The 56,523-nt window shown below is 40.9% G+C and overlaps 3 protein-coding genes across 4 annotated transcripts; all 3 read right to left on the bottom strand.

The window, feature by feature from the left end:
- Nucleotides 1-5,499: 5,499 nt before the first annotated feature.
- LOC121543953 (probable polypeptide N-acetylgalactosaminyltransferase 8) lies at nt 5,500-16,974 on the bottom strand. Its single transcript, XM_041854075.1, has 11 exons — nt 16,782-16,974; nt 15,861-16,107; nt 15,449-15,615; nt 15,126-15,309; nt 14,836-15,033; nt 14,517-14,631; nt 14,151-14,336; nt 13,750-13,887; nt 13,384-13,479; nt 13,065-13,229; nt 5,500-5,634 (listed from the first exon to the last, which is right to left on the bottom strand). The coding sequence occupies exons 1-11, from the start codon at nt 16,972-16,974 to the stop codon at nt 5,500-5,502; spliced, it is 1,824 nt and encodes a 607-aa protein (XP_041710009.1).
- A 3,505-nt stretch (nt 16,975-20,479) lies between these two features.
- On the bottom strand, nt 20,480-46,196 carry LOC121543529 (dual specificity tyrosine-phosphorylation-regulated kinase 4-like). Of its 2 annotated transcripts, XM_045220044.1 has the most exons (15): nt 45,854-46,196; nt 45,502-45,568; nt 40,371-40,460; nt 31,481-31,654; nt 31,191-31,305; nt 30,825-30,988; nt 30,580-30,716; nt 30,307-30,447; nt 29,968-30,106; nt 29,730-29,811; nt 29,421-29,593; nt 29,246-29,306; nt 28,790-28,919; nt 21,016-21,209; nt 20,480-20,824 (listed from the first exon to the last, which is right to left on the bottom strand). In XM_045220044.1, the coding sequence occupies exons 1-15, from the start codon at nt 45,883-45,885 to the stop codon at nt 20,541-20,543; spliced, it is 1,983 nt and encodes a 660-aa protein (XP_045075979.1). In that variant the 5' UTR covers nt 45,886-46,196; the 3' UTR covers nt 20,480-20,540. The 2 variants fall into 2 exon arrangements, with proteins under 2 accessions (XP_045075979.1, XP_045075980.1); XM_045220045.1 differs by lacking the exons at nt 45,502-45,568; nt 45,854-46,196 and adding an exon at nt 41,079-41,339 and having other exon boundaries at nt 20,481-20,824.
- A 984-nt stretch (nt 46,197-47,180) lies between these two features.
- LOC121543530 (RAD51-associated protein 1-like) lies at nt 47,181-50,521 on the bottom strand. Its single transcript, XM_041853465.2, has 9 exons — nt 50,321-50,521; nt 49,918-49,964; nt 49,646-49,790; nt 48,887-48,993; nt 48,594-48,686; nt 48,288-48,425; nt 47,978-48,178; nt 47,701-47,853; nt 47,181-47,555 (listed from the first exon to the last, which is right to left on the bottom strand). The coding sequence occupies exons 1-9, from the start codon at nt 50,416-50,418 to the stop codon at nt 47,428-47,430; spliced, it is 1,110 nt and encodes a 369-aa protein (XP_041709399.2). The 5' UTR covers nt 50,419-50,521; the 3' UTR covers nt 47,181-47,427.
- Nucleotides 50,522-56,523: the final 6,002 nt, after the last annotated feature.

Here is a 56,523-nt window from a genome sequence, read left to right as displayed (position 1 = left end):
CACATCACATCTGCAGGAGAAGAGAAGCCCATTGCTTTCACGTCGAGGACTGAAATACCCGCAGATTGAGAAAGGGTATTATCTTCGGGATCAAAAAGTTCCACACCTACCTGTTCGGATGGAGGTTCACCTTGCTGAAGGACCATCGTCCCCTGACCTCCATCTTTGGTTCACACTCTGGCATAACAACTCTAGCAGCAAGCAGAATGCAGTGTTGGGCGCTAATCCTGAGTGCTCATAACTATGACATCATGTACCGGAAGTCTGAAGCGCAAGCCAATGCTGACAGCTTGTCACGGCTTCCCCTACTGGACACCTCTCTGAATGTCCTTGAGTGGCCCAGCCAGAGCCCGTACTTGAACCCGATCGAACATCTCTGGAGAGACCTGAAAATAGCTGTGCAACGACGCTTTGCTCACAGCTTGTCATGGCTTCCCCTACCTTACTGCCCTAAGAGCAGTGAACAGAGGATCTTCTACTTCGACATGGTAGATAACACACCTGTGACAACTCTCCAGATCAAGAAGGAAAGAAAAGTAGATCCAACACTGTTTAGAGGGATCGACCAAGTGATGAGAGGTGGTCTTGCATTGCTGATGTGCCACCTGATCTCCAGCTTACCTTTCACGGGGAAAGGAGTTGACATTGACAGCTGTATGCTTACTCCAGTACCTGGTGGACTGGGAGGGTTACGGTCCAGAGGAGCGGTGTTGGGTTCTGGTGGACGACATTCTAGATCCCAACATCATCCGAGAGTTCCACCTTTGCTGTCCGGACCGGCCCGCTCCACGCCCTTGGGGGGGGGTACTGTCACGTATACCCCTCTCTGGCGCTCGACGTTGCCTGTCTACTAATCATCGGTCCTGGCAAGCCATCATTACGCACACCTGGCAACCTACATTATGCACACCTGCACCTCATCAATAAGGCACACCTTGTCTTCATCACTTCACTGATTACTTCCCCTTTATTTAGCCCTCTGTTGTCATCAGTCCTTAGGTGTTATTGGTTATTCTCTCACGTTCAGTACGCTTCCCATGTTTTTTTTGTGTGTATCTGTTCAGTATTAAAACTCACCTTCTGCACCTGCTTTCTGACTCCCGGCGTATACGTTACAGAGGTCGAAGGAAATGGCAAGAATCGTGCAAGCTAACAGGCAGGCCACAAACAGACAAATAATGGCGCAGTACAACAGGGGTGTGCAGAACGGCATCTCGGAATGCACAACTCGTCACGGATCGGCTGTTGCCGGGTTCCGCTCCTGTCAGCTAAAAACAAGAAGAAGCGGCTCCAGTGGTCACGTGATCTCCAACACTGGACAATTGAGGAGTGGAAAAAAATCTCCTGGAACATGACAGCGAGTTCAGTTTATTTGAGTGGCCTGCGCAGTCCCAGACCTTAACCCAAAAGAGCATCTTTGAGATGAGATGGAACGGGTTGTTTGCAGCATGAATGTACCACCGTCCAATTTGTAGCAACTGCATGATGCCATTGCAAATGCCCCGAAGAATTCAGGCTGTTCTGGAGGCAAAGGGCAGTCCGACCCGGCACTAGATGTACCTAATAAACTGTCTGGTGAGTGTTTATTGGGACTAAGTATTTATGTACTATGTGGGTTCCTCTAGCCGTAGTTCTAATGCTAAGCAATATGGGTACTGAAGTCGGTTATTAGAGGGACTTCCTGAAGACTTCCTGAAGTAATGTAAGTAAAGCACTCTAAAACTATTTATCCGTCTCCGTCCCCATTCCTGAGTCTAAAGTTAATCTGAAGAGTCAAGATACAACATGGTCCCTTTCGTATATCTTTTGATCCTGACAAATTCCCCAGTCCCTATTGGTGAAAAGCATACTCATAACATGATGCTGCCACCACAACACTTGAAAATATAGAGGTCTGTGGGCATCAGTAGGTTGAGGGACAACCTGGGCACTCTCAAGGAGCTGGTCATCAACTCCATAAGGTGAGGTCAAGAGTTGTTTATTGAATGAAAATGAGATAGTATTTCATGTATCTCTATGGTATTAGCTCTGTTTCCTCTGGATACTAACTGTCTAATTTATGACAGACTGTTAACAATGCTAACTAGCGAGTGTATGGGAGTTTTGGTTTTGGGTTCTGAGATGACCAACTACCTAATTTGTAGTAGTGAAAAGCATGTGTTTGAGAAATACAGTTCAGTAGTAGCTCAGTTGGTAGAGCATGGCGTTTGCAATGCCAGGGTTGTGGGTTCGATTCCCACGGGGGGCCAGGGGGGCCAGTATGAAAATGTATGCACTCACTAACTGTAAGTCGCTCTGGATAAGAGCGTCTGCTAAATGACTAAAATGTAAAAATGTAACCACAGCAAAAATATCTCTGTATATAACTCACTGCCACCGCAGCTGTAGGAGAAAGGGCTGGCCATGCATGGGATAAGTTCATCACTGAGAACTCATACAGAAATCCCTGAGCAGTCGAGGACGGGACTTCTTCAAAACCACACTGATGTCAACTCAGCTCTATATGATGTCAATGCAGACAAATATTCAATGACCCTCTTCGGTGAAAATCTACAGTGAATCAATAACAAACCACAAATGAGCGTAAATACAGGAATCATATTTATTATTTATTTGCATTTACATTCAGGACCAAGGAAAACACAGCTCAATAGCATGCCACATTCTGTGAAGAAACAGTACATCTGTCCCCAATCAACAGCTCACTAAGATCACACAGTCATGTCACTGCTGACTACCGATTGGTTTTCCAAAGCATTGTGTTAATGCTGTGTTCATAAAGAAGTGTGATTTATCAATTGTGAAGTCATAAATACCAGTTGGATGCATTCACATGCTTTGTTTTATTTTACTAGGTAAGTTGACTGAGAACCCATTCTCATTTACAGCAACGACCTAGGGAATAGTTACAGGGAAGAGGAATGAGTCAATTGGGGATGATTAGGTGGCCATGATGGTTAGAGTGTGAATTTAGCCAGGACACCAGGGTTAACACCCCTACGATAAGTGCCATGGAATCTTTAGTGACCACAGAGAGTCAGGACACCCGTTTAACATCCCACCCGAAAGATGGCACCCTACACAGGGCAATGTCCCCTATCACTGCCCTGGGGCATTGGGATATTTGTTTTAGGCCAGAGGAAACAGTGTCTACTAATGGCCCTCCAACACCACTTCCAGCAGCATCTAGTCTCCCATCCAGGACCAACCCTGCTTAGCTTCAGATGCAAGCCAGCAGTTGGATGCAGGGTGGTATGAACTCGTTGAGAAAAGCCGATAGGCTAACGGCCAACAAGCTGCGTCAACCATAAACTATAAGTACAGCTATCATGTTGGTAAAAAACTATAGTGTTCATAAACCATATTTATAGATTGCTTTTTTGTAAATAATGTTTTGTTGTTGCATTTAACTGCAGAAAATGCTGTTATCAAGGTAATTTCCTAAGTAGATGAGGTCAGCATGTGGGAGAAGTCAGAGCTCAAGAATGAGAGATGAGTTTCCCACTGGTAATTACCAGTTGGAGGGGCGTTCAAATGGATTTTACAGTCGTATGTGGGAAATACCACCTTCCCACTTGCTTATGATCACAGCATAACTCCTATAGTCCTGCTCAGTGGTTAATTTGAGCCGGAACAGGATACGGCACCTCTCAGATTTGACTTTGTTTGTTCCAGCATCTATTTGCCCGGATCCGATACCTCTCGCGGCATGATTTATTAATTGTTTCACTGTTCGCACTGTAGACATTCTAATAAAAGCGATCAGCTTTAAATCAAGTTGCCTCCTCGTTAATTCTCCCGTCCCCCAGAAAGACCATAATGTAAAAGCACAGTGATCCTTCTGTGTAATCATCCTATCCTGCCACACTGATTCCAGACCTGCTCTCTTATTTGTACTTAGAGGTTATGGGTTGGGCCGGTGGGGTAAGTAACTGATGTTGACACAGGTCTTGTTAGTGGTGGTCAGTTAGTGAAGACGTGCCTACGTAATCACGTTATGTAGCCTAGGCTATTCGTCTCCCTACTGAATTTGAATCGTGGGAAAGCCAAATAAAAACTGGATAAGAAAAGGCAATCTAGTTTGATGACATTTTTCAACTCCAAAAATCCAGAGAAAGCTGGTGAATCGAACCCAGAACGAGCCAGAGAACTGTCAGTGCCGGAGGAGAGGAGTGAGGGGCAAACTGTTCCTGATGGTAATGCCTTAGCTAGCAGTGCTGCTAACCCCGCCAGTTCAGCATCACCACCGGCACCTCCACTAGCTAGTAGGCCTAATAGCGAGTCAGACTCAGCGGGAGAGAGAGACAGGGAGCTGGGGGGAGGGGGCAGTGCATCCACTGACGAAGTGCTCAGAGCAGGTGCAATTTGTAGTTCAAGAACAAGCAAGCGTATAACCCCTGGCTTGTCATGCAGAACTAAAAGTTGGGCTGTACAACATGCAAAAAGGTAGGGAGCTTGGGTCTAGAAACGACTGGAGGGATTAAACTAGCAAAAGAGTGAGTGGGATGTACAGTAAATTAACATCCTATGCCTCAGATGTAAAAAAAATAACAAAGAGCCCTCAGAAAAAAGGTTTTTGAAAATTCCTGAACCAAGGCACATTTGGTGGCAGCAAGCTTTGTAGACAAGGCTAAAGAGGACACCGAGGTTATAGTTAACACTCAAAATTAGAAAAAAAAATAGACACTACAGCAAGAGTCTTCAGAACAGCCTTAGAAGAAGGCTAAACGTCACAGCCACAGGCCGACTCATGGCTTTGAGCAAGAAACTGACTCTCAGGAGTTAAATGGACTTGAAATGGGGGAGTCATTGTGGGAGGTTTTGAAAACAAAGGTAGTACTTTTTTTTGTTTTTGTTTTTTACAAACTTGTTCGGTACTGTGAAGGTAATCTGAATATCTGCTTCATATTATCATATAGGCAAGAGGCCTATATATTCTCATATGTGTGTTCTGCTGCAGCCTACATTGATTTATTTTATTTTAAGTTTTATTCCGATATGGTGATATTTGTTCTACTGCTACGTTGATGTCTTGAAAATTATACGAAATTCAGGTCTTGTAAACCCCACAGCTGAGTATGTGTGCATATGCATATGGCGGGTGTTCTGCAGTGTCGTCTAAAAATGTTGCTGTACATTGATGTCTATAAAATTAGGCTATAAGAAATTCATACTTGTATAAGCCCCGCAGCTATACTCAAGTATGTGTGCATACTGCAGTGACGTCTAAAATGCTTTGGATTAATCAGCACCTTGGAGAGTGCTGTCCGTTTCACCACCATAGACAATAGGCTACTTGGCTGTTTACTCTGTCTGCTGCACTGCCACGTTGTGTTTGACACTTTTTTTCTCTATGTGTTCCGGTACCACAGAGCCCCCCGGATACTCCCACCCCCCCCTCTCCTCTCGCCCTCACTATGTGTTCCGGGACCTCCCGATTTACAAATGAAGCAATGGTCCTGCTGTATTGTCTCTGGAAGGCCTAACTATCTCAGTGTATCAGAAGTCTTTTATCAGATTCTGTATTTTCCAGTGCTGCCCACTGCACTCCTGAATGATGAGCTGGTAGTAGGTGTCGTCCCCTGGGGCAATCTCCAGACATCTCTTTGTCTGTCTATTCTGGATGGCTTTTCCCTGTAAAACACAGCAAACATTCTACTGTACAACAACACAATAAAAAAAACTTTAAATGTCATAGACATCTCCCTTGTTTTCAACAGTTTATAAGCATCAACTTCACTATTTCACGTTGGAGTGTATCGTATCTGAAGATTATGCCTTTGTTAAATGTTTTGGAGGAACAAAGAATGTTGTTTTATGATCTTAGTTCAAATGTAGCGTTTGGAGGGTGATGCCCCAGGGGAGACTGGTGATTGGCCAGAAGAGGGAGTCACCCCTCTTTTTGCATTGTTTATAAATAGGGGTTAAACGATGAGACGTCAGAACGGCCATGGCAATCTGAGGAGCCGTTCTCCGGACACCGCGGGTCTGTACCTATGCTGTAAATCTCGTGATTTTAATAAAAGCTTTGAACACGATGCAGCATAGCGGACTCTTTGTTGATAGCAATAATTGCCACCATTCATCATATACGACATAATGGCGCCCAACGTGGGGCTGGGTTTGCGTCTCTTCCTTGCCTCAGTCAATCGCCGGGCTGACTCACTCTGAAGCGTGGAAAAAAAAAAAAATGGTGAGTGTTTTCTTACCGCTTCGGAGTTTGTTAGATTGGATATGACTTGTGTACACTGGAGAGATGTTCCATTTCGACCTGGCCTCGGTGGCGTTATTGCGGTCGACTGGAGTCTGCTAAAATGTTATTTCATTGGTAACAATAGACAATGATAATTTAGAGCATTAAGATGGTCCATTGGTAACGGGTGACAATGGGAAATTCAGATATGTATACAATTTTAGAGCATTGCAGGTTTAGACAAGCCCTCGTGACGAGGCGACCGCATGGTGGGCCAAAATCCTGGAAGGGCGTTAGGACTTTCCAGGTCAGTCTTGGACTGGGGTTTGGTTGAACATTTCTTGGGGATGGCTTACTCAGTTTCTGTTCGACGGGATAGTTGCATTGGGGGGGATCGCTCGTAGAAGTAGCCTATACCCACGGCAGAATAAATTTAGGGCAAACGAAACAGTAATCAATTAAAGACGCAATGCGGGTTTTGTTACATGTCGTAGGTCGCAGTTAGCAAATGCTAAAGGCTAAATGCTAAATGTGTTGCGTGCTACATGATAACTTCAACCTTGGAGGTCCACTGCGATGGATTCAAGCCTCTTAAACTTGTTTGTATGTAGGTGGAACTGAAAGTTCTACGCAAATGTGAGTTATGTTATGTGTTATTGTCTGGTTATAAGTGTAAAATAGAGAAACTGAGGTAGAACGCGGGCGTTCTATTATGTGGTAAGCATGGGCTTGAATGGATGTGCGCATGCGTTTAATTTTGCGACACTACACTACAGAAAGGGGAGTTTATGGCACGAGATTAGGGAACGTTTTGTTTTACGGCACTAAACGACACCACGAGGGGATGCTAAAACTCAAGCATGAGGTTAAAATGATATTTGCGCATGCGTGGGATTCTGCAAAACAACACATTGGTTAAACTGCAGGGGGAGACAGAGGAACACAGACGACGGAACAAATACGCATAAAGAGATTTTAACACGAATCTTATAAGTTTAAACGGCGGTGGGTTAAGATGAAACTTGTTTTGGGACCTATTGAATTTATAAATTAAATATATGATAACGGATTATAATAGATTGAATTAAATAATTAAATGACGGATTAAAATCAAAATGTTTGTGAGTGATCTATAATTAGTCCTGAGTTAAAGTCTTAGAACGAATGTAGAACGGACGAATATTGAATGTGGATAACTTTGTTAATTGCATAAACTGCTGAAATCTTGTGTGTTTCTATGTTTTTTGAAATATGAGAGGAACATGGAACGAGAGGAGCGAGAGAGAAGGGGCTGACGTGTGCGTCACGTGACAAGGTGTGACGAGGCAGACGAGAGGATCGGATCAGGCTAGTACACAAAATCATCCTAACAAGATATGTGATGTTATGACAATTTTACATAGGCTTGGCAAATACTATTTCATTAAAAATTGCATTTTGGAAGCTCTGTGTATCACTGGGGTTTGATTACAGATGTGTTGGGAATCAAGGATGGATTGAGGATTCTTCTGTAAATTTATGATAATTAGGGGTTAGAGCAAGGGGTTAAAGGCTTTGTTTATGGGTATTTTAGTCTGAAGATGACTAATTTGCATTTACTGGCAGTTGATGGGTTGTGGTAAGATAGTCAACACTAATTGATAAATTGGTGATATAGGAATAAAAAATTGGTTTTAAATTATTCATAATTTTTAATTGAGTTTTTAATTGGTTTTTTTTTTTTAATTAAAGGGTTTTTGAATAAGGCATTTAATTGATTTTTTTTTTAATATTCATATTTGATTTTATTAGATTTTTTGGGGAGGAAAAAAATAAAATAAAAAAATAATCTAACAATTTTTTTTTTTTTTTTGGGGGTTCTTTGGGTTATATTAATAATTTAAGGGGGGAAGCCATAGGCTATACAGTCTAAAATAACATAGTTCACAATAAAGGAATATAAAAGGCTTGATATAGGGGAAAATTGATTAAAATAGTCATTTTTTAATCAAAGTAGGGTTAGAGAGTAGTGTTAGAAAGACTAATGGCAGATGTTAGTACACCTTTCTCGCATACGGATTCAGCAGAAAGACACCCACCTTACGAGAAGGAAGCTTTCAGTGATCATCTAGCATGGTGATTATGGCATCAGAGATGAAGACGAATACGAGCAGAAACGACGATGAAGATGAATTCAAAACTTCAGAAGTAAGAAAAACCGAGATGTCTGGAAACGAAGAGAAGAATGAGGTTCAGAAAGATGAAGATAAAGATGAAGAGAAGAAAAACTGATGAAGAAAAGGATCCCAACAATAGGAATGTCTGGAAAAAAGAGGGAGGCTAAGCAGGATGGAACGTGAAGGAGATGAGGAGGATGAAGATGAGAGTGATTGATGAGAGGCCATGGGTGGAGGTGACTCTGTGATCAGAAGGAAGTGGCAAGAGAGGAAAGAAGGATACTGGAGACTTGATCTCTGATGAAGGTTGAAGAAAGAAGGGTACAAGAGCAAAGAAGAAATGGAGATATAGGCAGATTACTTATCATGCCTGGATAAATCGAATAAGAAGTAACACGATTGGATGAAGAATTCAAGAATGGAAGGAGAAGAACACATTGAGGTCAAGAAGAGCCCACTAGTAAGAAGATGATGGAAGATGATATTTCGAGGACAGAACTTGGAACTAAGGTTGAAGAATACTGATATGTCAACGACGAGAAGGAACAGGACCAAGAAAACTGCTGAGAGAATCCCAAGAACAGGAGAAAACAACAGAGGAAGATGAAGGAGAAAGTGAAGATCACCTGTTCTAGAAGAGATGAAGGGGGGTGCATTGCTGAGAGCCTCGATTAGAGGAGAAGAGAAAATAGATAACAGTTGAAACAACCGGCCATTAGAAGTGATAGTGAATAGGGGAAAAACTTATTTGGGTTTAGGCCTAAAGAGGTTAAACATCTCACTAATTGATAACGAATTAGGATAGGGATTTGAGGTGGTAAAACAGTTAATCAAAATAGACATACTAATATTAGAAGATACTGTTATTGCAGTGTTGGGAAGAGAATTGAATTGTACAATAAGATGTACACTAGACTGTCTATTAAGACAATCTGTCTGAAAAGTTAAAAGGGGTGACTGTTATTCTGGGTTACATTCGTACACAAAGAGATTTGAGGTTAGGCTAAAGGTGTTTAGTCGGTTTTGCCAAGTCTGTGTGTAATGAGTCAGAAGCAGGTGGGGAACTTTCCCAATCACATATTCTAAAAATTTGGTGGTAAGGGATTTTGGGAAAATCAGGGGGAAAAGGTGTAAATGTTATGAGAGAAAAGATTAGATTAAAATAAGTTAGGAGAACTAGGGTTGAAGGAACTCTGAGACAGTAAGCTAAGTTTCAAAGTTAGTAGTAAGACAGAGAGAGAAGTGATGAATGACATTTTAGAGTTTAGTGGGAAGATATGGTAGGAGGTTAGATCTGTTAGGGGCAGATGCATTGAGAAAGTATGTGTTGCTGAATGATAAGAAAAGATTGAGGGTGATTGAGTATCTATAGTTACAGTTCCCAGCAGGGAGATCAAGGTAATTATAGGGGTATTTTGTAGTTTGAAAGTCAGGGATTTAGAGAAAGGACTGAGATTTGGGGAAAAAGTGACACTAGTGGTGATAGAGGGAAGTACAAGTAAAGAGTTCAAAGTCTTAGGGGAAAACTGGGGAAAATTAGGAGTAACTAAGGACATCAACACGTGAGTCTATTATAACAACAGGGAGAAGCAATTTAATTCTTTCAACATTGATAGTTATTAAAGCCATAAATATAGCGCATTTGATTATAAGGGTCCAGCATCAATTATAGGGGGAAAATACTGTTATTAGGGTTAGGAGAATAATAATTATAATATGCCATTTAGGATGATGACGTTTCTTTCACAGAGAGAGAGACAGAGAAAGGTCAGGGAGAATATGTGTACTTATCTAGTGCAAGCATTAGAATTTGTTCCGGTTAAGAATTATTGGTTAAAGGGCTATGTAATTCACAAAGTAACGCTTATAATGGAAGAGTTGAGGTCTGTTGTAGCCTCCACAGTCATGGAGGGAGTTCAGGAGGAGTAGAACTGAATGGACAGGAGTCACTCCAACAGTAGATAATACACCGAGGATAATGGGAACCTTTGCACTAGAAGTAATTAGGGTTGATACAGCAACTAAATCAACTACTTTAATGGTAACTTTGGAAGGGATTAATGATACGATGTAGGGAGTATGGCATCGACAACAACTGTTCTGAAATTAAAGGGGGTTAGCAAGAAGGACTCAGGGGTTTATGTTACGGATGGAGAGTGCTGTCAATGATAGTACGAAATAGGGTTAAAATAGGAGAACAGAGAGTAGTAGAGAGAATATAGATTCATCATGGAGGACAGGATGAGGTCTTTGATTTTGATGACAGACAGGGAGAGGTATCTGATCAGTACCGCTCGTTCTTCTGTTGTGGAAATTAGAGATAGATTAACTCATTCTGTAAGATCAGTGAGGAATCTTGAGGTCCATGTCTGTTGAGGATTCCAGCACCAGACATGTTAGACGGTCGCGCGCCCTCTGTCAGGTATGGGTCAGTGTTATGCTTTGTCATAACTGTGGTATCAGCAACAGTCATTGACAGATAAAATAATGTCGTTGTCAGAACAGTGGTTTAAGCCTAGGGGTAGGTGGAATTGGGTTAAGTGAATTAATTTGGGTGCATTTGTTAGATGGAAAGGAAATCAGGTAACAACGGAACCCTGAAGTATTCAGGTGAAACATTGAGGGCTAAAAGTTGTTTTATAGAACATAGAATATAAGGGGTATGTTTATGGGAATATCAGATTGTGAGGTTATATGATAACTTTGGATAAGCATGACTTTAAGGGTAGTAATGACAAATAATATGTTACTTAGGACTTTGATGGTTAAATGATTAGCTTTTGACTGACAATGTGACTATGGGGAATTTTAGAGATATTTGGTGGGTTTGTGATAAAGCATCTATATTCTTACATTAGGGATGGACAGGATTTGGTTACAGGTCAACGTTGAAGCTTCCATATGAGGCTTTTACTATTAAAAGAGGAGTAGCACCGAACACAGATCAATTTGAAACTAGAGTTCAAAATAGGATGAAGGGTGACATGTCATAGGCTTTAAGCCTATCATTGAAGGATAAGTCTAAGGGAGAAGGGGGGACTTTATTAATGGTATGGTGTAACATTTGGGAAGATCATATTGATAAATATTAGTTATACTTTGAGTCCAGATAGTTCAGATAATATCACTTGGGTTATAGATGCATTATAAGGGATGTGTTTGGGAGATCTGAGAGGATTTGGTTGCAAGATCAATTAGGCCAGTAGGGGCAGTGATGGGTCAGATTTTAGTTTCAGCTTTGATAACACTGTGTGATGTTTGTGTAATTTGTTACTGACCTTTGAGAAAGCTATGATATTGAGATAGGTTGGAGAGTGATGCCTGGAGACAACACTCAGATGCCGGTGGTGACTGTTCCTGTTCTGGATAAAGATGGACACGTGGAACTGATGGATAAATATCATTTTTGATTATTTGATGATTTTTTTAAAAATTGTTCAATATTAGTGTGATTTTTAGTATGATTTATGAATCAAAGGGGGAATGGATAATGTGATTCATACATCATTTATATATCATTTTTTAAAAATTCTTAGGTGAAATTGAGGTTTAATTTGAAAGTGGTTGTTTTGCAAAAGATACTGTTTGGTCGTTTCTTTTCATTCCAGAAGCATTTGGGGGAACATGTGACTCAAACAAAGACAATATGAAGGGACAATATGACTGGAGGAGATGAAACAAGGAGGGTGTGGCTGATTCCATCATCAACAAGTCCATTGGAAGAGGGGACTACATTCCAGTGTCTGCAATGAAATATAGACATGTGTAATACATAATTTGTGTAATAGCCTTAGGGATTAATTTTTGTAGAATGATGTTTATGTTATTGAATACATGTGAGGATCTTAGATGTTTTTGTTTATTTCGGTGATGCTTAGGGACAGGAATTTAGGCAGGGAGAGGTTCACTGTTAAGGTCCAATGGGTTGACCAGCCTTGCAATGAATATTTATTGATAGGATTTTGTTTGCAGGGGCGTACCTGTGTAGTTAATGGCATCATAGTTTCAAATGCATTTACATGATTTATGAGGTTATCAGGAGTACCGAGGTGGTTGCCTGGGGCAGAGGGACCGTGAGAGAATTTTACTGTCTTGATTGATGGATCTGAAAAGATGGCTGCCGGACAGTTTTTCGCTCTTACACTCCATAGAGATTTCTTCATATTTCATAGTAATGTATTCACACTTCATAAAGATAGTAATGTATTCACACTTCATAAACAGGTATTTCATAGAAAGGTATTTACACTCTAGAGGAGAATGTGTTTGGTTTAAGGTTAAAGATACTCAATAAGATAAATTGTTACTAGTCATAATCCTATTCTGTTTGTTTTCGAGACGTTTATTTCGTCTCGAAGGGGGAGAATATCGTATCTGAAGATTATGCCTTTGTTAAATGTTTTGGAGGAACAAAGAATGTTGTTTTATGATCTTAGTTCAAATGTAGCGTTTGGAGGGTGATGCCCCAGGGGAGACTGGTGATTGGCCAGAAGAGGGAGTCACCCCTCTTTTTGCATTGTTTATAAATAGGGGTTAAACGATGAGACGTCAGAACGGCCATGGCAATCTGAGGAGCCGTTCTCCGGACACCGCGGGTCTGTACCTATGCTGTAAATCTCGTGATTTTAATAAAAGCTTTGAACACGATGCAGCATAGCGGACTCTTTGTTGATAGCAATAATTGCCACCATTCATCATATACGACAAGTGCTTACCTGTTGAAAGTCCCAGAGCATGTGGAATCCCTTCTGCTTGGCCACCTTGCACTCATACAGTCCTGGAGTTCGAGTGCCAGTGTCCACCAGACAGCGATTACTGTTGTACTTGTGAGACTTGATGCCTCCAATGTAGATTTCCCGACTGGCTCGATAATAACAGTTCTGGACAGAGAGGATAGATATTTAGGCTTTTCTGAGTCTGTGGTATTGACAGTACTTTGCATTGTGGTATGGGTTGAATCCCAGGTCTGCCATAGGATGCACCATATTATACATGCAGTTAAATTCTGAAATACTAAGCAATGATTCTACAAACCTGTGGACCAAAATAATGGCAGCCATACACAATAGGTGTGTTCCCTGGAACTGGGCCCTGATCTATACAGAGATCCATCTTCAGGTCATTGACCAGCTGTTGATGTTATAGACAGAGATTAAACAGTTATAAAAGTGCAGATTCCTATCCTGATAATGAGTTGGATGTTTTTTTTTTTTTTTTTTTTTTCACCTTTATTTAACCAGGTAAGCCAGTTGAGAACAAGTTCTCATTTACAACTGCGACCTGGCGATTCTAGTCGGGTGGCCCTGCATCCTATTGAAAGAAGGATGCCATGCATGCCAACAAACACAGTTGGTGAGGAAATAATTCCAGAACAATGATAAATGTTTCAGCATCACTCACAGCTCCATAACCAAGCAAGTCACCCAGGGGGTCTAACATGGGATACACGTTGTCCAGATACCACTGGAAGGGCTTGCAGTTCAGCCTCTTTCTCAACTTCTTCCTCTCTGAAACATCCCCAATGTCTATGCCATGGTCCTGTGGTGAGAAAGAGGAAGATTTCTAAATCAGAAACACAGGCCATGTGAACAATCCACCTATTATCCATTTTTGTTTACCTCCATCATTTCATATATATCCTATGATCTTTATTATGGCATTGAGTAATAAACAGTTTTCATAATATTTACTGTCTAGTCTACTTCTTTTCAAACACAAAGCATGCATAACAGCGATTATTGTTATTCTATAGGAGCAGCTGAACAAAACCTACTTTTTGAATGGTTTGTTCTGTACAGTACCTTCAGTGGGAGGTTCCAGGCGATGTTGACATTATGTTTGTATTCATCCATCCAGACCTCAGCCACTCTCAGAGCATTCCTCTTCATTGTAATGCTCAGATCGGGGAGATAGGGTTTATGGGCCCTCTCGATGTGGGCTATTTTAGAACAAGGTATGACCTCAACACTTCCACCACACAGCCACACCTAGACAAACCACACACCAAGAGAGAAGGAAGAGTTTATAGATATGGACTGAAGTGTCTGGATGTTGGATATAGATTGGTTTGTTCAAACTGAATGAATAAAGAACAGAAAATAATTCTGCAAACACAAGTCTGCTTTGATTTCAAACATTCATTTAGCAACTGTAGCAGACGGGCTTACCCGGATGCCCAGTTCAACATTTTCACCTCCATAGATCTTCATACCACCATCGAGAGCACCAATTTCCCCAAAAAACAGCCGATCAACCACTAGTATGCCCATAATGGAGGGGCTCCTGATAAACATACAGTACAAATCATGGTCATTTCTACACTGGAAGAAGTGACATTCATTTTAATGTGTAGATAACGCAAAATAATAATCCAGGTGTAAATATTAGGTGAGATTTTCCACCCAATGCTGTGCTTTCCTCATCACCTATTTAAACAGAATTGTGAAACTGGACTATCATCCTATGATGAAATCATGAACAACTCACTTTCCTGGCTGTGACTTGTCTTTCAGGGCGTACCACTCCGGTCTGAAGGACTCGTACATACACCACAGGGCCCAGTCAAAGGCGTCTGCAGCAGGCCCATAACGTGTGACTGTCAAGTCATCGAAATTGACTTTGTCAAACACCGGTGTCAACACCAACGTGCGGTCCTCCTTTATCCGAGCTAACAGAGGCTCAGCCCTGTTCACACAAACACAGAGTGAAAACACCACGTTGGGGGGGACTCAAAAAGTCTCGCTGAGATATTTTATAACAAAAAACATTTAGACTACCATTCCACATGGACCTCTATGTGGGCATCCAAGATGGCCACCACATCTCCTTCAGCTTCCCTCCACCCTGAGAGGCGGGCCTGTGTGAGACCGAGCTGCTCTGAGTGTCTCACTCTCTTCACCAGGCCCGGACGCTCTTCTTGGATGAAGCTGATGTAGACGTCCAACTTCTCCTTTAGATCCTCTGTGAAAGCAGACACTTGCAAATCAGTGGTACGCAACAAAAGTTGAAAGCCACACCTTTCAATCAAAGTTCAATCTAAATGTTAACAAATGTAATTTCAAATGTTTCTAAGTGGCGAGAAGAGACCAATTAGGCAAACCATTGGAGCTGTGGTCATCCACCAGTATGATGTCTTTGAGCAGGCGTTGGGGGGTCTTGTCTATGATGCTGCGGACAGCTCTCTTGATGATGGACAGGGCCTCGTCCAAGTAGATCAACACCACGCTGATGGTGGGCAGGTCATGGGGGTACTGGTGATTAGCACACCTAACAGGCACAACAAAAACATTTGGTCTTGCTCATATCATTCATTCACTTCACCAAAGCTGCTGTTTCACTCTTAAAGTTATTGTCAATTTCAATGTCATTCGTGAAATTGCATTCACAGTGCTGGAGATGGAATTGACCTTGGATGACCTCGGATGCAACAGACTGTGATTAGAATTCAGAAGTCTTGAGTTATACATCATTTATTGTGTAGAGGTGGAGGAGAGATGAGGAAAATGATTTACTTAGGATCGCGAGTATCAGGGATTTCCCTGTTCAGGGGTAGTCTGTCACTCAGGAAGGCATTGTATCCATACATCTGAAACAGCCCCTCTGCCTCTTTCTGCTCCTCCTCTGAGAGCTCGTCACCCCAGCTTGTAAACAGAGCTGAGTTGGGGTACAACTTCTTCACCACCTTCCTCTCCTTCTTGACCTCGGGAGCCTTCACAGCCTGCCCCTCTTTCAGACTGATCCCGTTGTTGATTGACTTCACTGTGAACACACATGACAGCTGTTCATCACACTGTAATACATTGGTTATGACTGTATAATTCAGATTGTTTAAGGCTGCCAGAATCAATGAAAGACAGATGACTGGTTGAGCCATAGGAGTCTCTCCTTTTGATAACAACAGAGCATGAACTTACTTAGATAGCTTCAGTCACTGTTTGCATCCTTGGAGAATGACCTTACATTTACATTTACATTTTAGTCATTTAGCAGACGCTCTTATCCAGAGCGACTTACAGTTAGTGAATACATAATTTTTTTATACTGGCCCCCCGTGGGAATCGAACCCACAACCCTGGCGTTGCAAACGCCATGCTCTATCAACTGAGCTACATCCCTGCCGGCCATTCCCTCCCCTACCCTGGACGACGCTGGGCCAATTGTGCGCCGCCCATGAGTCTCCCGGTCGCGGCCGGCTGCGACAGAGCCTGGATTCGAACCAGGATCTCTAGTGGCACAGTTAGCACTGCGATGCAGTGCCTTAGACCACTGCGCCACTCAGAACCTTGATGTAACCGTCGTAAAATCCTACCCTCTAAATCTGCCCTACCATCTAGAACAGTGGCAGACTGTAGTCCAGGTACAGTGTGTGGACAGAGCTACTGGCATTTCTCTTCCAGGTAAGTCACAGTTAAATGAAGGAGATTGAGACTTACCCAGCTTCTCGATGTGAGCTTCCATCTTCTCCAGCCTCTTGAGCATGTCCTGGCCCCTGACCGAGTCATTCTGATGGGCCCTCTGCAGTCTCTCCCCATGAGAATGAACCTCCCGCTTAATGGATGTGATGTAGAGTATTCCAGCAGCCATGGCCAGCAAAGGGGCCAGCCCTCGGACCCAGCCTAGCCTCATCGTCCCTCTGTGTGTGAGTGCTCAGCCTGGGGATACAGACAGGATGGCCTTCCTCTCTCACTGTCCCACTAAGATCCAGGTTCGCCTGAAAGGGGGGAGTGTGAGGTGTACCATACCTGGCTGGCACTCAGTGGGTGTGAGTTTCTCGTCCTAATATTCAAATGAGTTTCTGAGCAAAAGCACACAGTCACTTATATTTGCCTTTGGCCCATTCATCTTTACCTTGTAACTTCATAGCCTTTTGTCCTGAAAGATGTAAGTATAATGATACCAACCCCTTTTGTAAATATTTGCACAACTGAACAGGTCAAAAACATGCATCCAACCATTCATTTGGCATTCAAGTCATTGTTGATTGGAATAAAGGCCAAAAGCCACAATACTACAGGCTGCAAAGGTGGGGCTCTCTGAAAGTGATGGTCTTGGCTGTCACTAGCACTTTTTCTTGTAATTCAAACTCAAGCCCACAATAAAGAGTATATGTAGCTCGTCTCCATTCTAGAGTAACCAAAAAGCTAGTTGACCACCTGCTTTAAGGGGTAACGGAGCAACCTGGTCTCAGAGCATTTCGTATTATTCTGTATGTAGATCCGAGAAACACCACTTAGAATGATATGTTACGTTTCGTATGGTATGTATTAATTTGTGGTTGTCCATCATCCAATTAGTATGATACAGTATGTTTACGAATTACAATTCGTATGATATGTTACGAATTGCAATTCTTACAATATGTTACGAATTTACAAGATATATGATAATGTATGTTACGAATTCCAATTGGTTAGGTGGCTAACGCTAATGTTAAGTGGTGGCTAACGTTAGCAAGGCTGGGGTTAGGGTTTAAGGTCAGGGTTAGGAGGTAGGTTAAAGGGTTAGGAGTTAAGTTAATGGGTTAAGGTTAGGGGAAGGGTTAGCTAACATGCTAAGTAGTTGCAAAGTAACTAAAAAGTAGTATGTAGTTGGAAAGTTGCTAATAAGCTAAAATGCTAAAGTTGTCCATGATGAGAATCAAACACACAACCTTTGGGTTGCTAGACGTTCACGTTATACACTCAACCAACCACCCTCCTTTTGTTTTTGCCTCAAGTAACCTGCTACTTATGTAACCATACCAAACCTAACATATCATATGTTACGTCTAGTCTATGAGACCAGGCTGAACGGAGCATTGAAGCATATCTCAATTTCCCCTGTGTCTAACTTGCTCACAGAGCTCAAACCAAGCCTCATGAGGGTCTGGATGCATACGATTAACCACTGACCCTGTCTGATAGATGGGGATTGAGCACAGAATGCATGATGAATAGAGGCAGGGAACAATGATACGTTGTTAACTCTGTGACCACCATACCTTCTCTGCTTCCTCTGGCCCGTATGTTCACCTCTCACTCTACCTGCATGGTAATGCTGTAGTTTTTTTCCCCATCAACTCATAAGCTGAATGTTTGTGTAATACAGCATCAAAATGATCTAAGGTCCAATCAAATGGGCAGAGGAAAGGAATGTAAAACACCAATTTATTCAATTATATGTTCATTAATTTTTTTCGTATCAGGTGGAATGCCCTCAATGAAATTATTTCCAAATAGACCACAATGATTGATTGTGAAATTAATTTAATTGAAATGAATGCACACACTTCCTTTTTGTTGTAGGACCTTACAATAAAATCAACAATGTCCTGGCATGGTATTATACTGACTTAGAGAAAGATAGCAAAACAGTAATTCAGTACATCACACAATATCATAATTAAGGGCACCAGCTATTGTATGTGTGGCTCTCTTAAATAACAATGTTCAGTGAGCACTGAAAAGTAAACAATTGAAACATGGTAAAAAAATATATATTTCATTGCGACATTGCCAATGTGACCTGGTTATGTATACATACAGTGCTTGAGACATATTACCACAAATATTTAATATACAGGTCACACCTTAAACCAATAACTTAATCATAACAAAAGTGTAAAATGTAAATTAAATTATGTACTGTTAAAAAGGAAATCTATTCAATTTCCAATCATGTTACAAATATAAACACTGTTTTAAAATTACTTTCTCTAACTGGAGCACATGAAAAGCATCAGCACCAGTTGCCTTAAATAGAAGCTTACAGAGAACAAAAAAAAGCTACACTCCTTCATTTGGCCCAGGTTTTATTGAAGAAAACTCAACATTGTAGCAAATTGACCTTTTGTCAAGGTAAGAGAAGTTAATCAAAATAGATGAAACTGCTTTGACGAGGAATTAAGAACTTTTTAAAAATGACGTTTGTGTGAGGAGGGGTAAAAAACAGATGATGCATTGTGGGGAAGTCACTTCGGATGCTGAAAGGCACATTTGAATAACAAGTGGTGAGGATCACTGGTCAGAATATTCCTGTTTTGTAGACATTGGACACTTTGTATATGACAATGACTTATGAAGGCTATAAAACCATCCAATCCCAGTCCAAGCTACGCATTTCAGGTCAGGAAAATAACATTCCTTTTCATTGACCACCTGTTCTGGATCTAACAGTTGTTGTCAGTTCGACAGCCCTTTCACTGACTTACAAGTGATTGTAATTTTATTCAGTAACACCTAGGGTTATATGAATCTTCATAATAAACTAGTAATGCAACACTACCAATAATACTTTGGTCAACAACCACAAATCATTGAGTCAAAGTCAAACTCCATAAACATGGTAAACTCTGAGTAATCTCGAGGTGAGCTCGTGCACACTAGTGCTTTTGGATTTTCCACTATCACCATCATCTCCGTGCATGGGAGATGCTTTGTGCTGCTAAGAGCCTTAAGCATCACATCCATGGCATGGGCAACTCCTTGGGCGTGCCATCCGTATTTCAGTGCAAACAGGTGGCAGGGCTTAACATGCGTATTTTTCGGGTGAGACATCTGTGTTGTCAAAGCCAAAACTTCAATGCCAGTAGAAAACATGCAGGGAATTAGTCTACTCAAAGACCTTTTAAACCTCTGGCGAAATGACAGTAGACGTGGCTTGGCCTAACCTGCCTAACCTGCCTAGACTGAGAATGGAAAACAGGCCAATCTGGGCATCCATCTGGGTTCTAAGCTAAGGGATCCCACCTCACAGCATCTCCCAGCCATTCTAAACTAATGCAAGTGACCTGTGCTACTTTCCAAGCTTAAGACAAGTGAATGTGGCCACATTCTAGACGCAGTAAGCCCATTTGTGACTACTGCAATGCCAGAGAAGACCGACATTTGCTGATACACAGCACATTTAACTCTGCCCAAAGACCTCTGTGTTCCAAAGACCTCTCCTGCAGCTAGACAAGTGCTGCAGGAGAGGGTCCAAGTGCTAAACATACCATTGGACTAGGAAATACATTCTATAGTGCAGCACATATATAACAAATTGATGACCCACTACATCTACAAAACAGGATATACTCCAACCATGACCCCCTTTTAATGTTATTAATATGTGTCTTATGTGTGACCTCTGATGATATTAACCCTGATGTGACCTATGCATCCCCCCCGCCCCTCAACCCCCTCCCAGCCCCAAGCCCTCTGTCCCTGGGGCCTTCATGTGATGGGGGACAGGCCCTGCTGGTGCTCCAGACTGTCCCTGTCTGCGTCTGCAGTGTGTTCCAGTGGGGTCCTGATGACGATGTGGACTGATCTCTCCCTGGGTACCTCCTGCTTGCTGCTGCTAACAGCCCTGGTGCTCTTGGTCCTGCCCTCGCCCATCTGACCCCTGGCCGAAGCCCCGATCGGACGCAAGCACTCGGTGGACGCCAGCTTCACAGAGTTCTCTCTCTTGGGCCTGTCTGTAGCGTTGGAGAACGGGCTGGAGAATGCCTTGTCAACTGCGTCAGAGATGGAAAAGTAAGATGCCTGTTACTTCATGTCAATCATAGAGATGTGGAGTCAATTTAGTCTTTGTGTTAATCTGCCACTCTCAAAGTGTAAAAAATGCCTAATGCAGATTTTTTGTACATGTAAACACATACATATGAGAGGGGATGGTGGTAGGATGGTAGATGACTGCTGCTTTTACCTATCCTGTTGATGAGGGCTGGTTTGTGGGGAATATGCTGCTCTATCTTGTTGTTGTTGTTCTCTATGTTGCTGAGGCTCTCGCTGGGTCTTCTCATGGTGCGGGTCTTGGACCGAAACTTGTTGGAGCGGGCCTCCTGGATCCACTCATGCTGCATGGCCTCGTCGGGCGTCATGCGCTTCTTAGGGTCCCACCTGACAGAGAGAAGAGAGCAGAGAGTCAGTCAGAGGGAGTATCTCAATTGCATACTACTCGCGTCCTCTCTCCTTCTCAAAACCCATTGGATGAGAAAGTCAGAAGTCCCTCCCCTCTGACCTTCTCCTCCATTGGGTTTTGAGATAGAGGCGAGGAGAGAGAAGAGAGGATGCAAGGAGAATGCAAATGAGATTCTCCCAGAGAGCAAACCACACACTGGGCTTCCTTGTAAAATAGATCTCAATCTCAATGGGCCTCACCTGGATGAGTAAAGGGTAAATAAACTAAATAAATAATAATGCAAAAGAGAGCTTGCTTCACCTGACAGTTTAACATGATTCTATAGTATTTTTTTTTTTATTTTTTATTATTTTTTTTTTTTGGGGGGAATGGATCAGCTTAATATTGCAGATAGATTGTATCTTCTATCAATGTAATTGTCTGCATCACTTCCAATCCCCCATGTTTTTTTTTTTTTTTTTTTTATATATATATTTTTTTATATATATACTCCCCTTTATTACTTTTCAACCCCACCATCCTTTCCCTACTTGGAGTAAATTAGTGAACAACAATTCCCAGGCCTCTACTTCCGGTCTATACTTACTATCTACACCTTATGGACACAGTTAATTTTACAATAATTCTATTATATATATACATATATATATACATATACATACATACATACATACATACATATCATTATTATTATTATTATTATTATTTATTTATTTTTTTGCTCCTGAACTACTTCTACTCTCAACCTCTCCGATCGTTTTCATGATGTCCATCCGGTTTGCTTCTATATGCCATATCTTTCTAACTGTGCTCTTTCCCAAAAGCTCCCAACATACAGCCTATATACTTATTATGGACACAGTATGCTTTACATTATTAGCTATCTTTGTTATTATTTGTTGTTATTTGTTATTAGTCCCATCCTTCAACTCTATTCAATACCTCCCATCTATCTCTTAACACCATCCATATCGGATTTCTATTTGCCATATATATTTCAACCGTACTGTGATGTTTTACAAAAGTTCTGAACCTTTCTATTCTCATTGCTTCTACAGATTGAGAGTTAAAAATAAACAGCTTTGCTAAAAGTATTATTATATTATTGATTGATTGACTATGGCTTTTCAGATCACCCAGTAATGCTATCTGCAAGGTTAGTTCCAGGTAAATATTGCAATCCTTTAGCCATTCCTGAACCAGTGTCCAAAAACAAGCTACAAATGGACAGAACCAAAACAAATGGTCCAATGATTCCGTCTCTTCACAGCAAAATCTGCAGAGCTGGGAAGATTGTATCCCCCATATAAATAACATTCTATTGGTAGCAAGGATTTTATATAATAATTTAAATTGAAAGATTCTAATTTTTGAATCCGGTGTACGTTTTGCGTGTCAGTTCATAAACACTATGCCATGGGATCGGTACATCAAAGATCTCTTCCCAACTATTTTGCAATCTATATGGGACGGCTGTCAATCCTTTGGTCCTTAAGTGAAACTGATATATTTTTTTATTTATCACAGTTTTCCTTAACCAATTATGTTCTTTAATGCAAGGCCGACAGACAAGTTCCTTACTTTCTCCCCCTTCCACTTTCCTCTTCCATTTTTGCGGTAAAGCTGCCATTATTTGGTTGTAATTTTGGGTAGAGCAGACATTTCCATATGTTTTTGTTAGCTGCATGTGCGTCATAACTCCACCAGTCCTACCGATGATATCATTTACAAAGATTATACCTTTTTTAAACATTCTGTCAAAAAATAAAGGTTTTTTGTCAATTAGTATATTTGAATTTAACCACAATATTTGTTGCATTATTTGTTCTGTCGTTTTCTGGAGGATTAAATTGAAATTGCAACCAACTTTCTATGGCTTGTTTTAGAAATAGTGACATTTGGGAGATTATTTCCTTTTCAAATAACTGAAAGTGTGAGGTTGTAATCTGAATAAAGGGAAAAAGGCCTTTCTTGAACATTGGGTGAGACAATCTTACTAATTTGCTTGAGAACCAGTTCGGATTTAAGTATAACTTTTGTAAGACTGAAGCTTTTAGTGATAGGTCTAATGCTTTAATATTTAATAATTTCTGTCCTCCGAATTCATATTCATTATATAAATATGCTCTTTTAATTTTGTCTGGCTTGCCGTTCCAAATAAAATTGAATATTTTTTTCTCATATAATTTAAAAAACTGTTCGCTAGGCGTAGGCAAGACCATAAGCAAATAGGTAAACTGTGATAATACTAATGAGTTAATCAGGGTGATTTTTCCACAAATTGACAGGTATTTTCCTTTCCATGGTAGTAAGATCTTATCTCTTTTTGCTAATTTTCTATTAAAATTTATTGAAGTGAGATCATTTATTTCCTTTGGGATATGTATTCCGAGTATATCCACATCACCATCAGACCATTTTATTGGTAAACTACATGGTAATGTAAAAATTGTATTTTTAGTGATCCAATACGTAATATAGTACATTTGTCATAATTTGGTTGTAATCCAGAGAGGTTAGAAAATGTATCTAGATCCTCTATGAGGCTGTGGAGGGATTCTAGTTGTGGATTTAAAAAAAACATGAATCATCAGCGTACAATGACACCTTTGTTTTTAAGGTCTTTATTTCTAATCCTCTGATATTATTATTAGATCTGATTTTAATCGCTAACATCTCGATGGCCACAATAAATAGATATGCCGATAGTGGACAACCTTGTTTCACTCCTCTTGACAGTTTAAAACTTTCAGAGAAATAGCCATTATTTACTATTTTACACCTAGGGTTACTATACATGATTTTGACCCATTTTATAAGAGATTCTCCAAAATTGAAATGCTCCAGGCATTTATATATAAACCCCAGTCGAACTTTATCAAATGCCTTTTCAAAGTCTGCTATGAATAGCAGGCCTGGTTTCCCCATATTTTCCATAGTGTTCTAATGTTTCCAATACTTGCCTTATATTATCTCCAATGTATCTTCCATGTAAAAAACCTGTCTGATTAGAATGAATAATATCCGGCAATACCTTTTTAATTCTATGCGCTATACATTTTGCTAGGATTTTTGCATCACAACACTGAAGTGTAAGGGGCCTCCAATTTTGTAAATGGACTGGATCTTTATATTTTCCACTTGTATCCTGTTTCAGTAATAATGAGATCAGTCCTTCTTCTTGAGTGTCAGATAATCTACCATTTACATAGGAGTGGTTAAAACATGCTAATAACGGTCCTCTTAGTATATCAAAAAAGGTTTGGTATACCTCGACTGGTATGCCATCCAACCCTGGAGTTTTCCCAGACTTAAAGTCTTTAATTGCATCCAGAAGTTCCTCCTCTGTAATTTCACCTTCACATGAGTCTTTCTGTGTGGCTGTTAATTTGACATTATCAATAGAAAAAAAAATCTCTACAATTAGCTTCAGTTAGAGGAGATGGAGGCGACTGAAAAGAAAACATATGCTTAAAGTACTTTGTTTCTTCCTTCAAAATGTCATTTGGTGAATCATGGGTGACTCCGTCAATTGTAACCAGTTTCATTAAGTTCTTTTTGGTAGCATTCCTATGTTGAAGATTAAAAAAGAATTTTGTGCATTTTTCCCCATATTCCATCCAGTTTGCTTTATTTTTATAATATGTTACACTTGATCTTTCTTGAATAAGTTTCTCCATTTCTTTTTGTTTTTCCTCTAATTTATTCTGAGCCTCTATGTTACAGTTTTTATTGCCATCTATCTGTTCTGTTAGACTTTCTATTTCCTTTCTTAGTATAAACTCTTTTGACCTAAATTGCTTTTGTTTTCGAGATGAGTACTGAATTGCATGGCCTCTAAAGGCACATTTAAAGGTGTCCCATACAATAAGGGGATTCGCTGTACCTATGTTATGTTGGAAAAAATCAGTTATAAATTCCTTTGTTCTAATTATAAATAAATTATCATCCAATAGGCTTTGATTAAATTTCCAATATCCTCGCCCACGTGGAAATTCAGTAAGAGTAATATATATGCCTATTACATGATGGTCTGACCGCATTCTGTCCCCTATCAACACTTTTTTTTACTTTTGGTGCCAACGAGAATGAGATAAGAAGAAGTCAAGACGACTAGCTTGATTCAGTCTCCGCCATGTATATCTCACTAGATCAGTATATTTAAGCCTCCATATATCTACTAGTTCTAATGTATCCATGACATTCACAATTTCCTTAAGAGCATGTGGGTGATTGTTTGTGGTGTGATTTCCTTTACGGTCCATTGAGCTATTTAAAACAGTATTATAATCCCCCACCATAATAATATTGTCTTGAGTTGCTTGCAGGCTTGATAATTTATTATATATATTGTCAAAGAATTGTGGATCATCATTATTTGGTCCGTAAAGGTTAATGAGCCATATCTGTTTATGGTCCAATAACATATTTAAAATAATCCATCTACCTTGTGTATCTATTTGTACAATTTGCACATTTGGATCGAAATTACTATTAATTAATATCATCACCCCTTTTGAATTTCTTTGCCCATGGGAGAAGTATATTTCCCCCATTCTTTTTCCACGCTACTTCATCTCGAATTGTTGAATGAGTTTCCTGTATACAATAGATATTATATTCCTTCTCTTTGAGCCATGTAAATATTGTTCTTCTTTTGTTATTATCAGCTAAGCCATTACAATTATAACTGGCTATACTTATTTCACCATACACCATAATGAGATACAAGTTTCAAGTCTATTTATCATTATATATGTTTGTAAATTTACCAATAAAAAATAGCGTAATGATTGAGTGTCCATATAGCTGTACCGTGATATTTGCATTGCTACGGAGTAGCCCTTCAATTGTTCTCCCACTAATTCCCCCGCTAAAGCCCCTTCCCATCCCAAGTTGAGCCGTCATCGCCGTGATCAGCATCCCACCCACGTCCCTCCGTATCCCTAAGGCCCCGAGAGGCCAGGACCCATCCATCGAAAACAGCACATAGTGCCACCCACAAAACAAAAGCAGGTCAACCGCCAAAAGCATTTCCAATGCTTTCACCTCTATATATATATATCTATTTATTTATTTTTTAATTATGCATATCCTATTTTTCATCATTATCAATTAATATGCGTAATAATGTCGGCAGTTCACGCGTAGGATTCTAACATATAACCCGGATTGCCATTGTATTACATTTAATTCATTGACAAGTAATTATTATCCCAGCAAATAATTCCCGCGGTCCATCCCATACCCTCCCCCCCCAACATCCCCACCCCCCCACAACAGACGTCAGACAAGCACACACGCACATACTCACATACTCCAACACACTCAACCCCTCCCCTCCACAGTCCACCATAAAAACAGATACTCAACATCTGTTATATCCCAGAGCCCAACTCGAGAAATAACTTGATCTACGAGTGCAGATACAGTTAAAGCTGACTGAGAAAGCATGCAGATTGAGTAGAAATTGATAACAATGTGAGATTTGATTAATCTACTTAATCTATGTCCAGTCCTAGGTGATGGAGATCAGATCACCCTCTTCACCTGAGACACAAACACTCTGATCCCCTGTTTTAACCATTTTCCCAAGCATCTCCATGCAATCAGACCTTTGATTATTTTGTGCCACCTGGGCTACAATGATAAACCCCCTCTCTGATTGTCCGAGTGTGACCCCCCTCCCCATGGGTTACTGCAGCCAGTGTTGCCAGCACTGCCACTACCTGGGTGGGCGTACCCAACCGGAATCCCCACCGGCTAGGTAAAAGGTCGTCAAGGTTCTCATTAGCAGCTTTGAGAATTTCCTTGTTTATTATGCTCTCCCATCAGGGGGCTCTGGCTTTGTATGACCAACCCTGCCAGGCAGGCTCAGAATCTTGAGGGGGCGGTGCTGCTCAAGTAGGTCTCTGACCGTATTTATTTCTCTGTTTAGGCTGCATATTCACAGCAGGTCCAAAAAGAGATGGGAACTTCTCTTTGGTGTATAGGTCGCTCAGGTGGGTGTCAAGGTTATAGGGTTAGGGATCTTTCCATCATGATAGGACAATGGAAAATTAGATTAGATGTATACTATATTTAAAAATGTATATCCCTCATCCACACAAAATTGACAGCTCTCTCTCTGTACCCCTGCTCCCAGACCCCCGGGTCGGCTCCGGGATATGCAACCATTTCCCCTCTCACTCATTTAACGCCGCACCTTTTCAAACACAAAAATGCATACCACATGGTTGACTGGGGAAGAAATGGGCCGAGCGTGCAAACGCACCCGCATCCACATCTGCCGCAAGGGGGAAAGGACGCCAGAGAGAACACAGGACCAACCACAACAACCATCCGCCAAAACAACAACCTCCCGCCAAAAAAAGCCATGTTCTAATTATTTGTATTTAAATATGTATTATTCTGCTTGTTATATCGTTTTATACAATACTATACTTACTATAAATGTCATTTAATATTACAATCCCTATCAGGTGCTCCAATATTTGACTCCTCTATTACCACTTAGAATAGCCATGGAGTAGTCTTTGTGTCTCTGAACATTTGGTTGTCAATATATAATTTATCCACCACTAATGCAACACGTTTCCCTTTTAATCTGTTTTCCTTGAAGATTGGATACAGAACTTTGCGCCTTTCTACAATCTCCCTCGGGAACTGATCATTCATGCCTATTTTTGTGCCAGCAAGTCTTTTTCCCAGGCTCTTCACCATAGCTTTCTCCTTAAAAACGCAAATTTGGCAACGATTGGGCGCTCATATTTCTGTCCTCTTTTTCCTAAACGATGTACACGTTCGAGTTGGATTTTATCGACAGCCTCGAGTGGGATTTGTAGCGCTGTATGCAGGAAGTCCTTCATAACATTCTCTGTTATTTCTCCCTCCTTTTCCTGAATACCGGTAAGTACTAGATTTTCCCTCATCGATCTAGTTTGGATGTCTAGTAAGGCTGCTTTCAGAAGATTGTTCTCCTTTTTAGTTCCCTAACGTTCGTTTCTATTTTAGAGACTGTCACTTTTAATTCTTTGGTTTCTTTCTCCATTACCAAAGCTTTTTCGTCACTCATTTGAAGACTCGCTTTCAACTCTTTTACGTCTTTACTGACCAGTTCTAGTATGCCCAATTTGTCATTTATCGACTTCAACAGGTCGCTTTCCACACTTACCATACCTAGTGGTGAAAAGCATATGTCATCCGTATCAGTTGAAGAGTCGCGTTTTCTTTTGGGGATCGGCTCTCCTCGCTTATCTTCCGCCATGTTTGGGTGTTGCGTGTTGATGTAATATTTGTCGATATATTTCTCTAGCCTTATGATCTGTTTTATGTTATTATCCAGATTGAATTATATTAACTGCAAATATATGAAATGCTAATATTTAGTCTAACTTATTGATTTTGAATATTATGTTTTTATCTTGAGGTGTTTCGTACCGATTTCTATTCAATACGCCATCTTGTCTACGCCCATCTTGTCTGATTCTATAGTATTAGTTATATTTGAGATTGGGTGATTCTATGGCTGTGTTATTGACAGGTGTACAGTACATACGTGAGACAGCGTTTGATGAAGTCCAGAAAGAGAGGATCGTTGGTCTTCAGGACACTGGCCAGATCCTTGGAGTTTGGCCGTCTCTTTCTACCCTTGCTGTTGGTGATGTTCCTGGGATTGCCCTTGGAATCTGCACAATCACAGCCAGTGATTAATCAACAAGAAGATCTCTTACTAAGAATTGTAAACCGGGTAGTTTGGGTCCTGGATGCTGATTGGCTGAAACAGCATTTCAGCCGTGTGTATATCGGACAATATACCACGGGTGTGACGTAAACATACTTGTTTACTGTTCAATTTATGTTGATAACCAGTTTATAATAGCAATAAGGTACCTCTGGGGTTTGTGGTATATGGTCAATATACCACGGCTAAGGGCTGTATCCAGTTAAACAGAATTTCAATCGAACAGTCAATGAGAAAACCATGTGACTGCACTAGATCAAAAACACGTACTAAAAAATTGCCTTTTCCTGGTCGCTGTCAACAAGAAATCATTTGGAGGCATTCCCAGCACCTGAGAACAAATCAGGCAAAAACACACAGTGAGTAATACATTGTTGCTAGCCAAACCACAATGTTGACAGAGCCATTAACAAAGAGAGCATTAACAAAGGTACTAGGTAGGTACCTCCATGATGCAGGCAATCTGCTCCACCTCACTTTCCCCCGGGAAGAGGGGGAAGCCAGTGTAGAGCTCAGCCAGGATGCAGCCAAAGCTCCACATGTCGATGGCCATGCTGTAGGGATGGCCCAGGAGCACCTCTGGGGAGCGGTAGAAGCGGCTCTGGATGTAGGTGTAAACTGTGGAGGAGGAGAGTCAGGAATTAGGTATGCTATAATGTGATACTGTGATGCTATAATGAGTTTGAGTTTGTGGCCCCTGTTTGCCTACTTGATCTAACCTTACATTAGGAAACCTACAAACTAAGACACTCACCTCTCTGCTGCTCGTAGCAGCTGGCTCCAAAGTCAATGACCTTGATGTTGCCTTGGCCTTTGTGTGACAGGAGAATGTTTTCCTGGAAAATAAACACCCAAGTATAAGCACATTCTCTACATCTCCTATTGGCACCATTAAACTCAACCAACAAGGAATATGTGTGCAAATATACTTCACTTTTTATTATGTAATGTTAAGGTTGTTAGGGGTTAAAAGTCATGGCTAGGGGTCATACCGGTTTTAGGTCACAGTGGATGATCTTCTCTTTGTGCAGCATCTGCAGGCACTTGAGGAGGGAGTAGGCGAAGCGACGCACCAGGATCTGGCTGAAGCCCTGGAAGTTGTTCTTCTTGATGAGTTCGTACAGGTTCACTCTGCACGGTCAAAGACAAATAAACATCCTTTAGATTTAGATGCCCAAATAATCTTCATACTACATGTTTACCTCCTGTTGATGAAATACAGCAGAAGTATTCTCTCCTGAACTAAATCAACAAATAACAAAAAGGTATTATTGTATTTCTGAATATGATCTAATCTTTGGCCCTACAGTGGCTATGTCTGTCAATCCTACCCCAGGAGCTCGAAGGAGATGCAGAGATGGTTGCGGAAGTAGAAGTGCTCCTTCATGTGAATGACGTTGTGTTGGTTGTCTCTGTCCTTCCTTCTCAACACATCCAGGATATACAACTCCACCATGGCCTGGTGGTGTAACCTGCAGCCAATCACAACAGAGAAACAGCGTTATACCATGTGTCATAGTGTTATAACATGTTATTAGTGAAAGGTTGGTATTTGACAACCCAGCTGTGCTACGATATGCTAGCTAGCTAGTGGCGTTAGTCACCTTTTCTTGTTGCGAATGACCTTGATGGCGACAAGTTCATTGGTCTTGTGATCCAGGCACTTAAGGACCTGTCCGAAGGATCCTTTCCCGATGACCTCCAGCACCTCAAACCGGAAGCCTATGTGGTCATGCGCGACCTGCAGAAAAAAGGGCATAATTTACTGTAAAGCAATACTGCATAAAGTGAAACTCTAGATGGCATTAAAGTTTCTTTACTGCCATCTTTGTGACCATTTTTATGTTACCTTCAGATAGCTTCCTCTCTTATCGTCGTAGCCAGAGTTGTGGGGCAGGCTGGGGGAGCCCTCCATCTTCTTGGCGTCCAGGCCCAGGTACCAGACCTCGGAATAGTCCATGATCTCCTCTTGCTCATACACAGTCATACGATCTTTGAACGCCTTCAGGACCTCTGTATAGGAAGGAAAGGAAATTCCTGTCAGCAAATCCCAGTTTGCATTTGTTTCTTCCTGATGAAATAAGATCCAAGGGACAGAAAACTCTTTCTCATTTAGAATTGCCAATATTAATCGCCAACACCAGCACCTTCCACCAACGCTTCCCTACTCTCCAACTCCTACCCAGACCTAGTCCTACCATTAGCCTACGCACACCTGCAGGAGACATGGGCAGATTGTGTCCCTCAATATTTCTCTCCTGTTCCTGATTGTTCTTCCTGTTTATGGACTCTGGCAGACTCTCCACTGTGGAGCTCCGTGATCTCTCATCCTGTCAATTACAAAACATACAGGAAATTAACTAGTTGCAGAGGTTTTGCATGGTAACAATCTAACACTAATATTGACACTGTTATAATTTCTCAGTGGAATGTTGCATTGATTAAATATACTAGGCTCTAAGTACATAATACCAAGAGATTAGCCTAATTGAAACAAGGACTCACCTGGAAGCTTTCCTGGTGCCTGGTTCCTGAAAGATGCATATCACAGGTGTTCTGCGGGCCCTTGCTTGTAATGTGGGGCAGGATGCTTTCGGACTGGTGATGGTACTTGGCATTGTTCACAACCAAGGGCTTAGTATCCAGCTTGGGCAGGGTGCCTTTGCCCGTGCCACAGTTCTACAGCCAGAAAAAGAGAGAGAGAGAGAAGGAGAGAGAGCGAGAGAGGGAGGCAGAGAGAGAAGGACCCACATTTAGAGGGTAATCTAGGTTAAATCTATAGAGATAATACAGGCGTTATTACATAACGAGGTTTGAGGCAGTGGGTGTTTCTAGTTTTCCTGCTGATTCAGTAATGAGCCAGTGTCGTATCTGAAGATTATGCCTTTGTTAAATGTTTTTCATGACGAAATGGAATGTTGGTTATGTTAGTATCACAAGACAATGGTTAGTATAATGTAACATATAATAGACAGGAAGTGTATTGTAAACTGGCCAGCAGAGGGAGCCCATCTTGTTGCATTGGTTATAAATAGGGGTACACGAAGAAGATAGGACAGAGCAGACATTAGAATTGGACACCACTGCTCTCCGGACCACGCGTGTCTGTAAACTCATGCTGAAGCTTGTGGTCTGAATAAACCTTATGATCAATGTTCAGTATGAGCAGACTCCTTTTGTTGACAGCAATAATTGCCACCATTCATCATATACGACAGAATGGCGAGCTTGCCAGGAGGGATGATGCAATCCTTCTTTGCTGCATTTGGAGTCGCCAAGCTAACTCAAGCTAACTTCGGTCTGGAGTCATGACCCGACCAAACACAGCTAAGTTGTTGGTTTTGTTACTGCTTGTGTACACTGGAGGAATGTACCCTTATGACCGTGCCTCAGGTGGTGTTTTTGCTGATGACTGGGGTCTGGCTAATCATTATACAAATTTTAAAAATTGTTTATAGAGATGTGTTGCTTGAATAGTAAGTCAAGAACAGTCGGGGCCAAGATATGTATACAATTTTAGAGCATTGCAGGTTTAGATAAGCCCTCGTGACGAGGCGACCACAGGGTGGGCCAAAATCCTGGACATGCGTTATGAGTGTTCAGGTTCAGTCTGGGACTGGGGGTTGGTGGGACATTTCTTGGGGATGGCTTACTCAACTTCTGTTCGACGGGATAGTTGCATTGGGGGGATCGCTCACTGAAATAGCCATACCCACGGCAGAATAAATTTAGGGCAAACGAAACAGTAATCAATTAAAGGAACGCAATGCTGGGTTTTGTTACATGTTGTAGGCCGCAGTTAGCGAAAGGCTAATGCTAAAGGCTAATTGTGTTGCGTGCTACATGATAATCTCAACCTTAGAGGTTCACTGCGATGGATTCAAGCCTCTTAAACTTGTTTGTATGTGGTGGAACTGAAAGTTTTACGCAAATGTGAGCTCTGTTATGTGTAATTGTGTGAGTATAACGTATAAAATAGTGACGCTGTAGCGTAATGCTATCGGTCTATTGTGTGGGAAGCATGGGCTTAAGGGGGATGTGCGCATGCGTGTGATTTTACGGGGCTAAAACTACAACATGTGTTTATGTGCTAAGCCTACAAAGCACGGCATTATGGGTAAGGGTCATAGGTCCCCCAAGGGACAATAGTCACAGAATAGAGAGATTTTGGGAAAAATCTCCTAGGTGTTAAACGGCTGTTGTTCGAACGTGAAACTATTTGGCGAGATGTAGTAAAGTTATAAATCAAATATATGTTGACGGAGTATAATTAATTAAGGTAAAAGACGATTAAAATTAAATGAAATGTTTTGGAGCGATCTATTTAATAAATGTATGGGCATGTGTTTAATTTTGCGACATTACACTACAGAACGGGGGAGTTGGAGTTTATGGCATGAGATTAGGGAACGTTTTGTTTTACGGCACTAGACGGCATCACGATGGGATGCTGCAACTCAAGCATGAGGTTAAAATGATATTTGCGCATGTGTGGAATTCTGTAAAACAACACATTGGTTAAACTGCAGGGGGAGACAGAGGAACACAGACGACGGAACAAATACGCATAAAGAGATTTTAACACGATGATTCTAGTTTAAACTGCGATTGGTTAAAGATGAAACTTGTTTTGTAGCCTATTGAATTTATAAATTAAATATAGGATAATGGATTATAATAGATTGAATTAAATAATTAAATGACGGATTAAAAGCAAAATGTTTTTGGGCGATCTATAATTAGTCCTGAGTTTAGTCTTAGAGTGAATAATGTAGAACGAATGAATTTTGAATGGTTGGAAATACTCAGTGATGGCATGAACTACTAAAAAGCTGTTCTTGTGTCTTTGTCCCTTGTCATGAGAGACAGGAGAGAGGGGGAGCGAGGAGATACAGGAAGTGATCACGTCACGTGGCAGAGGATCAAGTCAAAAAGGTTTTGGTACTGATTATGGTTACAAAATCTTTCCCTAACAGGATATGTGATGTTATGACGATTTTACATAGACTTGGCAAATACTATTTCATTAAAAATTGCATTTTGGAGGCTATGTGCATCACTGGGGTTTAATTACAGATGTGTTGGGAATCCAGGATGGATTGAGGAGTCTTCTGTAAATTTATGATAATTAGAGCTAATAGAGCAAGGGGTTATGGGAATTGGAGTATTGAAGGGTTGTAAGGTTAGAAGGCTTTGTTTATGGGTATTTTAGTCTGAAGATGACTAACTTGCATTTACTTGCATTTGATGGGTTGTGGTAATATACTCAACACTAATGGATAAATTGGTGACATAGGAATAAAATTGGGTTTAATTATTCAGGATGGTTAATGGATTTGTTTAGGTTATATTAAGAATTACAGGGGGAAGCCTATATAACTTATATAGTCTAAAATAGGATAGTTCACAATAAAGGAATTTAAAAGGGCTTGATATAGGGGGAAAATTGATTAAAATAGTCATTTTTTAATCAAAGTAATCAAAGTAGGGTTAGAGTAGTGTTAGGAGAGACTAATGGCAGAAGTTAGTACACCTTTCTCACATACGGATTCAGCAGAAAGACATCATCCAGCAGGGTGATTATGGCATCAGAGATGAAGACGAATACGAGCAGAAACAACGATGAAGATGAATCCAGAAGACGGAAGGAAAACCGGGATGTCTGGGAACTTAAGGAGATGAGGAGGATGAAGAGGAGAGTGATGGATGAGAGGCCATGGGTGGAGGTGACTCTGTGATCAGAAGGAAGTGGCAAGAGAGGAAAGAAGGATACTGGAGACTTGATCTCTGATGAAAGTTGAACGAAGAAGGAGACAAGAGATTCGAGTTCTGATGAAGAAAGTGATGAAGATTTGGAGATGAAAGGTGTTGTATGTTCAAGAGGATTTTATCCTACAATGACTGGCAGAGAAGAAATAGGAGATATAGACCGAGGCGTATCAGGCCTGGAGGAAGAGACGACTTTGGGAGAGGTAAGGGAGCTAGAGGAACAGCTCGAGACGCTGAAGATACAGAAGAGACAAGGAGAAAACCTGCGGAGAACATTTTTAATCCCAAGAATTGGAGGAGAAGAAGAATACATTGAGGCAAAGATGCTGAAGAAAAGTAAGAAGATGATGGAAGACGATATTTCGAGGACAGAACTTGAAATATAAGCTTTTGAAGAATCCTGATATGTCAACAACAAAGAACAGGACGAAGAAACTCTGAGAAGTCAATCATACAACTGGTGGAGAAGAGAAGCTTGTGTGATGAAGAATCAGGGTGAACCAAATCAACAATCACTGTTACAGCTTCAACGGAACAATATCAAAGGCAATTGTACCAGCCAAGGGGGGACCAGATGTTCCATATCGACCGCCAGTTTCTGGACAGACACAGAATTGGAGAGGGAGAAGAACAAAGAAGAAGGAGGAATATTTCAGCTACACTTTCAGCAACTTTCAGAAGACTGGTATAATTATGGACAGATTGGGTACTTTACCTGTTCATGCAACAAGTTAGGAGGAAGAACAGAGAACCTTTTTAAGGAAGATACAGGGGCAATTCAAGATCACCTGTTAGTGTCTAGAATATCCGGAAGGGGGGTATCAGCTGAGAGCATCGATTAGAGAAGAAGAGAAAATAGCCAACAATTGAAGTAAAAACAACTGACCATTAGAAGTGATAGTGAATAGGGGAAAACTTATCTGGGTTTAGGCCTAAAGAGGTTAAACATATCACTAATTGATAACGAATTAGGATAGGGATTTGAGGTAGTAAAACAGTTAATCAAAATAGACATACTAATATTAGAAGATACTGTTATTGCAGTGTTGGGAAGAGAATTGAATTGTACAATAAGATGTACACTAGACTGTCTAAGACAATCTGTCTGAAAACTTAATAGGGGTGACTGTTATTTTGGGTTATATTCTTACACTAAGAGATTTGAGGTTAGGCTAAAAGGTGTTTAGTCGGTTTTGCCAAGTCTGTGTAAAGGAGTCAGGAGCAGGTGGGGAATTCCCAATCACGTATTCTAAAAATTGGTGGGGAGGGAATTTTGTCAATAAATCAGTGGGAAAAGGTTTTAAATGTTATGAGAGAAAAGATTAGATTAAAATAAGTTAGGAGAACTAGGGGTGAAGGAACTCTGAGACAGTGAGCTAAGTTTCAAAGTTAGTAGTAAGACAGAGAGAGAACAGTGAGGAAGGACATTTTAAAGTTTAGTGGGAAGATATGGTAGGAGTTTAAATAGATTAGGAGCAGATGCATTGAGAAAGTATGTGTTGCTGAATGATTTGAGGGTGATTGAGTATCTATATTTACAGTTTCCAGCAGGGAGATCAAGGTCATTATAGGTGTACTTTGTGTAATCAAAAGTTTGAAAGTCAGGGATTTAGAGATAGGACTGAGATTTGGGGAAAAAGTGACACTAGTGGTGATGGATGGAAGTACAAGGAAGAAGTTCAAAGTTTTAGGGGAAAACTGGGGGGAAACTAGGAGTAAATAAGGACATTAACACTTCAGTCTATTAGAACAACAGAGAGAAGCAATTTAACTCTTTCAACATTGATAGGTATTAAAGTCATAAACATATCGCATTTGATTATAAGGGAACCAATACAGCACCAATTTTAGGGGGAAAACACTTATTAGGGTTTAGGATGGGGACGTTTCTCTCATATGGAGAGATAATTATGGAGAATAAGTGTTGTTATCAGGACCAGGAGTAAAAGGAGGTATAGTTTAGAAGAGGGTTAGGAGTGACTGTTCCCTTATTTTGCGTAAGGTTACAGATAAAGATCAGGGAGAATATGTGTACTTATCTAGTGAAAGCATAGAAATTTGTTCCGGTTAAGAATTATTGGTTAAAGGGCTATGTAATTTGTAAGGTGATGCTTATAATGGAAGATTTGAAGTCTGTAAAACTTTCCACAGTCACAGAGGGAGTTAAGGATAAGTTTATTACAGTAGTCACTCCAATAGGGAATAATCGAATAGGATGTTGGTAGTTTCCCACTAGAGGGAATTAAGGGTTTTAATTCATCAACTAAATCAACAACGTTAATGGTAACTTTGGGAAGGGATTAATGATACGATGGTAATAGCAAATGTAGGAAGGATGACAACAACTTTTCTGAAATTAAAGGAGGCAGCAAGAGAGACTCAGGGGTTTAGGTTACTACGAATAGGGTTAAAAAGTAGAGCAGATAGTAGTAGAGAGCAATATAGGTTAATCTGAAATGGAGAAGAGAGATTCATCATGGAAGCTGCAGGATGGGGTCTTTTGATTTTGATGACAGAGGGGGGCATCTGATCAGTGCTGCTCGTTCCTCTGTTGTGAAAATTAGAGATAGATTAACTCATTCGGTAAGAATCAGTGAGGAATCTTGAGGGTTGATGTCTGTTGGGGATGCCAGCCCAAGACGTGTTGGACGGTCGCGTGCCTCTAGCGGGTCTGGGTCAGGGGTTATGCTTTGTCATAACTGTGGTATCGGCAACAGTCATTGACAGATAAAATAATGTAGTTGTCAGAACAGTAGGGTTTAAGTGTTCTTGGGTAAATGAATTATCCTATGGGAATTGTTAGATGGAAAGTAAGGTCAGGTAACAATGGAAACCTGAAGTATTCAGGTGAAACATTGAGGGCTAAAAGTTATTGTTGTTATAATAAAACATATGAGGTAAGGGGTATGTTTATGGGAATATTATATTGGGATGTTATATGATAACTTTGGATAAGCATTAACATAAGGTTAGAGATGACAAATATAATGTAATTTTTTATATATCAGGTAGTAAGAAAAGCAGGACTTTGATGGTTAAATGATTAGCTTTTGACTGACAATGTGACTATGGGGAATCTTAGAGATATTTAGGGGTTTGGGGGTGATAAAGCATCTATATTCTTACATTAGGGATGGACAGGATTTGGTTACATGTCAACATTGAAGCTTCCATATGAGGCTTTTACCATTAAAAGAGAGTTAGCACCGAACACAGCTAAATCTAGGGTTAAAAGGGTGACATGGCTACATGTCATAGTCTTCAAGCCTACCATTGGAGAATGAGTCTAAGGGAGAAGGGGGGACCTCTTCCATGATATGGTGTAACATTTGGGAGATCTGATAGGATTTGGTTGCAAGATCAGTTAGGCCAGTAGGGGCAGTGATGGGTCAGATTTTAGTTTCAGCTTTGATAACACTGTGTAAGATGTTTGTACTGACTTTTGAGAAAGTTATGAGATTGAGATAGGTTGGAGAAGTGGTGCCTGGAGACAACACTCAGATGCCGGTGTTGACTGTTCCTGATCTGGATAAAGATTGACAAGTGGAACTGATGGATAAATATCCTTTTTGATTATTTGATCATTTTATTTTTATTGTTTCAAGGAAAACATTTTTTTTAGTATGATTTTAGTATGATTTATGAATCAAGGGGGGGATAGGTTAATGTGATTCATGCATCATTTATGTATCATTTTTTAAATTCTTAGGTGAAATGGAGGTTTAATTTGAAAGTGGTTGTTTTGCAAAGGATACTGTTTGGTTGGTTATTTTCTTGTCATTCCAGAAGCATTTGGGAGAACATGTGGAGATTGGAATACTCAAACAAAGACAATATGAAGGGAGAATATGACTGGAGGAGATGAAACAAGGAGGGTGTGGCTGATTCCATCATCAACAAGTCCATTGGAAGAGGACACTACAGGGAGATGAAGTGTAGTGGACTACATTCCAGTGTCTGCAATGAAATATAGACATATTTGATGTGTAATACATAATTGTGTCATATTCTTAGGTATTGATTTTAGTAGAATGATGTTTGATGTTATTGAATGCAGATGAGGATCTTAGATGCTTTTGTTTATTTCGGTGAATGTTTAGGGACAGAGAAGGTCTAGGAAGGGAGAGATTCATTGTACGATTCGATGGGTTGACCAGCCGTACAATGGATATTTATGGATAGGATTTTGTTTACATGTGTATTTAATTACATCATAGTTTCAAATGCATTTACATGGTTAATGAGGTTATCTGGAGTACCGACGGTGGTTGCCTGGGGCAGAGGGACCGTGAGAGAATTTTACTGTCTTGATTGATATGGATGGATGGCTGCTGGACAGTTTTTCGCTCTTACACTCCATAGAGATTTCTTCATATGTCATAGTAATGTATTCACACTTCATAAACAGGTATTTCATAGAAAGGTATTTACACTCTAGAGGAGAATGTGTTTGGTTTAATGTTAAAGATACTCAAGGAGATAAATGGTTAATAGTCATAATCTTATTCTGTTTGTTTTCGAGACGTTTATTTCGTCTCGAAAGGGGGAATGTCGTATCTGAAGATTATGCCTTTGTTAAATGTTTTTCATGACGAAATGGAATGTTGGTTATGTTAGTATCACAAGACAATGGTTAGTATAATGTAACATATAATAGGCAGGAAGTGTATTGTAAACTGGCCAGCAGAGGGAGCCCATCTTGTTGCATTGGTTATAAATAGGGGTACACGAAGAAGATAGGACAGAGCAGACATTAGAATTGGACACCACTGCTCTCCGGACCACGCGTGTCTGTAAACTCATGCTGAAGCTTGTGGTCTGAATAAACCTTATGATCAATGTTCAGTATGAGCAGACTCCTTTTGTTGACAGCAATAATTGCCACCATTCATCATATACGACACCAGCAAGTAGCCTGTGCTGCCCCCCACACAGAGCGTAGAGTTACCTGCAAGGGCGAGAGTGAAGCAGGGACAAAAGCCTTGGAGTCTCTCTCTCTATTTTTTTTTTTCTTTCACTCTCTTGTTTATAGGCTGCTAGTCTTTCTCTTTACTCTATGTAACACATCCTCTCAAAAGCTGCCCAAAAGGCTAGGTTATCCCCGGGCATCACCTCTGACTGAATGGCAAAGCTGTGCTGTAGTTACAGTAGTATGGCTCTCGTGCCCTTATTGTTATGAACTGAAACAGCGCTGCCAAATTGAGAGGGGAGTTTCTATTAATAGAACGCACTGTTTAATTTCCAGGGCTTTACTGCAGTATCTGCCAGATGAATTATTCATAAAAAGCTATATATAGCAACATGGTACTGAAGGCAGTTACCTCTGTACCCGGCCGGCACGTTTTCACACTGTTATTATGAACATCGAATCCTTTGGGATTAAGCAAAGGACTTTTAATCTTAAAACTCAGGATCCACAATCAGCAGGGACTACCTGATGATAACCACCCGCTCCTTCTTTTCAGAGGTGTGGGCTCGGCTGTTCCGTCATTCAGTATTCCCCCACAGTTCAGCTCACACTAGTCATAGTACTCCCCCACACGACCCGATCATGACAAAGTTATCGCATTCCCCCGCACACCCACAGACAAGAGCAGTATACTGGAGGACCAGGGAGAAGGTTTACCTGCTGCTGCGGGTAGGCCCGGCTGGACCCAAGGCGTGTGCAGTCAGGCTGGAGTTTGTGTTGCTGGGAGTAGGCATCGGGCCTCCCTGTCTGTGGGGATTGGACGAGAAAAGGATGTCATATAATATGCGCTAGCTGAAGATGAACACACTCGTGCACATACCTACAAATAGGCACACATTATTTTGCTTGGCCTCAGCACTCACACGTGTGCACACGCACACACACACGTGCTACACACACACCATCTGCATATAGAAATCTATGAAGGCCAACGTCCTAATTAATTTACAATATATTTTTAGAACAAGCGATGATTCTCAAATGTGGTTCATATGCAGCTGTAGTCAATACTGCATAAATGCATAAATGCAGTAACCCAGTAGACCCCAGGAAGCCAATGATCCATTCCTGAACACACCAAGCTGTAGATCATGGGGATTAAAGTGGGTTAGTTCATATGAAGGTCTGTGGGACCATGAAACCATGGAGGTAATTCTGTCAATGCATTGACATCTGATTCTGAAACCCGCTGGAAAATGTTTTCAGACTTAATTACTACAGTACAATGACAAAGTTAGCGATGAAAGAGTGCCTAGAGGTTCCAGATACAGTACTGTGAACTAAAACAAAATGCAAAAAAGCCAATATTGAATTTGTAGCCAATAAGCTACATAAAACAAAGCAATAACATTCTTTAAACCCCACCTTGATATTAATTTCTGGAAACATTGCGTAATAACCCGGGTGAATTATCATCGAGAATCAGAATATACTGGAAATACTCGAGTTGGCACTCCTAGTTGGTCCACGTGAGCGCACAGTTTGAAAACATTATCAGGCTCTTCCAATTTTATTCCCGATTAAGCGCAGAAACCAATATTCCGCTTTGCATCAAAATGATGTTGGGGCTCTGTGTGAACTGCAGTGTTGTGCTGCAGAATAGTAATGAACGGACTGTAGATCTAGGAAAAAGCTTTGTCAGCCGAAGATTATGGAGAAGGTGCAAACTGTTGTTAGCCTGACGCTCACATCGTCGGACAGCCAGTTAATGTATTCTACGGTCACAGTTTATTCCACATCGACAGGCGACACCTTGGACTCCCGGTATAGATTGTTTGTCAATTCATTCACCTGTCCAACTTTGCACAGACTCCTCGGACACGGCATTCATAACTTTCCAAGCATGAGAATCACCATTGGGCGTAAAACCGTTATGTAGCTGGTAACCTACAGAATGCAGACCATATACTGTATTTGCCAAGTCCTCCAGCATATAAAATCCCTAGACAGTTTGTGACCCAGCTCAAATACTCTCTCTCTAGCCCGTGCATGACACCATTTTTTTCTTAAATCCCCAAATCCTTGAGTTCAGTCTTCGCGGTTTTTATCTAATCGTGTAGAAGATGAGCTGCACCTTCACTGGTTCAATGCTCACGTGTCAAGACTCACTGCTGTGGAACTTAAATTCAGACGAGCACTGCTGAATAGAAACCACACATCTGAGGTTAATAATTACTTACTTCACATTAGTCTCCCACGAAGGTACCATCAAAATAACCACTAACCACATTAAACATGGAATATTGAATGAAATCACAACAGCTTTACAATTGTAAAGATCTTAACAGTTGTAAAAATCCAATTGTCAAAAAACAGTACTAAATCATCAAATGTTTAATCATTGGATCAGTTATTAATCACACACACACACACACACACACACACACACACACACACACACACACACACACACACACACACACACACACACACACACACACACACACACACACACACACACACACCCCTATGTCTTACTACACCAGTCAGGACTTTTGGGGGACAAACAATTGATTCCCATTCAAAGTCCTATTTTCCCTAACCCTGAACCTAATCCTTAACCCCTAAGTGAGGACCGGCAAAATGTCCTCACTTGTCAAAATGTATGTTGGTTTACTATTCTTGTGAGGACTTCTGGTACAAGTATAGTAAAACGTGTACACACACACACATACACACCTTATAATTGAAAGTGAATGACACAACAAGGCAAAAGCAAACCATGTGCTAGCTCATCCAGAGTGGAGAATCCTTTGAGATGTGGAGGAGAGGCATCTACACTTTCATGTGATTCATCCGACATACCCCACGCGTGACGTGGGTGATATAGTATGTTCTACTGAAGCCTACGTCGGCACGGTCAGTCATCTCAGGGGTAGACACGACTACATAACAGTGGTCGTTTCATAACATGTTTTTATCAGTGCTGACAGAAAATAGCTGTTTTCTTTCCATTGCTACCCAGTGTATTTCTCTCACCTTTGATATACCATCCATATATGTTTTTTTGCCATTACATAAGCTGCAGTCTCCATGGTGATATGGTTTTCAGCTTCAGTCCACAATATTGAAGAAGCTTATACAGTCACAACCAGTCTTCACTAGAAAGCCTCCAGCCTTTATCTGTTCATGGCTATAGGCTAAGCCCAGTCATTTTTTATGAAGACAGTGTTTTCTTAATGCAGTGTAGCAGTTATACCCAACAGTGGGGTTGAGGTAATTGGGCAAAGGGTCATTGTCCACAGTGCATAAAATACCACTGATTATTTTACACAATTGTTTTGCTTGTAACACTAGACTAACTGCAAACAATTGTGCACAGGTAAAGGATAGCCCTTTTTATTTTCTAGTGGAAACAAAAGGTGTTTTTTTCCTGCAGCGTAATGGAGTGCACCAGTAGACCTGTGTTGTTGTGGGTGGGTATTTATTCTCTAACTTTAGTAGTGGGAGGCATCCAGGGCTAATAGTAGGGAGGGACCACCCAGTGGTCTAATCCGGATCAGGCTAAATCCCATTAGCAGACTACCCTGGACTGACTGCCACAGAGAGGAAAACCCCTCTGGAAGGAGCAGAGCTAGGAGCGTAAGCTCTGTGGCGGACGTCAATAGCAACACAACCCTGAGAGCACACAATGGAGTGTTAACCATAGCAATAGAAATAGAACCCAGTGGCCAAGCCTACATCTCTATGGTTTAGACCTCCACACACAAACCAAATGCACTGTTTGAATTTCTATGATCAAGTCCAAGGTAAAGCCGCCAATTACTAATAGCATTCAATAACAACCATCTCTTCACTGCAGATCCAAAGCCAAAGACATGACAGGCATTAGTAATCAGCCCTGTTTTGAGTCTTACCTTGTCACCATCCTCATCCTCTTGTCCCAGAACAGGCTGAGGACAGACAGGCTTGGCCTGTGTAGCTGGCCTTTCCCAAGGACACATAATATAACACAGATTGTATCCGCTTCTATCTGCGTACAGAGACAGCTAGACTAATCTGGTGCTGCTGGCTTTACCCTAAACAGTGCTGTCTGTCTGTCTGTCTGTCTGTCTGTCTTGCCTGTCTGTCTGTCTGGGACAGTTATGTCACCACCACTGCTCAGTCAAAAGGATAGAGTTCACGCTGACCAGCAAGGTTAGATCGGTTCTGACCCCTGACAGACAGACAGGCAGGCAGGCAGGCAGACACCTCAGGCAGGCGGTGGCTGAGGAATGGGAAGTGAATGACAGAGAGTGGGCTACCTTTCAGGTTAATTCCTCTGGGAATTTGTGGGTTATTTGACGTAGCTATAAGGGGTCAGAGAATGCACATACTTCCTAATCTTTGTGCTGTAAAGTAGAGATTTAACTCTACAACAAAAAATGAGGGGGGAAAAAACACCTTAAAGAATAAAATGTAGCCTTCGTGATTAGAAGATGATGCTTCATTTCCAATTTCCAACTAAATACTTTGTTGAGAATGCCTCCAACAGGACCAGGAAAACACCAGACACTCACCACAGACAAATCAACAGAAATGTCCATCGACATGCATGAAATGACTGCTCAGTGGACTGTCTATATAGCATGTATAACATGTTGTAGAGTACCCAACGCCTTTGGCTTATCACTCCCCCCTAAACCCTGAACATGATGTAAGCGACCTGTCTGCATTGTCTACAACTCTGAGCCATCTGTCGGCACATCCGCCGTGTGGTGGGGTGGAGTGAGCTGCACTGTCTGTTCCCCTGTCCATGGTGCTGGAGATGAGACAGGCCGTCTGGCTCCATGTCAGCCAGGTAAGCCAAGACAGGTTAACGTCACCTCCTCCACCCCCTGCAGAGGGCTAGTGCTCTAACAGACCATTTTTGGATGATACCGTTAGCAACCACATATGGGAACAATGTACAGCCACAAGCATTTTACCTGAAACAAAATGTATAATGTGATGCTTTGGGAGTATATTTTGAGTCCAATAGGGACCAATGAATGAAAGCTTTTATCAAGCTAGATTCATTATACAATTTCAAACTGAAATTCCTAGGCCTTTTTTGTATTTCTTCTAGGCATTGCAGTGCTGATGTATCCACGAGGCTCGTGTGTTTTTCTTTGCTTTCAGCCCTGGCTGAGTTGACAGTACATGTTCCTGCCGCAGCCAGCAGCCCTAAATAGACATTTGATCAGAGGAGCAGTCTGTATAAGGACATCTCTAGTAGCACGGAGATGTTTTCCTGAGTGCATGGCGTGTAGAGGGAATTCCTCATCTCTCACCATTTCATATTCCTGCCTTTGGTTTCAGGCTTCCTCTCACTGGTATGCTACATGGAATGAATTAGCACCACTGGATCAGGGAGTCTCCCACTCTCCTTTTCTTGTTAATTTGATGTGGTGGCATTTTTTCATTCCACATTTCCTGTCTTGTCCTCCAGTGGTCCAGATATTTTTTATCCCAAATCCCAGATAGCCTTCTGCAGATCCCAGTCACAGAGGATACCGAATACTTTTCATTTATTTGGGATTGCAGCATTGCACATAGAATTCAGCCTGTGCAGAGACAGAGACTGTGCTACTAAGAGATCGATCTATGGGCTTTTTTAATTGCCAGAGGATTGAGATGTAACTGGGGTAGGGCTTCAGATTGATGGTAAACTTATCTTCTTCCTGTGGTAGGCCCAGTTGGATCCAAGGCTGGAGTTTTGTTAGGCAAATCTGACTGTTGGATTGTGCGCTGATCTCAGGTGGTCAAGATATGATCTAAGAGTGTCTGCTAAATGTCTATATTGTAAATGTCAAGAGAAATACAGTACCTTTTTCAAACATGGGAGAGGTTGGTTCCTGTTTTCGATAAGTCTCAACCTCTTTTTCATTTCTTTCCTATTGAAACAGAAAGGTCATCAACTTGAGAGGTTTAAGGAGTCTCTGAAGATTTTTGACATCCAGGGCTTTTTTTTGTAAAAATAGTGGAATTATCTTTTGTGAGCAATTGTTTTTTGACCATATTTGTCCATTATCCCTTTAGATGTTTGCATACAGTCATATTTGAGTAAATAACACAGCAATAGAATGCAAAAATAGGCAAATTAGACTAGAAAAATAGGCAAATTCGTGATAAAAAAAACAACAGATTAATAAACAATCGGAAATGGAATTCACACTTACTTTCGCTCATTGAATGGATTTATTTCGCTCATGTTTGGTGTTTACTGCTGCAAGGTAACGGAGTAAACTAAATATTGATCTCAGTCAAACGCAATGGTCAAACTGACTACGTTTACAAACATACGCGTCATGTCATTGTGATTTCATGATGTCATAATTGAGATACATTCGGACTGACGGCGGCGCGCTGTTGACTGATCAGCTCTAAACAATGAAATCAACACGTAAAACAATGCATTATGTAAACGCTAAAAATCATGATAATGTTTGGTGATTGACTTTCCATTTCTGGGTTTGGGAGCAATGAGCATTATCATTCACTCAAAAAGCAGCAGTCCACAATGTTCCATATCACAAGGAGATGTACAAACTCTTTAGGCCTATACAAGCTATACTGGAAACATGTTCACTACATGAAAAGTTATAGTTCCTATAGAATCTTTAATGTTCTATATTTACACATTGTACAAAGCTTTCGCCAAACAGACACAACATCCACAAAACGTTCAACTCAAATAGAACAGGCATGTAGTCTATTATACTAGGTTTTCATAAAATCAAGGTAAAACGTTATTTAAAGTGGCATTCTGTAGTTCCTACATCCATTTTTTTTTTTTTTTTAACTTTTAAAATTCATATTAGCCCATTGATTCTTGAAGAATGTAACTTATACATGTCTCATGAGCTTAGTTCAATGGTCATATCCCATTAGAACAAAATATAAGCTTTGCTTTACTCCAATGTTTGTAAATAAATTAAATGCAAACAAACACTACCTACTGGACACAGACTTCAGTTCGTCTCGTTTTAATTTTCATTTGGTTTAGTTGGCAACTAACGTGAATTTAACATGAAATTAGTAACAAATGTCATCACGTCGTTTTAGGTAAGAAGTTAGGTGAAAAAATATGAAATGCCCTTACCTTGACTTTTTGCAAATCCAATCAGTTTTCCACGTTGATTCAACTTCATCACATAGATTTTTTTGGGGTTGAAATGGCATGGAAACAAAGATAGATTCAACCAGTTTTTGCCCAGTGGGTATATAGCCTCAAAACATGGTTAAAACGTATGTTGATATCATGGATGGCCAGTCCTTGCATCCACAGCTCTGTCATCCCTCAGCTTTTTACCGAAACAGGGGCAGGGTCTCAGCTTTGTTATTGATTCAACTACTGATTGCCACTTTAACAATGATCATGTTGCATTTTAAGATTATTATATCCAGCAGAGTGCGCCATTGTACCATTTCTTTTACATGTTTGAGTGAAAACTGAATAAACAAAAGACAAAAACCTCTCTCTGAAATAATAAAATACAAAAAGGGTTTGAAATCTGAAGGCTTTGCTGTAGGCCTAATAACAGTAAAAGTTGGGAACTGACCATTGTTAAGTCAAATGGTCCAAAAGATGAGCTGTTCTAAAAGGAGTATGACACCAGAATAATAACAAATAACAGTACAATTCGAATGCCTCTTATTAAAATAGACAGATCTAGATTACAAAAGGGATCCTGAAAATCAACTGTCAATTACGCAGAGAGGCACAGAGCCCCTCTCTGATAGCTAGGTGGGGTCAGTGACTAGCAACACTGGGGTGTAGGGGTTTGACCCGCACCATGCGAGACAGTCCAAGTCTTAGACCCTGCCCTGGAGACTTCACTGGGGCACTCTGTGATGAGCCGGGACTTCTTCCAACGTGACCTGATGACAAGTTGTATGAGAAAAATAATGAGTGAGCTGGGTCTTAAAATGCCTGAATACAAGGCACAACCTTGTTTCCAAACATGCAGTCCTACACCTGCTTATGTGATTACGATGACCTCCTTGACCTTTCAGTCAGACTTACCTGGAGGATTCCACTTGGGTATTCTGCCCCCTGCTGGACTGCCAGAGACTGCAGGTCTCGAGACAGGAGAAGTGGCAGGAGGCCTCTTGGGCACGTAGTCAGGCTTGGCAGTTGGACTTCTACCTAAGGTGGGAGTTTTTAGACTGGGAGTCCCTGTGAGGCAGAGAAGGACAGTTTGATTGAAACTCTGCAGGCTGGGAGAATAAAGAGATTTAGTTATTAGAATGACAATTCTACTACAAGCAGAGTAAAAGTAGTTCTTAAAGCTATTAAGTACCTGTCAAATGTGGTTTGGTTTTCGATGGTTTTGAAGGCTGCTTTTCTTCCTTTGAGGCCACCTGCGGTTTAGCTTTTGGTTGCTCCTTCTTAGCTGTCTTCTCTTTCGTGGTAGTTTTCTTTTTCTCTGGTTTCTTTACAGTGAATTCATCATCATCACTACTTTCGGCTGGATCACTGAAATCAGCATCGCTCTCTGAATCTGAATAGTAAGAAATATTCAGTATACAGTACACAACAAATGTGTGTCATGAAATACACCTGGAATGTAGAAACACAAAGAGCCGATGCCATTGGATTGCTATGACAACCTGGTGTCCCTTTGGGCTGGTAGTCCTCATCGTCATCCTTCAGCATGCTCCTTTGCTGCTCTGTAGCCTTGGAGGCTGCCTTCCTCTGTCTGGAGGGGGCGCAAGGGGATCCCTGATCATTCGTGATCTGGTCAAGGCCTAAGGGAGGAGATGATCTTATAACAAAGGGATCACTAGTGTCTGTGAGATGCAATAGCATGGGATCCAATTATATTAAATAATATAATTATAGAAAATATAGATTTGTCAGTGGTGGGCATGTGTAGCATCACCACCCATGCATTTGAGACATAAAAAAAGAAATACCCAAAAGGTTGATGTCCACACTGCAGTTGGAAAGGCGTAATGAGGGATCCAGATTTTCACCATCTCTTTGCGGTTGATTCTTGACACATTTTTCTACAAATAAATAGAATCCCCCCCCCAAAAAAATTGCCAAATAATTGTTGACAGTGAGTGAGACATGCAAGTCATCCATTCTCTACTGTATGTATGTGCACATTTTGATAAAACTACCAATGAGCCAAACCAACAGCAATTTGGAAGTGTATTACATGTTTCAAACACAAGTTGTAAAGAATCAACAGTCCAATGCAAACCTGGATTATAAGAACATTGTTCCTCATTTATCTCTGTGGTTTTAAGCAACGACAGAGTAAGAGCTGCTTCCAAATCTCTGTCATACAGCTTCTCTTCCAATGGTTTCCTGAAAAACACAGGTACAATTCTGATGTTAGCATATTTTTACAATAAAGGCCCTCTCAAAGGGACATGTGACAAAGTTGACAGTGCTGAAGTTTCACAGACAATACTGATCAACATAGAGTAGATTCATCATAAGGTTACATTCATAGTGACTGCCTCTTTGTATCACCATGACACATCAAAACACCCCTACTGCCACTGGCCTCGGAGACCTTGCCAATGATTCACCACACCTTGTTGCTCTTTGTTATTTGATGCATGGCAGATCACAAGCAACACGTCTGGCTAAAATACTCATTTGAGTTTGAGCACTGATTTATGGAGTTCTGCTCTGGGCCAGTGGTCAGCCTGATGTCATTACATACACCATCTAGACACAGTGTCCCTAATACCGCCTGCAACTGGGTATTTGTTATTGTTTATCTGTCACTATGTAGAATAAGGTGAAGGGGCACTGACTGAGGGCAACAAGGACATTCAGTGCGTCTGTGTTCTGTGTGCATGCTTCTGTTTGCATAGCCACTGCCACTGCCACACACTATTAAACTGTTAAGAATGTTTTATACCTTTTGTCTCCACAACAGATTTATTGAGGAACAAAGAAACAACAAGTAATATGAATATATGGTGTTGTTTCTGATTCCACTTCCTACCTGTCCTTGCGGCCTATGGGCTGTGAGCCAGTCTCTTGACTGGAGGCCTTGCTTGAAGGTTTCTTGCTCTTCTCCTGCGCTGATTCTTTCACATTATCCTTGGCTTTTTTGCTGGGTGGTGCTTTTACAGAGGCAAAATCCTCATCTGTTTCTCATGATCAAAAACAGTGGGACACATGATTACATACAAACCATAAAAGGAGAAGGGAATTGCAACACCAATTCTGGCTATTTACACCATAAATTAATGAAATACATTGGATTTGACATACCATCATCCAAGTCCTTGAAATCTGAATAATTTACAAGCTTTGTCTTCCTGTCAACAACACACACACACACACACACACACACACACACACACACACACACACACACACACACACACACACACACACACACACACACACACACACACACACACACACACACACACACACACACACACACTCACACCTTATAAGTGACGAGATTTGGCAAGATCAAGTAGTCTGTCTAGACAGACGGGTTGCCTCCCACAATGTACCAATGTAGTTCAGGGATTTAAGAGACTTAAGATCAAGCAAAGCAATAAACTAGTCTGTGTTGTCAGCTCGTACTGGATAGCGTTACGTTAGCAAGCTACTGTAGCTAGCTAAGCTTAGCTAATAAAGAAGGTAAGCTTTGGTTACAAACCTCGATGGTCGCTCCATATCAGTTTTCTTTTCTTTAGCGATGGTCAAAATTATATTATTGCTCAAATGTTTTACTGATCGTATCATAAAAGTAGCCATACATCATACTATGCAGACAAACTTTCAATCAGCCCGCCCGAAAATGTGATTACAAATCTAACGATTGAGATTCGATGATTCGTCGTTTCTTGTTCTTCACACGCGTGAGACAAAGGGAGATTCTCAATTATGATTCGTCGTGTTCTCTCTCCTCGTCTCCTTCTTAAAACCCATTGGAGAAGAAAGTCAGAGGGGCGGGACCTCTGGCTTTCTCATCCAATGTGTTTGGAGAAGGAGACGAGGTGAGAGGATGCAACGACAATTCAATTGAGATCATCTCAAATATATTTATAACTAACACTCCTTGTTCGAGCTGTGTGAGATGGCGAGAAATGGCGAATCTGCTGGGAAGAAATACAACTTTCACGAATCTGTAACCACAGGTCTAGGATCAGATTATACCAAGTAACATTAAAAGTGAATCAACAGTCATTAATCAATTAACAATTCGAGAGGTTTTGTGTTTAACAAAAATAAGTTGGTGCGTTATTATAATTAAATAGTAAATGATGTTATTGAAGTTGTAGAAGTAGCTAGTGGTATGTGTGGTGTCTGTTTCAGGTCTTAATATTGCCAAAATTAGATTAGCTAAATTAGGCTTTTGTTGTGTGAATTAACGATATCAACTTAATTTCATTAGAGTTGTACAGGTTTAGCTACATCAATTGACATTTTAAGCAAGTGCAATATAATAGCAGTGGTGTACCTTCAGGCTCTGATCAGTTCCTACACCCAAACGAGGGCATTGCGTTCATCCACCTCTGGCCTGCTGGCCCCCCTACCTCTGCGGAAGCATAGTTCCCGCTCAGCCCAGTCAAAACTGTTCGCTGCTCTGGCACCCCAATGGTGGAACAAGCTCCCTCACGACGCCAGGACAGCGGAGTCACTCACCACCTTCCAGAGACACTTGAAACCCCACCTCTTTAAGGAATAGGATAAAAGTAATCGTTGAAAGTGGTTGTCCCACTGGCTATCATAAGGTGAATGCACCAATTTGTAAGTCGCTCTGGATAAGATGACGAATGACGAAAATATAAATGTAATGTAAATGTATAAAGTACTTTTTTTTAAATACTTTAAAGTACTACTTAAGTCGTTTTTGGGGGTATCTGTACTTTACTTTACTACTTATATTTTTGACAACTTTTACTTTTTCTTCACTACATTCTTAAAGAAAATAATGTACTTTTTACTCCATACATTTTCCCTGACACCCAAACTACTCATTACCTTTTGAATGCTTAGCAGGACACAGAAATGGTCCAATTCACGCACTTATCAGGAGAAAATCCCTGGTCATCCCAACTGCCTCTGATCTGGCAGACTCACTAAACATTAATGCTTTTTTTTTTAGGGGGTGCTTTGTTTGTAAATTATGTCTGAGTGTTAGAGAGTGCCCCTGGCTATCCGTACATTTTAAAAAACAAGAAAATTGTGCCGTCTGGTGTGATTAATATAAGGAATTTAAAATGATTTATACTTTTACTTTTACTTTTGATACTTAAGTATATTTTAGCAATTACATTTACTTTTGATACTTACGTAAATTTAAAACCAAATACTTATAGACTTTTACTCAAGTAGTATTTTACTGGGTGACTTTCCCTTTTACTTGAGTCATTTTCTATTAAGGTATCTTTACTTTTACTCAAGTATGACAATTGGGTACTTTTCCCACCACTGTATAAAAGGTTTGTGCTGGCAGAAATGTTTGAGGTGGTTATTGGTAAATTAGCCCTACCGGCCGGCAGATGGCACTATTACTAATTTTATGTCGTTTGTCATCTGCGTCCAATTGGAATGTATGCAGCCGGCTATACCCCGGCGACCGGCTCGTACATAAAACATCCTCCATTCAGGCTGCAAAGGTGTCGATTTCCACCCGTGCATCAATCTAAGTAACATAATTTAAAAAATCCCCATCAAATTTAGTCAGTTTAAGGTATCGATTTCTATTTTTTTGTTGCATGGGCCTATGTCGGCCTTCCGGGAAGGGGGCCGACCATTAGTGTCAGACCATCGGTCTTCTCACAAAAACATCTGTTGTGTGTTACCTAATGTTACCATTCTATGGAAAATGGGGACACAAGTGTATAGCCAGCTGCATACATTCCAGTTGGGCGCAGCTGACAAACAACGTAAAAAGGAATAATAGTGGCATCTGCCTGGCGGATTGGGCTATTGGTAAAGGTGGTCACGTGAGCAAGAACAACTTTCTTTTGCTAGCTGGTTAGCCATGTTTCTGTACTGAAAACGTTTATGGTTTCCATGTTTGAACTGTTGTGAAATAATTTGAATTTGTATAATTTCCTTTGCATATGATGAAGGACTGACACTAGAGGGAGCTCCTGCGTTATGATCATCATTCATGACTTGCACATCAGAGGAGGCTAGTGGGAGGAGCTGTAGGAGGACGGGCTCATTGTAATGGCTAGAATGGAATACATGGAACAGTATCAAACACATATGGAAATCACGTGATGGACTCCGTTTGATTAATTCCATTCCAGCCATTACAATGAGCCTGTCCTACAATAGCTACTCCCACCAGCCTCCACTGATGCACAATGCACATCAGGGTCTAGGGTGAGAAGACATAGCTATTTTCTTTACATTTAGAGTTGCATTTGTCACATGACCAGAGCAGTATGTAGTGTACTGATAACTTCGATCACTGTTGCAGGCCCAGACTTGAGTGACATCCACAATTCCACAGAAGCCAGTGATCCAGCAGGTGGCACTATGTGACTTATCCTACTGGGTAAGTTTCAGACGGCCTGGTGACCTGGCAAGTGACATGAACGTGACAGGTCCCCAGCCCGCCCACAAGCCGGCTGGAAGCAATCACAACTCACTAATTTTCTCTTATAACGAGACTTCTGAACGAGCACCACTTTCGAGGGTTGTCATTTTCTAGTTTGTGGGTGGGTGGCAGACAGTCGGGTGTGGTTCGTCACGCAGTGGACCTATCTAGTGATTGTCCATATCCCTGGACCCAGACTTAGGATGGAATGCTTGCAGCCATGAGTGTAAAGGGCTTGCGGTCACATTCCTCCACTCCTACAACACTGCCTACAGTTCAGACTAAAATATCAGCCCCGGTCATCTTGCAGTCATAACATCACGCTCTCTTTCACAGGTAAAGGTCTTTCAATAGCATACAGAATGTAAAACTTTGATAGTTGGTGTGACCAGACAGTCTGACAGTCTGAAGCTAGAGAGACAAGACTATACTAAACTGATCTAGGGCAAACCTATCAGAAATTTGCATTGGCCCTTATCCATATAGACTTCTAGCTCTTTTTAACTTGGTACAGGAAAGGGGAAATAGCACGCTCCCTGACCACTATATGTACCCAAACAAAGTCAATCATAATATTTTGGGCAGTAAGAGCAAACATCACTGTTATTTCTGCTAAGGCAGACAGCTAATGGGTTTTGCAAATAAATACACTATATGGCATGACATTTACCATTTAATCAATAACTGGAGGTTATGGGTATTAAACACAATGAATTACAGTTTAATTAAAGAGTGAATATCTAATGAATAGATTTCCAGTGTAATTACCCATTCAAAACATTCTGTGACAAGGTTCGCTAATTACATGCAACAATGTAATTACCTGCCTAGTGCCAGTGTAACCACCATATAAATCATCTACCAGGGGTATGGTATTTGCTGTCAAATTCAACAAATAATTCAGCCATTCAGTCTTATGACTGTCTTTATTTACTTGGCACTGTAGCAGTGTGGTCATCTGTGTGCTACTTACTGTGAACATGTAGTAGAAGAGATCGGAATTGGACAACTTTTTTCTCTTTAAACCACTAGTGTAACTCCTATCATTATGCATAAGACTACTGAGTGTCAGTTTGAGAGGGGCTCCTTGTGTAGACAGGCTGTCCTTATATGGAGGTTCTGCAGCCTTTGACATTGTTATTTACATTGGAATAAATAAATAAATCCCCTAAAAAACATACATTTAAATATCTAGGTCTGTTGCTAGATATTGATGCTGTTACTGGTCACAGTCTCGTTGAACCCTACTTTACATTGGTTTGGTTTGGCTGTCTGACCACACAGATTTTCATTGTTTGACTTTCACTTCTTTCCTTTAATAAAGGCTCAGACGACAGGAAGATGCTTTTACAGGGGCCACTACCCGCGTTCATCTACCGCGTGCATCCAGTGCATGTATTTCTTATTATTCACAAGTTTTAGGCATTTCAACTTTTTAAAGTGAAGTTTTACTAAATAATTTGCAAAAGGATGCTTGTCCAAAGGTTTTCACAGTTTTTATTACAATTACACCAATATATTGGATTGAATATTGAAATCGTTGAATTTAATTGATTGTTTACCAATTAATTCAGTACTGCTAGACCGGATAGTGTAATTTGCACTCTATAGGTGGTGCTGTATATATGCTCATACAACCCTCTGCTAAATATGGATTGTCTGGCTCATAAGTGTTTCGGATATCCGCCGGTACTGAGGTTGTGTCAGCGTGGTGTTTTTGCAACTCAGAAATGGCCTTAGGTCTGATGTCTTTGGGCACCAAACAGTTCTGACCACAGCAGCCACCGCTCCAGCCCTCAGGCGGACCAAAGTGGGCCAGACCAGTCACTTGATCAGTGTGTTCCGGAGTTTGTTGTCTAAGACTCCTCTTTAAAAGTGTACGCTTTCAGTGACTTTTTTTGTGCACTCACCAGGCAGCCACAATGCTAATTGCTGGGGGGATGTGAGGCGGTAGAAAAACAATCACGAAGGGACTTAAGGAAGTGTCTCACCACAGACTCAAGTCCATCAGTGTTTCTCTGAGTGAGGTAGGCATATTCCGGTCCCAGAACTGAGCTGGCCTTGTGTGTAAATATCTGTGATATAGCCTAGCCGACACGGTGAAGCATTGTATCCAAATTGTAAATGTTTTGTACAGGAAGTGGCTACTTGTTGAATGTATATTGAAAACACAGAATTCAGTTGCAGCTGTATAGCACATCAGCAATGACATGTTATTCTGTAACCTTTGCACAGAACTCAGTCCTCAAACACTCCATAATAGAACAGAACAAACATTATATATTTGATGAAGGAGCAGTCTCAGAATAGTGCATATGAATAAATATAAATTCTGTTGTATCATTCATATGCTGAATCATTCTTGGTGAGGAATGTAGGTACTTGAGTTCTGGGGAAGGGGATGTGGGGGGTTGTTGCCAGTGTCAGCCCCTGGGTCAGGCATCTGCAGTATGATTACAAGTGTTGACAGACTCAGGGGATATAAACAGCATCTAAAGGGCCTCACAGCATTCAGTGCTGCCAGTCTTACACTCTGACACCATTCAAAATAGCATCTTTAAAACAGCATAGTTTTCTACACTCCAGCGTGGCACTTGAAGGGCACCCAGGATCAGCCTCATTAGGACTACTTCTCCCCCAGATGAAGTGTCTGGCTGAAAGATATTAGGACTACTTCTCCCCCAGAGGAAGTGTCTGGCTGAAAGACATTAGGACTACTTCTCCCCCAGAGGAAGTGTCTGGCTGAAAGACATTAGGACTACTTCTCCCCAAGAGGAAGTGTCTGGCTGAAAGACATTAGGACTACTTCTCCCCCAGAGGAAGTGTCTGGCTGAAAGACATTAGGACTACTTCTCCCCAAGAGGAAGTGTCTGGCTGAAAGACATTAGGACTACTTCTCCCCAAGAGGAAGTGTCTGGCTGAAAGACATTAGGACTACTTCTCCCCAAGAGGAAGTGTCTGGCTGAAAGACATTAGTGTTTCGGATACTGGCCGTATGGAAAATGATTATGAACATTTAACTAGAGAAGATGCCATACCTTCAAGTCCTATTATATTACTTTCCAACTAACCTTGTCCCCACCCAGGCTAATTCTTACTGCAGAGAGAGCCGGCTGGTGGACGAGACTACTTGCAAACGGATTTCATATTTTTTGTACAATATGTGTGTGTTGTTTCTCTTTAAAATCTGTAAATGACTCTATAAACACAGTTTTGCTATGATTCCTGTAGCGGTAAGTGTATTGCGTGTGTCTTCACTGTGCACACATTTGTTGATTCCTATTCAAATGTAGCAGCTAGCT

This window comes from Coregonus clupeaformis, unplaced genomic scaffold (genome assembly GCF_020615455.1).
Source record: "Coregonus clupeaformis isolate EN_2021a unplaced genomic scaffold, ASM2061545v1 scaf3073, whole genome shotgun sequence".
Taxonomy (NCBI): domain Eukaryota; kingdom Metazoa; phylum Chordata; class Actinopteri; order Salmoniformes; family Salmonidae; genus Coregonus; species Coregonus clupeaformis.
The sequence above is the reverse complement of the archived record's forward strand: the minus strand, read 5'-3'. Positions and strand labels throughout refer to the sequence as shown.

Excerpts from the sequence above, each read along its gene's own strand:
- LOC121543953 (XM_041854075.1), bottom strand. The coding sequence starts at position 16,974 with ATGAGGCTAGGCTGGGTCCGAGGGCTGGCCCCTTTGCTGGCCATGGCT. Across the intron at positions 15,616-15,860 it reads CCTGATACTCGCGATCCTAA|GTGTGCTAATCACCAGTACC; the intron begins GTAAATCATTTT and ends TGTGCCTGTTAG. Across the intron at positions 13,230-13,383 it reads GCCATTATTTTGGTCCACAG|AACTGTTATTATCGAGCCAG; the intron begins GTTTGTAGAATC and ends CTCTCTGTCCAG.
- LOC121543529 (XM_045220044.1), bottom strand. The coding sequence starts at position 45,885 with ATGAGCGAAATAAATCCATTCAATGAGCGAAA. Across the intron at positions 29,307-29,420 it reads AGATTGCCTGCATCATGGAG|GTGCTGGGAATGCCTCCAAA; the intron begins GTACCTACCTAG and ends ATTTGTTCTCAG. Across the intron at positions 20,825-21,015 it reads AGCCCTCATCAACAGGATAG|TTGACAAGGCATTCTCCAGC; the intron begins GTAAAAGCAGCA and ends TCTCTGACGCAG.
- LOC121543530 (XM_041853465.2), bottom strand. The coding sequence starts at position 50,418 with ATGGCTACTTTTATGATACGATCAGTAAAACATTTGAGCAATAATATA. Across the intron at positions 48,687-48,886 it reads ACAATGTTCTTATAATCCAG|AAAAATGTGTCAAGAATCAA; the intron begins GTTTGCATTGGA and ends ATTTATTTGTAG. Across the intron at positions 47,556-47,700 it reads ACCCAAGTGGAATCCTCCAG|GTCACGTTGGAAGAAGTCCC; the intron begins GTAAGTCTGACT and ends ACTTGTCATCAG.